Genomic DNA, 71652 nt, shown 5'->3' with positions numbered 1-71652 from the left:
TATTTTTGAGAGTGCTTCATGCAAAGCATCTTTTTCTTTTTCAAAAGGGGGCTCAACCGATGCCAGTCAAGTGGGGTGTGTGTGGCCCAGTGAGTGGCAACGAGGGAGACTGTGGTTGGAGTCCCCTCGCTGTGTTTCTAAAAGAACCAAGATGAACAAGTCATGGCTCTCAGAGGACTTTTCTTCCCCGGGGTCAGCCAGGGGACGGGAAAGGCACGCGTATTTTTGAGAGTGCTTCATGCAAAGCATCTTTTTCTTTTTCAAAAGGGGGCTCAACCGATGCCAGTCAAGTGGGGTGTGTGTGGCCCAGTGAGTGGCAACGAGGGAGACTGTGGTTGGAGTCCCCTCGCTGTGTTTCTAAAAGAACCAAGATGAACAAGTCATGGCTCTCAGAGGACTTTTCTTCCCCGGGGTCAGCCAGGGGACGGGAAAGGCACGCGTATTTTTGAGAGTGCTTCATGCAAAGCATCTTTTTCTTTTTCAAAAGGGGGCTCAACCGATGCCAGTCAAGTGGGGTGTGTGTGGCCCAGTGAGTGGCAACGAGGGAGACTGTGGTTGGAGTCCCCTCGCTGTGTTTCTAAAAGAACCAAGATGAACAAGTCATGGCTCTCAGAGGACTTTTCTTCCCCGGGGTCAGCCAGGGGACGGGAAAGGCACGCGTATTTTTGAGAGTGCTTCATGCAAAGCATCTTTTTCTTTTTCAAAAGGGGGCTCAACCAATGCCAGTCAAGTGGGGTGTGTGTGGCCCAGTGAGTGGCAACGAGGGAGACTGTGGTTGGAGTCCCCTCGCTGTGTTTCTAAAAGAACCAAGATGAACAAGTCATGGCTCTCAGAGGACTTTTCTTCCCCGGGGTCAGCCAGGGGACGGGAAAGGCACGCGTATTTTTGAGAGTGCTTCATGCAAAGCATCTTTTTCTTTTTCAAAAGGGGGCTCAACCGATGCCAGTCAAGTGGGGTGTGTGTGGCCCAGTGAGTGGCAACGAGGGAGACTGTGGTTGGAGTCCCCTCGCTGTGTTTCTAAAAGAACCAAGATGAACAAGTCATGGCTCTCAGAGGACTTTTCTTCCCCGGGGTCAGCCAGGGGACGGGAAAGGCACGCGTATTTTTGAGAGTGCTTCATGCAAAGCATCTTTTTCTTTTTCAAAAGGGGGCTCAACCGATGCCAGTCAAGTGGGGTGTGTGTGGCCCAGTGAGTGGCAACGAGGGAGACTGTGGTTGGAGTCCCCTCGCTGTGTTTCTAAAAGAACCAAGATGAACAAGTCATGGCTCTCAGAGGACTTTTCTTCCCCGGGGTCAGCCAGGGGACGGGAAAGGCACGCGTATTTTTGAGAGTGCTTCATGCAAAGCATCTTTTTCTTTTTCAAAAGGGAGCTCAACCGATGCCAGTCAAGTGGGGTGTGTGTGGCCCAGTGAGTGGCAACGAGGGAGACTGTGGTTGGAGTCCCCTCGCTGTGTTTCTAAAAGAACCAAGATGAACAAGTCATGGCTCTCAGAGGACTTTTCTTCCCCGGGGTCAGCCAGGGGACGGGAAAGGCACGCGTATTTTTGAGAGTGCTTCATGCAAAGCATCTTTTTCTTTTTCAAAAGGGGGCTCAACCGATGCCAGTCAAGTGGGGTGTGTGTGGCCCAGTGAGTGGCAACGAGGGAGACTGTGGTTGGAGTCCCCTCGCTGTGTTTCTAAAAGAACCAAGATGAACAAGTCATGGCTCTCAGAGGACTTTTCTTCCCCGGGGTCAGCCAGGGGACGGGAAAGGCACGCGTATTTTTGAGAGTGCTTCATGCAAAGCATCTTTTTCTTTTTCAAAAGGGGGCTCAACCGATGCCAGTCAAGTGGGGTGTGTGTGGCCCAGTGAGTGGCAACGAGGGAGACTGTGGTTGGAGTCCCCTCGCTGTGTTTCTAAAAGAACCAAGATGAACAAGTCATGGCTCTCAGAGGACTTTTCTTCCCCGGGGTCAGCCAGGGGACGGGAAAGGCACGCGTATTTTTGAGAGTGCTTCATGCAAAGCATCTTTTTCTTTTTCAAAAGGGGGCTCAACCGATGCCAGTCAAGTGGGGTGTGTGTGGCCCAGTGAGTGGCAACGAGGGAGACTGTGGTTGGAGTCCCCTCGCTGTGTTTCTAAAAGAACCAAGATGAACAAGTCATGGCTCTCAGAGGACTTTTCTTCCCCGGGGTCAGCCAGGGGACGGGAAAGGCACGCGTATTTTTGAGAGTGCTTCATGCAAAGCATCTTTTTCTTTTTCAAAAGGGGGCTCAACCGATGCCAGTCAAGTGGGGTGTGTGTGGCCCAGTGAGTGGCAACGAGGGAGACTGTGGTTGGAGTCCCCTCGCTGTGTTTCTAAAAGAACCAAGATGAACAAGTCATGGCTCTCAGAGGACTTTTCTTCCCCGGGGTCAGCCAGGGGACGGGAAAGGCACGCGTATTTTTGAGAGTGCTTCATGCAAAGCATCTTTTTCTTTTTCAAAAGGGGGCTCAACCGATGCCAGTCAAGTGGGGTGTGTGTGGCCCAGTGAGTGGCAACGAGGGAGACTGTGGTTGGAGTCCCCTCGCTGTGTTTCTAAAAGAACCAAGATGAACAAGTCATGGCTCTCAGAGGACTTTTCTTCCCCGGGGTCAGCCAGGGGACGGGAAAGGCACGCGTATTTTTGAGAGTGCTTCATGCAAAGCATCTTTTTCTTTTTCAAAAGGGGGCTCAACCGATGCCAGTCAAGTGGGGTGTGTGTGGCCCAGTGAGTGGCAACGAGGGAGACTGTGGTTGGAGTCCCCTCGCTGTGTTTCTAAAAGAACCAAGATGAACAAGTCATGGCTCTCAGAGGACTTTTCTTCCCCGGGGTCAGCCAGGGGACGGGAAAGGCACGCGTATTTTTGAGAGTGCTTCATGCAAAGCATCTTTTTCTTTTTCAAAAGGGGGCTCAACCGATGCCAGTCAAGTGGGGTGTGTGTGGCCCAGTGAGTGGCAACGAGGGAGACTGTGGTTGGAGTCCCCTCGCTGTGTTTCTAAAAGAACCAAGATGAACAAGTCATGGCTCTCAGAGGACTTTTCTTCCCCGGGGTCAGCCAGGGGACGGGAAAGGCACGCGTATTTTTGAGAGTGCTTCATGCAAAGCATCTTTTTCTTTTTCAAAAGGGAGCTCAACCGATGCCAGTCAAGTGGGGTGTGTGTGGCCCAGTGAGTGGCAACGAGGGAGACTGTGGTTGGAGTCCCCTCGCTGTGTTTCTAAAAGAACCAAGATGAACAAGTCATGGATCTCAGAGGACTTTTCTTCCCCGGGGTCAGCCAGGGGACGGGAAAGGCACGCGTATTTTTGAGAGTGCTTCATGCAAAGCATCTTTTTCTTTTTCAAAAGGGGGCTCAACCGATGCCAGTCAAGTGGGGTGTGTGTGGCCCAGTGAGTGGCAACGAGGGAGACTGTGGTTGGAGTCCCCTCGCTGTGTTTCTAAAAGAACCAAGATGAACAAGTCATGGCTCTCAGAGGACTTTTCTTCCCCGGGGTCAGCCAGGGGACGGGAAAGGCACGCGTATTTTTGAGAGTGCTTCATGCAAAGCATCTTTTTCTTTTTCAAAAGGGGGCTCAACCGATGCCAGTCAAGTGGGGTGTGTGTGGCCCAGTGAGTGGCAACGAGGGAGACTGTGGTTGGAGTCCCCTCGCTGTGTTTCTAAAAGAACCAAGATGAACAAGTCATGGCTCTCAGAGGACTTTTCTTCCCCGGGGTCAGCCAGGGGACGGGAAAGGCACGCGTATTTTTGAGAGTGCTTCATGCAAAGCATCTTTTTCTTTTTCAAAAGGGGGCTCAACCGATGCCAGTCAAGTGGGGTGTGTGTGGCCCAGTGAGTGGCAACGAGGGAGACTGTGGTTGGAGTCCCCTCGCTGTGTTTCTAAAAGAACCAAGATGAACAAGTCATGGCTCTCAGAGGACTTTTCTTCCCCGGGGTCAGCCAGGGGACGGGAAAGGCACGCGTATTTTTGAGAGTGCTTCATGCAAAGCATCTTTTTCTTTTTCAAAAGGGGGCTCAACCGATGCCAGTCAAGTGGGGTGTGTGTGGCCCAGTGAGTGGCAACGAGGGAGACTGTGGTTGGAGTCCCCTCGCTGTGTTTCTAAAAGAACCAAGATGAACAAGTCATGGCTCTCAGAGGACTTTTCTTCCCCGGGGTCAGCCAGGGGACGGGAAAGGCACGCGTATTTTTGAGAGTGCTTCATGCAAAGCATCTTTTTCTTTTTCAAAAGGGGGCTCAACCGATGCCAGTCAAGTGGGGTGTGTGTGGCCCAGTGAGTGGCAACGAGGGAGACTGTGGTTGGAGTCCCCTCGCTGTGTTTCTAAAAGAACCAAGATGAACAAGTCATGGCTCTCAGAGGACTTTTCTTCCCCGGGGTCAGCCAGGGGACGGGAAAGGCACGCGTATTTTTGAGAGTGCTTCATGCAAAGCATCTTTTTCTTTTTCAAAAGGGGGCTCAACCGATGCCAGTCAAGTGGGGTGTGTGTGGCCCAGTGAGTGGCAACGAGGGAGACTGTGGTTGGAGTCCCCTCGCTGTGTTTCTAAAAGAACCAAGATGAACAAGTCATGGCTCTCAGAGGACTTTTCTTCCCCGGGGTCAGCCAGGGGACGGGAAAGGCACGCGTATTTTTGAGAGTGCTTCATGCAAAGCATCTTTTTCTTTTTCAAAAGGGGGCTCAACCAATGCCAGTCAAGTGGGGTGTGTGTGGCCCAGTGAGTGGCAACGAGGGAGACTGTGGTTGGAGTCCCCTCGCTGTGTTTCTAAAAGAACCAAGATGAACAAGTCATGGCTCTCAGAGGACTTTTCTTCCCCGGGGTCAGCCAGGGGACGGGAAAGGCACGCGTATTTTTGAGAGTGCTTCATGCAAAGCATCTTTTTCTTTTTCAAAAGGGGGCTCAACCGATGCCAGTCAAGTGGGGTGTGTGTGGCCCAGTGAGTGGCAATGAGGGAGACTGTGGTTGGAGTCCCCTCGCTGTGTTTCTAAAAGAACCAAGATGAACAAGTCATGGCTCTCAGAGGACTTTTCTTCCCCGGGGTCAGCCAGGGGACGGGAAAGGCACGCGTATTTTTGAGAGTGCTTCATGCAAAGCATCTTTTTCTTTTTCAAAAGGGGGCTCAACCGATGCCAGTCAAGTGGGGTGTGTGTGGCCCAGTGAGTGGCAACGAGGGAGACTGTGGTTGGAGTCCCCTCGCTGTGTTTCTAAAAGAACCAAGATGAACAAGTCATGGCTCTCAGAGGACTTTTCTTCCCCGGGGTCAGCCAGGGGACGGGAAAGGCACGCGTATTTTTGAGAGTGCTTCATGCAAAGCATCTTTTTCTTTTTCAAAAGGGAGCTCAACCGATGCCAGTCAAGTGGGGTGTGTGTGGCCCAGTGAGTGGCAACGAGGGAGACTGTGGTTGGAGTCCCCTCGCTGTGTTTCTAAAAGAACCAAGATGAACAAGTCATGGCTCTCAGAGGACTTTTCTTCCCCGGGGTCAGCCAGGGGACGGGAAAGGCACGCGTATTTTTGAGAGTGCTTCATGCAAAGCATCTTTTTCTTTTTCAAAAGGGGGCTCAACCGATGCCAGTCAAGTGGGGTGTGTGTGGCCCAGTGAGTGGCAACGAGGGAGACTGTGGTTGGAGTCCCCTCGCTGTGTTTCTAAAAGAACCAAGATGAACAAGTCATGGCTCTCAGAGGACTTTTCTTCCCCGGGGTCAGCCAGGGGACGGGAAAGGCACGCGTATTTTTGAGAGTGCTTCATGCAAAGCATCTTTTTCTTTTTCAAAAGGGGGCTCAACCAATGCCAGTCAAGTGGGGTGTGTGTGGCCCAGTGAGTGGCAACGAGGGAGACTGTGGTTGGAGTCCCCTCGCTGTGTTTCTAAAAGAACCAAGATGAACAAGTCACGGCTCTCAGAGGACTTTTTTTCCCCGGGGTCAGCCAGGGGACGGGAAAGGCACGCGTATTTTTGAGAGTGCTTCATGCAAAGCATCTTTTTCTTTTTCAAAAGGGGGCTCAACCGATGCCAGTCAAGTGGGGTGTGTGTGGCCCAGTGAGTGGCAACGAGGGAGACTGTGGTTGGAGTCCCCTCGCTGTGTTTCTAAAAGAACCAAGATGAACAAGTCATGGCTCTCAGAGGACTTTTCTTCCCCGGGGTCAGCCAGGGGACGGGAAAGGCACGCGTATTTTTGAGAGTGCTTCATGCAAAGCATCTTTTTCTTTTTCAAAAGGGGGCTCAACCGATGCCAGTCAAGTGGGGTGTGTGTGGCCCAGTGAGTGGCAACGAGGGAGACTGTGGTTGGAGTCCCCTCGCTGTGTTTCTAAAAGAACCAAGATGAACAAGTCATGGCTCTCAGAGGACTTTTTCTTCCCCGGGGTCAGCCAGGGGACGGGAAAGGCACGCGTATTTTTGAGAGTGCTTCATGCAAAGCATCTTTTTCTTTTTCAAAAGGGAGCTCAACCGATGCCAGTCAAGTGGGGTGTGTGTGGCCCAGTGAGTGGCAACGAGGGAGACTGTGGTTGGAGTCCCCTCGCTGTGTTTCTAAAAGAACCAAGATGAACAAGTCATGGCTCTCAGAGGACTTTTCTTCCCCGGGGTCAGCCAGGGGACGGGAAAGGCACGCGTATTTTTGAGAGTGCTTCATGCAAAGCATCTTTTTCTTTTTCAAAAGGGGGCTCAACCGATGCCAGTCAAGTGGGGTGTGTGTGGCCCAGTGAGTGGCAACGAGGGAGACTGTGGTTGGAGTCCCCTCGCTGTGTTTCTAAAAGAACCAAGATGAACAAGTCATGGCTCTCAGAGGACTTTTCTTCCCCGGGGTCAGCCAGGGGACGGGAAAGGCACGCGTATTTTTGAGAGTGCTTCATGCAAAGCATCTTTTTCTTTTTCAAAAGGGAGCTCAACCGATGCCAGTCAAGTGGGGTGTGTGTGGCCCAGTGAGTGGCAACGAGGGAGACTGTGGTTGGAGTCCCCTCGCTGTGTTTCTAAAAGAACCAAGATGAACAAGTCATGGCTCTCAGAGGACTTTTCTTCCCCGGGGTCAGCCAGGGGACGGGAAAGGCACGCGTATTTTTGAGAGTGCTTCATGCAAAGCATCTTTTTCTTTTTCAAAAGTGGGCTCAACCGATGCCAGTCAAGTGGGGTGTGTGTGGCCCAGTGAGTGGCAACGAGGGAGACTGTGGTTGGAGTCCCCTCGCTGTGTTATACATGCTTTTAGAAGGGCATGACATGGCTTGGAGGTTGACTTTCATAAAATGCAAACTGTTGGCTACCAAAATGCTGCCTTTCCAACAACTGTGGTTATAGGCAATGAGGAACATACTGATGAAGATGAGACGCAGATACCCGATTGGGATGACAACCTAAATATTCGGTCAGGGGAAGAAGAAACTCGGTCTGAGGGGGAGGGGAGTGCAAACACAACAATTGATGATGAAGTTCTAGATCCCACCTACTGTCAACCCACAGTCAGACACTCGAGGAGGTCAATAGAGGCGGTGGAGGAGGATGCAACCGACGTCGAAGTAACCTGGCGCCTTCCTGGACACAGTCGGAGCACTGGTAGCACGTCTACAACTGCATCCTCAGCCACCACTCTGCCTCTGAGCATTATTCGGGGTGGATCAACAGGTCGCATGGCCTCTAAGCCTTGCCTAGCCTGGTCCTTTTTTGACATAAAAAAAGATCGGCCAAATTATGTGATCTGTAACATTTGCCATGGTTATCTTAGTAGAGGTCAAAACCTCAGCAGTTTGACAACTTCTTCCATGAATCGTCACATGAATAAATATCATATGGCCTGGTGGGAAGCTCACCGTGCTGCAATGCGGCCTAGTGGAGCCAACCATCCACCGCCTGCCCCTTCCAGGGCATCCGCGCGCTTGTCATCTTCTAGGACTGTGGGGACAGCTGTCACACCTGTTTTTCCACCCACAACTTCCACCACTGTAACCGCAACAGGCAGTTTGCTTGGTAGGTCGTCAGTTGGTTTGGAAGGGGAAACAAGTGAGTGTGTACAGCTCTCTCAGACATCGATAGCACCAACTTTGGATGAAGGCAACATCATGTCTCCGCCTGCACTTTCCTCCCAAAGCTGCATTTTTCCAGGGACACCCTACTCAACACCGTCTACACACAGCAGCCAGATCTCTGTCCCTCAGATGTGGTCAAATAAAAGGCCACTTCCTTCGACCCATGACAAAGCGAAGAGGTTGACGCTATCCCTCTGTAAGCTGTTGGCTACAGAAATGCTGCCTTTCCGCCTAGTGGACACACAGGATTTTAGAGACCTTATATCTGTCGCTGTGCCCCAGTACCAGATGCCTAGTCGCCACTACTTCTCTAAGAAAGGTGTGCCCGCGCTACACCAGCATGTCGCACACAATATCACCGCTTCCTTGAGAAACTCTGTGTGTGAACGGGTGAATTTCAGCACCGATACTTGGACCAGTAAGCATGGACAGGGACGTTACATGTCGCTGACTGGGCACTGGGTAACTATGGTGATAGATGGTGAAGGGTCTGCTGCACAAGTCTTGCCGTCCCCACGACTTGTGTGTCAATCCTCTGTCTGTCCAAGTTCCGCCACTGCTTCTGCATCCTCCACCTCATCTGGGTCCTCCACCTCCGCCCCAAGCCTGCCTGGTCAGGCCACCAGCGTTCTCACTGCGCAGAAGGAATCACGCACCCCTCATTACTATGCTGGCAGCAGAGCGCAACGGCATCAGGCGGTCTTTAGCTTGACATGTCTTGGGAATAAGAGTCACACAGCTGAGGAGTTGTGGTCAGCTCTGCGGTCCGAGTTTAATAAATGGTTGTCTCCACTCAACCTGCAGCCTGGTAAGGCCGTGTGCGACAATGCTGCAAACCTGGGTGCGGCCCTTCGCCTGGGCAAGGTGACACACGTGCCTTGTATGGCTCACGTGTTGAACCTTGTTGTCCAGCAATTTTTAACACACTATCCCGGCCTAGATGGCCTTCTGACCAGGGCACGGAAACTGTCTGCAGTGCTCACTTCCGCCGTTCAAGCGCCGCAGCTGAGCGACTTGCATCGCTCCAGAAGTCTTTCGGCCTGCCGGTTCATCGCCTGAAATGCGATGTGGCGACACGCTGGAATTCAACTCTCCACATGTTACAGCGACTGTGGCAGCACCGCAGAGCCCTGGTGCAATACGTCATGACGTATAGCCTGGGCCAACGAGATGCAGAGGTGGGGCAGATCACCCTGATGGAGTGATCTCAGATCACGGACCTATGCACCCTTCTGCACAGTTTCGACATGGCGACGAATATGTTTAGCGCTGACAATGCCATTATCAGCATGACGATTACAGTCATTTACATGCTGGAGCACACGCTAAACACTATTCGGAGTCAGGGGGTGGGACAACAGGAAGGGGAGGAACTACAGGAGGATTCATATGCGCAAGACACAACAACATCACCAAGGTCCAGACGTTCATCATCACCAACGCGGCAGGCATGGGACCATGGGGGACAGGGATCAACAAGGGCGCATGGTAGCAGGCGAGATGTTGAGGAAGGTGCAGGAGGACATGAAGATATGGAGGACGAACTGTCCATGGACATGGAAGACTCAGCTGATGAGGGGGACCTTGGTCAAATTTAAGTTGAAAGAGGTTGGGGGGAGATGACAGAGGAAGAAAGAACGGTTAGCACCTCTATGCCACAAACACAGCGTGGACTTGGTCCGCATGGCTGCGCAAGACACATGAGTGCCTTCTTGTTGCACTACCTCCAACATGACCCTCGTATTGTCAAAATTAGAAGTGATGATGACTACTGGCTTGCCACACTATTAGATCCCCGGGACAAGTCCAAATTTTGTGACATAATTCCACCCATAGAAAGGGACGCACGTATGCAGGAGTATCAGCAGAAGCTGTTACTCGATCTTAGCTCGGCTTTTCCACCAAACAACCGTGCAGGTGAAGGGAGTGATTCTCCCAGTTGTAACTTGACAAACATGGGACGGCCTCGTCATCTTCAACAGTCTACCCGTACCAGTAGGACCGTATCTGGTGCTGGTAACAGCAATTTTATGGAATCTTTTCATAATTTTTTTAGACCCTCCTTTGCAAGGCCACCAGAGACATCAAGTGTGTCACATAGTCAACGGATGGAGAGGATGATACAGGAGTATCTCCAAATGAACATCGATGCAATGACTTTGCAAATGGAGCCTTGCTCCTTTTGTGCTTCAAATCTAGAAAAATGTCAAGAGCTCTCCAGTTACGCCTTGAAGATTTTGTCGTGTCCAGCTGCCAGCGTTGTCTCTGAACGTGTCTTCAGTGCTGCTGGGTGTGTGCTGACAGATAAGCGCACGCGTCTGTCCAGTGACAATGTGGACAGACTGACGTTCATCAAAATGAACAAGTCATGGATCCAGAAGGAATTTACTACCCCTGTGTCATCCTGGGGAGAGTAAATGCTTGTGGATTTGGAATGTGCTTGATGCAAATCAAAACATCCTGTTTGCAACTAGGGCACAAGTCCTGCCACTGATGGGGTGTCTGTGTGCCCAATTTGGGGAAAAAAGGTAGACTCCGCTTGGAGTAACCCTTGCTTGCTGTGTTTTTTAAAAATGATACAAGATGAACAGATCTGAAGGCAAGATGAAGGCAACATCATGTCTCCGCCTGCACTTTTCTCACAAACCTGCATTTTTCCAGGGACACCCTACTCAACACCGTCTACAGACAGCAGCCAGATCTCTGTCCCTCAGATGTGGTCAAATAAAAGGCCACTTACTGCGACCCATGACAAAGCTAAGTGGTTGACTCTATCCCTCTGTAAGCTGTTGGCTACCGAAATGCTGCCTTTACGCGTAGTGGACACACAGGATTTTACAGACCTTATGTCTGTCGCTGTGCCCCAGTACCAGATGCCCAATCACCACTGCTTCTCCAAGAAAAGCATGCCCGCGCTACACCAGCATGTCGCACACAACATCACCACTTCCTTGAGAAAATCTGTGTGCGACAGGGTGCATTTCAACACAGATACTTGGACCAGTAAGCATAGACAGGGTCATTACATGTCACTGACTGGGCACTGGCAAACTATGGTGAGAGATGGAGAAGGGTCTGCTGTACAAGTCTTGCCGTCCCCACGAGTTGTTTCAATCCTTGTTCTGTATGTAGAAGTTAATACACTGCTTCTGCCTCTTCAACCTCGTGTGGGTCCTCTACCTTGGCGCAAACCCTGTGTGGTCAGGCCACCCTTCCTTGCAACTGCGCACAAGGACTACCACACACCTCCTTACTATGCTGGCAGCAGAGCTCAATGCCATCAGGCGGTCAAAGTTTTACTTTGAAATGTATGGGAAATGTGAGTCACACCGCTATTACAGAGAATAGTAGTCAGGCAGGGTCAAAACATTAATTGAGGAACAGGAACAGAATGGGACGGCCAGGACTTAATCAGAAAACAAGCAGAGGTGAAATGCGTATCGGCCAACAAGGTACATAAACAGCAAGCAGGAAAAGTAGTCAGGTAACAAGCACACAAAATCATAAAACTGAACTGGGGGTAAAATTAACCAGAGGTTCATAGCTATGTCTGGCAGTGGTCTGCAGACAGGATGGGCATAAAAAAGGGTGTGGTGTCTTCCCATTGGTTGTAGCTGAATGATGGTATTTCATCTGTGAGATACCCAACAGCTACATTCAGCCAGAGATTCTGCATCTGTCAAGGTAATGCAGCCCAGTGGGTGAGCCTAACCTGCGTCCACCTGCGCCGCTGGCATCGACTACTCTCCCATCATCAGCACTATTCATGAAAGGAACACGTTGTCACCTGGCGACCGGAGTACAAATTGACGGAGCGGACTCCGTTGGTGACTTAACAGCCGTGTGCGGCAATGATGCAAACCTGGCTGCGGGCCATCCTCAGGGCAATGTGACACACGTGCCTTTTAGGGCTCACGTGTTGAACCGAATTCGCCAGCAATTTTTAAAACACCATCACGGCCTACATGGCCTTGTGCAGTGGGCACGCTTGCTATGTGCTCACTTCCATCGTGCGCACACAGCAGCTCAACAACTTTCATCACTCCGGAAGTCTTAGGGTCTGGCAGTTAAACGCCGTAAATGCGATGTTTCGACACGCAGGAATTGGAATCTGCACATGTTGCAGCGTGTGTGGCAGCACCGCAGAGCCCTGCTGAAATACGGTAAGACATATAGCCTGGGATAACTTGATCCAGAGGTGGTGCAGATCACGCTGCTGGAGTGGTGTCAGATCAAGGACCTATGCACCCTGCTACACAGTTTTGAAATGTCGACGAAGATGTTTAGCACTGGCAATGTCATTCTCAGCGTGACAATTCTGGTCATCTACATGATGGAGCACACTGTAATTATTATTCGGAGTCAGGTGTTGGGACAAGAGGAAGGGGAGGAAGTACAGGAGGAGTCATATGCGGAAGGGATAACAAGATCTACGAGGTCCAGATGGTCAGCGGCACCTATGCGGCAGTCATGGTGAGGGAGAGGGATTAACAAGGGCGCATAGTATCAGCAAAAAGTGTTGATGAAAGTGCAGGAGCCCATGAAGAAATGGAGGACGAACTGGCGATGGGCATGGAAGACTCAGCAGATGAGTGAGAGCTTGCTCACATTTCGGTTGTGCGAGGTTGGGGGGAGAGGGCAGAGGAAGGATGCACGATTCTCACCTCTCTGCCACCAACACACCAAGGACTTGGTCCTCCTGGATGCACAAGACACATGAGCGCCTTCTTGCTGCACTACCTACATGACCCTCGGATTGTATGAATTTGAACTAATCCTGAATACTGGGTTGCCACACTGTTAGATCCCCGGTACAAGACAAAATTTGGCGAACTAATTCCTGCCATAGAAATAGACGCACGTATACAGGAGTATCTGCAGAATGTGGTACGCAATCTTAGATCTACTTGTCCACTAAACACCAGTGCTGCACAGAGTGAATCTCAACGCTTTGTCATGGATAGGAGGAAATGGTCTTTTACTTGTCCACATCGGAGGGACCGAGGGATGGCTGCTGTGCTGAGATGGCGTTGAGTACGGTGTCCCTGCACAGTTGCACTTTTGGTCATATCCCAAAATGAGTTGAAAAAGGACAGATGCTGTTGGAAAGGGGAACAGGTGTGTTGGAAAGGGGAAAAAAGTTTTGGTCCGTGGATTTGGTGGTTAAGCAACTGTAACATTTGCTGAAGAAACAACATCTGTTACAGTGGGACTGGCAGATTTGGATAAAGTGGTATATAATCTGTGACCGCTATATAACGAAAATTAATAAGAAAAGAAAGAGAAAGGTATATATCCCCATCAGCAGTCAGTGTCCACCGTGCTCCCAGTTGGAAAAGGAGAGGTTGGCAACTTGAAGGTTTGGTGGAGGATACAGAGCTGTGTGGCTATGAAACTAATAGTAGCCTGAACCGAGTTAGACGCCATTCGGATCTGGAGACTGTGAGCCCTGTTAGCGTCACAGGGTCCACATGCCCACCCAGCCCAGGAACTCCCTGTTAACAACACAGGGGCCATTGAGTACGCTGACCGTGTGCATAGGGGCCACACCTGTGGACAGCAGGCGCATCAGCAGCAGCAGGCCTGTTAATGCCACTGGGCTGCACAAGCAGGACTGTTAGGACAGGAGCTGGTCTTAACCGTTCTGCGTTACCAACTGTGGTGGTGGCCTGCATCCACCACCCGATCCCTGCCTACCTCTGGCCTAAAGCCGCAATGGGTTCAACACATGGAGGTGTGCTCTTTCGGAGCATAATAGAAGACTGCGCACCTCCTTGTTGGCTCCAGCCCCTTTTATAACCTGGGTCCGCCCCAAACCAGGGTGAACCACAATGCACCTCCTGGAGACAAAAGTAGAGTGACACGTCATGAGTGGCATAACTAGCGTCCTATTTGGAAACGCAACTTCAATGATGACCTCATGGCTGCCATGACCCAAACACCTCACCAGTCATCGTCTGAGCATCAATAATGCGGTGACAAGTCATAGGTGTGGGCCTCTGCAAGCCATTTGGGAGGACACCTGATGCCCTGTTGTCTATATGGGACCCCCACATCAGGGCCAGGGCCAAAGAGTTCATTACCGGACCTAGTCTCTGATGCAGGAAGTGCCTGAGCATGCTCAGTAGCATGAAATACAGTCTCTGAAAAAAGACTATCAGCTTTAGCATGGTGTCTATGCCCAAAACAGGACTTATACCCGGCACGGAATGCAAGCACCTGTGCAAAGAGGCTTTTCACACTTAGTGTGGGAGCATGCGCTGTATCCCGAAATGAAAACTTAGCGTCAGGAATGGCACAGTCAGGCTGAGCATACTCACTAGGCGAAACACTGTAATTATGCTGCAGCTGGGGTACATCGGCACACGCATGCGCACTAGCTGCCTCTCCACACTTAGACGTGGAGGGGAAATTTGTCTTGGAGATGCTGTCTATGAACAGAAGGAAAAGCTAAAGGAAGCCTGACTTTCTATCCCTCCGAATTATGAAATGCAGCAATGAATTCCATGAGTTTGCTATAACATTAGCGTAGCAAAATGTGCATGAGGGTGTGATGTAGAGGTGCTAGAAATAGCTTGTCACCAGTGGGGCACTAATGGAATACAACAGCCAGTTCTATGATGCCACTAAATGGCAGTATTTTGTGCTATTATAGCTTATTAAAAACAGAGCAGGAGGGTGTCATGCAGAGGTGCTGCACATAGATTTGCAGTAGTGTGAATTGACAAAAGTACAATAGCCACGTTTAGGATACAACTAGGTACAGTGAGTGTTTGCTAGTATAATGGCTGAGTTTAAAAAAGTTTGAGTGTGCAATGCAGGCAGATGTCCTGCAAATAACGTTCCAATACTGTGAATTGACAAAAGTACAATAGCCACGTTTAGGATACAACTAGGTACAGTGAGTGTTTGCTAGTATAATGGCTGAGTTTAAAAAAGTTTGAGTGTGCAATGCAGGCAGATGTCCTGCAAATAACGTTCCAATACTGTGAATTGACAAAAGTACAATAGCCACGTTTAGGATACAACTAGGTACAGTGAGTGTTTGCTAGTATAATGGCTGAGTTTAAAAAAGTTTGAGTGTGCAATGCAGGCAGACGTGCTGCAAATAACGTTCCAATACTGTGAATTGACAAAAGTACAATAGCCACGTTTAGGATACAACTAGGTACAGTGAGTGTTTGCTAGTATAATGGCTGAGTTTAAAAAAGTTTGAGTGTGCAATGCAGGCAGACGTCCTGCAAATAACGTTCCAATACTGTGAATTGACAAAAGTACAATAGCCACGTTTAGGATACAACTAGGTACAGTGAGTGTTTGCTAGTATAATGGCTGAGTTTAAAAAAGTTTGAGTGTGCAATGCAGGCAGACATGCTGCAAATAACGTTCCAATACTGTGAATTGACAAAAGTACAATAGCCACGTTTAGGATACAACTAGGTACAGTGAGTGTTTGCTAGTATAATGGCTGAGTTTAAAAAAGTTTGAGTGTGCAATGCAGGCAGATGTCCTGCAAATAACGTTCCAATACTGTGAATTGACAAAAGTACAATAGCCACGTTTAGGATACAACTAGGTACAGTGAGTGTTTGCTAGTATAATGGCTGAGTTTAAAAAAGTTTGAGTGTGCAATGCAGGCAGACGTCCTGCAAATAACGTTCCAATACTGTGAATTGACAAAAGTACAATAGCCACGTTTAGGATACAACTAGGTACAGTGAGTGTTTGCTAGTATAATGGCTGAGTTTAAAAAAGTTTGAGTGTGCAATGCAGGCAGACGTGCTGCAAATAACGTTCCAATACTGTGAATTGACAAAAGTACAATAGCCACGTTTAGGATACAACTAGGTACAGTGAGTGTTTGCTAGTATAATGGCTGAGTTTAAAAAAGTTTGAGTGTGCAATGCAGGCAGACGTGCTGCAAATAACGTTCCAATACTGTGAATTGACAAAAGTACAATAGCCACGTTTAGGATACAACTAGGTACAGTGAGTGTTTGCTAGTATAATGGCTGAGTTTAAAAAAGTTTGAGTGTGCAATGCAGGCAGACGTCCTGCAAATAACGTTCCAATACTGTGAATTGACAAAAGTACAATAGCCACGTTTAGGATACAACTAGGTACAGTGAGTGTTTGCTAGTATAATGGCTGAGTTTAAAAAAGTTTGAGTGTGCAAGGCAGGCAGATGTCCTGCAAATAACGTTCCAATACTGTGAATTGACAAAAGTACAATAGCCACGTTTAGGATACAACTAGGTACAGTGAGTGTTTGCTAGTATAATGGCTGAGTTTAAAAAAGTTTGAGTGTGCAATGCAGGCAGACGTGCTGCAAATAACGTTCCAATACTGTGAATTGACAAAAGTACAATAGCCACGTTTAGGATACAACTAGGTACAGTGAGTGTTTGCTAGTATAATGGCTGAGTTTAAAAAAGTTTGAGTGTGCAATGCAGGCAGACGTCCTGCAAATAACGTTCCAATACTGTGAATTGACAAAAGTACAATAGCCACGTTTAGGATACAACTAGGTACAGTGACTGTTTGCTAGTATAATGGCTGAGTTTAAAAAAGTTTGAGTGTGCAATGCAGGCAGACGTGCTGCAAATAACGTTCCAATACTGTGAATTGACAAAAGTACAATAGCCACGTTTAGGATACAACTAGGTACAGTAAGTGTTTGCTAGTATAATGGCTGAGTTTAAAAAAGTTTGAGTGTGCAATGCAGGCAGACGTCCTGCAAATAACGTTCCAATACTGTGAATTGACAAAAGTACAATAGCCACGTTTAGGATACAACTAGGTACAGTGAGTGTTTGCTAGTATAATGGCTGAGTTTAAAAAAGTTTGAGTGTGCAATGCAGGCAGACGTCCTGCAAATAACGTTCCAATACTGTGAATTGACAAAAGTACAATAGCCACGTTTAGGATACAACTAGGTACAGTGAGTGTTTGCTAGTATAATGGCTGAGTTTAAAAAAGTTTGAGTGTGCAATGCAGGCAGACGTGCTGCAAATAACGTTCCAATACTGTGAATTGACAAAAGTACAATAGCCACGTTTAGGATACAACTAGGTACAGTGAGTGTTTGCTAGTATAATGGCTGAGTTTAAAAAAGTTTGAGTGTGCAATGCAGGCAGACGTCCTGCAAATAACGTTCCAATACTGTGAATTGACAAAAGTACAATAGCCACGTTTAGGATACAACTAGGTACAGTGAGTGTTTGCTAGTATAATGGCTGAGTTTAAAAAAGTTTGAGTGTGCAAGGCAGGCAGATGTCCTGCAAATAACGTTCCAATACTGTGAATTGACAAAAGTACAATAGCCACGTTTAGGATACAACTAGGTACAGTGAGTGTTTGCTAGTATAATGGCTGAGTTTAAAAAAGTTAGAGTGTGCAATGCAGGCAGATGTCATGCAAATAACGTTCCAATACTGTGAATTGACAAAAGTCCAATAGCCACGTATAGGATGCCACTAGGTACACTGATTGTTTGCTAGTATAATGGCTTCGTTATAATTAGTTGGAGTGTGCAACGCAGGCAGATGCGCTCTGCAAATGTCTTGGCACTAGTGGGACTATAGCAAAGTCCAATAGCCACGTATAGGATGCCACTAGGTACACTGAGTGTTTGCTAGTAAAATTGCTTAGTTTAAAAAAGTTGTAGTGTGCAATGCAGGCAGACGTGCTCTGCAAATGTCTTTGCACTAGTGGGACTATAGCAAAGTCCAATAGCCACGTATAGGATGCCACTAGGTACACTGAGTGTTTGCTAGTAAAATTCCTTAGTTTAAAAAAGTTGTAGTGTGCAATGCAGGCAGACGTGCTCTGCAAATGTCTTTGCACTAGTGGGACTATAGCAAAGTCCAATAGCCACGTTTAGGATGCCACTAGGTACACTGAGTGTTTGCTAGTAAAATTGATTAGTTTAAAAAAGTTGTAGTGTGCAATGCAGGCAGACGTGCTCTGCAAATGTCTTTGCACTAGTGGGACTATAGCAAAGTCCAATAGCCACGTATAGGATGCCACTAGGTACACTGAGTGTTTGCTAGTAAAATTGCTTAGTTTAAAAAAGTTGTAGTGTGCAATGCAGGCAGACGTGCTCTGCAAATGTCTTTGCACTAGTGGGACTATAGCAAAGTCCAATAGCCACGTATAGGATGCCACTAGGTACACTGAGTGTTTGCTAGTAAAATTGCTTAGTTTAAAAAACTTGGAGTGTGCAATGCAGGCAGATGTGCTCTGCTAATGTCTTTGCACTAGTGGGACTATAGCAAAGTCCAATAGCCACGTATAGGATGCCACTAGGTACACTGAGTGTTTGCTAGTATAATGGCTTCGTTATAATTAGTTGGAGTGTGCAACGCAGGCAGATGCGCTCTGCAAATGTCTTGGCACTAGTGGGACTATAGCAAAGTCCAATAGCCACGTATAGGATGCCACTAGGTACACTGCGTGTTTGCTAGTAAAATTGCTTAGTTTAAAAAAGTTGTAGTGTGCAATGCAGGCAGACGTGCTCTGCAAATGTCTTTGCACTAGTGGGACTATAGCAAAGTCCAATAGCCACGTATAGGATGCCACTAGGTACACTGAGTGTTTGCTAGTAAAATTGCTTAGTTTAAAAAAGTTGTAGTGTGCAATGCAGGCAGACGTGCTCTGCAAATGTATTTGCACTAGTGGGACTATAGCAAAGTCCAATAGCCACGTATAGGATGCCACTAGGTACACTGAGTGTTTGCTAGTAAAATTGCTTAGTTTAAAAAAGTTGGAGTGTGCAATGCAGGCAGATGTGCTCTGCTAATGTCTTTGCACTAGTGGGACTATAGCAAAGTCCAATAGCCACGTTTAGGATGCCACTAGGTACACTGAGTGTTTGCTAGTATAATGGCTTACTTAGAATGAGTTGGAGTGTGCAGAGGACAAGAGGGTACAGTGGCAGGATTGTGGTGCTCTGGGTAGAGGAATGGAAGCCTGCCTTTCTATTCCCTCCTAATGGTGAAATGCAGGGAGGAAATCCTTGACCTGGGCTACACAGACGCTGTTGCTGTTTGCAGGACCTGTCACTTATGGCTCTCTGACCCTGCCGCTTTGAGCCCTTAAAAGGACTGCTAGAATGTGCTCTCCCTAAGCTGTCTAACGCTGTGTATGCAGCGCATACAGCTGTATCGGCTATAGGACTCAGGAGGACGGAGCTGCGACACTGATGTCTGACACCAAAGACGCAGAAGGCAGATAATGGCGTTCGTGAAGAAAATGTCCGGTTTTATAATGCAGGGACATGTGACATGCAGATCCTATCACACATGCCGTTGCTTCTCTGGCTCAAAGTCCACTTAGGTGTGTGTGTGTCTGTGATTGGCTGACATGCTGGCCCGCCCCACAAGACGCGCGCGCTTAGGGAAGGAAGACAAGAAAAAAAAAAAAAAAAAGGCGATCGCCATTATAGAAACAGCAGTGATCTGAAGGCGCTGTTCACGCACACTATACACTGAAATGTGATAATAGTTTGATTCACAGAGTGACTTACACTATTACAGCAGAAACCAAGCTAGGATTTAGCTGTTTTTTGGCTGCTAGAACCGTTCTCGAACGTTTCTAGAACTATCGAGCTTTTGCAAAAAGCTCGAGTTCTAGTTCGATCTAGAACATGCCCCAAAATCACTCGAGCCGCGAACTGGAGAACCACGAACCACGAACCGCGCTCAACTCTACTCGTTACTCGTAACAAGCAGTTCAATTGTCAGATGTACCCAAGTAAAATAAATGGAACTCAACAACTTTTTAGCAAGATTTATATCTGGGATGATTTAGGACAGCCTGCACTTGAGGTACCTTCCAACTATACCATTTTATGATTCTATGACTTCCATAATACTCAGGTAATCAAGTTTCACACATCCAATCTTTCAACTGCTCATTAAGAGTACGGAGCACCCAAGCATGGTAGTGCTTGCTCATCACTAGTCATGAGATTATGAACAGGCCTTCATGAGGGAAAATCAAACCATTGCTACTACTGAGATTATGATGTGGATGTGTGATGCCCTGGACCAGCCAGGTAGTCACAGATAGACCCCCGCACAACACCAGTCCCCTAACAAGGTGACAGCAGCCAACCATTAAAAACCTAGTCACCTCCCTCAGGGCTTGATGGGCACACCATGGGGCGTGGCCAGGTGGTTGGACATGCCCACCGAGGAGTTCACATGTCCGGAGGCAGGAAACACAGGTCAGATTAGTCTGAAGTTCAAGTCTGGAGTCAGGCCTGTGTGTCAAGTCTGCAACTAACTGACAGGTGCTGGGGTATGAGCCCTGGTACCTCTGGCCAGGAGGCATATGGAGGCCTCTGTTTGCAGAAGCCAGGAAGATCGCTCAGTGGAACCGAGGTGGACCGGGACAGGGCAGTGGCCAGGGAACCGACCCAGAAACCGGAGCACAAATGGGGGTACTCAGACCCTGAAGCTAGGTCCAGAAACCACTGGGGACTAGCTAATTAATTGATTGAGGCTAGGACTTTAGGTCCTTTCCCACCCAAAGTCCCAAAAGAAGACAACAGCCCAATGAGGGGGATAGAAAGCCACCGCCACGGCAGAGAGATCACACGGGCCAGCGTCTGTGGGCAAAGGGCTCCTCCGACAACCACAAGCTGGGGAGCGGATTTCTGGCCATACACCTACGTCCCCACACCGCCAGACCCCCTATTTATCACAGTGACCGCTGGACCCCCGGGTCCGGAGACGCTCGAGCCACCTGCCAGAAGTACCGGACCCGAGCGTCTCGGTAGCTGCCGAGCACGAGGGTGGAACAGATGTCACAATGTATGGTAGCTGGAAACTCTAGTTTGCATTCCACGCGCACTAACAGTCTGGTGTTACATTTATTTGGCTGTGAAACCACTGGTATGACCATTTCTCCAAAGTATATGAAACTACAGATAAAAGCACAGAATATGGTCTTACCATGTAAAATGAGCGAAAAAGTAAAGGTGAATAAGCTTACCTATTATGGTTGTGCCAGTCACAACTCTTAATCACACTTAAGAAATGGCGGCTGCCGCAGCCCTGGAGCTTTAGAGATGAATGCCAGAGTAGAGAATGTCAGCTGAGTAGCTCAGTAGCTCAAGAAAACACAGCAGAACATCTAATGTGCAAGATGGTCTGCACTGAGGAATCATGTTACTGTCAGCTTAGTAGTCCAAGAAAGTGCAGCAATGCATCTCCTTGTCTGCAAGATGCTCTGCACAGAGGACTCGTGTCACTGCCAGCTCAGTAGTCTACAAAAGCACAGGAGAGCATCTCCTAGTGTGCAGTATGCTCTGCACAGAGCAGTCATGTCACTACTAGTGATGAGCGAGTACCAAAAAGCTCGGGTGCTCGAGGCTCGGGCCGAGCATCCCAAGATACTCGTGTACTCGGCCCAAGCACCGAGCCCAATGTTATCCTATGGGAGACCCGAGTATTTTTTATGAAATGACCCCCCGGCAGCATGTAGAAACCCTAAAAATGTCACAAAAGTCTCAGAAGAGTGCTCAAATGACATGGCAACAGCATGGGGAAGACCCCTTGAAGCATTTATCACTCAAAAGTCACAGCTGTGAACAATTTTGTCTGAGTTTTACGCCATTTTTACGGACTCACCAGAAAACCTTCCAAAATGACACCAAAATGAATTTTCATGGCGGAAATGTTAAGGGCACATACCCAATAGTGAGATAGAGCTGGTGTATGCTACTTTTTGAGATTACATGAAAGATTTACATGAAAACATTGTGTGGCACTCCGATGTACAAAACGCACGATTTGTGCTTTTACTAGCGATGTCGGTCATTTTTTTTTTTTTCATTCTATCTCCCTCAGTCTGTCGGTCGGTCTCGCTCTGTCTGTCTCTGTCTGTCTGTCAGTCTCTCTCTGTCTTGTCTCTCCCCCTCTCACAGTCTGTCGGTCAGTCTCCCCCCCTCTCTCATACTTACCGTTCCCCAATCACTGACGCGGCGCTGCACAGCTGTTCAATAAACTCTGGCGGCTTTTCCTCTTTTGAAAAAGCCGGCCGCTCATTAATCAATCTCGTATTCCCTGCTTTCCTGCTTTTCGGTGCCTATGATTGGTTGCAGTGAGACACGCCCCCATGCTGAGTGACAGGTGTCTCACTGCATCCAATCACAGCTGCCGGTGGGTGTGTGTATACTGTGCAGTGAAATAAATAATTAAATAATTAAAAAAAAACGGCGTGCGGTCCCCCCATTGTAATACCAGCCAAATAAAGCCATACGGCTGCAGGCTGGTATTCTCAGGATGGGGAGCTCCATGTTATGGGGAGCCCCCCAGCCTAACAATATCAGTCAGCAGCCGCCCAGAATTGCCGCATACATTAGATGCGACAGTTCTGGGACTGTATCCGGCTCTTCCCGATTTGCCCTGGTGCGTTGGCAAATCAGGGTAATAAGGAGTTAATGGCAGCCCATAGCTGCCACTAAATCCTAGATTAATCATGTCAGGCATCTCCCCGAGACAACCTTCCATGATAAATCTGTAGGTTACAGTAAATAAACACACACACACACACCTGAAAAAAATCATTTATTAGAATAAAAAACACAAACCAGTTCCCTCGTAACCAATTTAATAAGCCCCAAAAAGCCCTCCATGTCCGGCGTAATCCAGGATGGTCCAGCGTCGCTTCCAGCTCTGCTGCATGAAGGTGACCGGATCTGCAGAAGACACCGCTGCTCCTGACACCTCCACACAGCAACTAAGGTGAGTAGCGCGATCAGCTGAGCTGTCACTGAGGTCACTCGCGGCCACCGGGTAACCTCAGTGACAGCTCATGCTGCAAAACAACGAAATCTGTTTTGATTTTTTTTTTTTTTACAGTTTTACCGGCGGCAGACTATTGTGAACGATCAGCTGATCGCTCCCAGAAGCCGGCCGCCTGGTGATCAGCCGATCGCTCCCTGAAGCCGGCCGCCGGGTGATCAGCTGATTGCTCCCTGCAGCCGGCCGCCGGGGTGATCAGCTGATCGCTCCCTGCAGCCGGCCGCCGGGTGGTCAGCTGATCGCTCCCTGCAGCCAGCCGCCCGGGTGATCAGCTGATCGCTCACAGTAGCCGGCCGCCGGGTGATCAGCTGATCACTCCCTGAAGCCGGCCGATCAGCCTGATCGCTCCCTGCAGCCGGGTGATCAGCTGATCGCTCCCAGAACGGGGGGTAAACTGATCACTCCAAGCGCCGGGTGATTAGCCGATCGCTCCCAGCGCCGGGTGATCAGCTGATCGCTTCCAGCGCCGGGTGATCAGCTGATCGCTCGGCCGCCGAGAATCTGTGCGGGGGGAGTGCGGAGTTGGTGGAGTCCGAGCGGGGCCATGGCGCTGAGGACAGGTGAGAGTTTGTGTGTGTGTGTGTATATATATATATATATATATATATATATATATATACATGCGGAGTGGAGTGCGGGAGGGGGCGGAGCCGAGCGAGGAAGTGTCGGGCTCTCTGCACACGTGGCTAGGGTAAATATCGGGTAAAGCACTTTCCTTGGTTACCCGATATTTATCTTGGTTACGGGTCCAGGGAGCCAGAGAGAGCATGCACAGTGAAATCCTAAGGATTCCGCTGCTCAAAAAAAGTTACATGCTGCGTTCCTCCCGCTGGGCGGAAGCAACAGAGCGTCGCCCAGCGGAAGCAACGCAGGTCCCTTTGGCACAATCCATCATCCATACAAGTCTATGGGAAACAGCGGAATCCGTTAACGGATTCCGCTGTTTTCCAAAAGGGTGGATTGGGACGGAAGGAAAACAACGCAAGTGTGAAATTTCACTGCACAGTATACACACACCCACCGGCTGCTGTGATTGGGTGCAGTGAGACACCTGCCACTCAGCGTGGGGGCGTGTCTCACTGCAACCAATCATAGGCGCCTGTGGGCGGGGAAAGCAGGGAATACGAGATGGCTGCATGCAGAGCACAGTGCGCCCGCCGGTATAAAGGCTCAGTCATGCTGTGCGGGCCGGCCAATCACTGCAATTCCACAACTAACAGGGCTGTGGCATTGCAGTGGTCTGCCAGCCAATCCCTGCATGAGGTTGGCTCTCAAAAGAGCGCCAACATGCAGGGATGAAGACCACGAGTACAGCACGAGTATCGCGAAATTACTCAATACCCGCCGAGTAGCCCGAATACAGTGATACTCGTGCGAGTACCGAGTAGTGACAAGTGTACTCGCTCATCACTAGTCACTACCAGTTCAGTAGTCCACGAAAGCACAGGAGAGCATCTCCTAGTGTGCAAGATAAGATGATCTGCACAAAGAAATGTAACTGCCAGTTCAGTAGTCCTTGAAAGCACAGCAATGCATCTTCTAGTCTGCAAGATGATCTTCACAGAGAAATCATGTCACTGCCAGTTCAGAAGTCCACAAAAGCACAGCATGCATCTCCTAGTGTGCAAGATGCTCTGCACAGAGGGATCAGGACACCATGGTTTTTTTTAGCAAAATGGTGACCTCTGCCAGCCATTTTCCTAACTTAAATAGGTTAAAAAAATAAAAAAAATCCTTATACTCACCTCTAACCTCAACTTGCAGGCCCCTTTGCTTATTGCAATCACACTTCGGGCAATGTCACATTGTCTAATCAGCGCCAGTCATGCTGAAATTACATGAGTGAAACTGTTCCGTGAGAATGAAGACTGCACACTGGTGATGGTGAGGAGTGGAGGGACCGGAGAGATGCGCTGTGTGGTGAGTTTGAAAATGTGTTTATTTTTTACATCTAACTTTTAATATATATATATAATAAATAATAGGGACATTAAATAAGTGAATAACTTATCTGTGAATCAAATTTCCCAGCAGAATCTGTAACAGGCAAATTAAAATGTTGTCTGTTCTGCCAATTTCTAATTTCTAGCTACATTTTCAATTTGTCTATGTCATTTGTGATTAAGGTATAGTAATAGAAAGTCACTAGAGTTGAATTTGGCTAATTAATTTATTAATAAATAATTCAATTGCTGAAGATTCTTGAATTATGATGTAAAGTCTTGCAGATCAGACACTCTGTAATTCCTTAATCCCAATCATAGTATCATAGTATCATAGTTTTTAAGGTTGAAGGGAGACTCTAAGGCGGGCTTTACACACTAAGACATCGCAGGCCGATGCTGCGATGCCGAGTGCGATAGTGCCCGCCCCGTCGCAGCAGCGATATGTGGTGATAGCTGGCGTAGCGAAAGTTATCGCTACGCCAGCTTCACACACACACTCACCTGCCGTGCGACGTCCCTGTGGCCGGCGACCCGCCTCCTTGTTAAGGGGGCGGGTCGTGCGGCGTCACTGCGACGTCACACGGCAGGCGGCCAATCAGAGCGGAGGGGCGGAGATGAGCAGGATGTAAACATCCTGCCCACCTCCTTCCTTCCGCATATCCTACGGAAGCCGCAGTGAGGCCGGTAGGAGACGTTCCTCGCTCCTGCGACTTCACACACAGCGATGTGTGCTGCCGCAGGAGCGAGGAACAACATCGGACCATTGCGTCAGCGTAATTATGGATTACGCCGACGCTGTACCGATGATACGATTACGACGCTTTTGCGCTCGTTAATCGTATCATCCAGTCTTTACACACTGCGATGTCGCATGCGATGCCGGAAGTGCGTCATTTTCAATTGGACCCCACCGACATCGCACCTGCGATGTCGCAGTGTGCAAAGTGCCCCTTAGTCCATCTAGTTCAACCCGTAGCCTAACATGTTGATCCAGAGGAAGGCAAAAAAAAACCCAATGTGGCAAACAAGTTCCAATGGGGAAAAAAATTCCTTCCAATGGCGCAGTCAAAGTTGTATTTGCAGGTATCAGAATTTGTGCAACCTAAAGGTAAATGGATTAGGCAAAATTAAAATTTACCTGTTCTTTAAGATTTCCGTGATAAATTTTAATTGCAGATAAATTATTCTAGTCACTAAAGCAAATGTTTTATTTATATTTATTTTACATTTTTAAAATTTTAACTTTAAATTTTAAATTTATTTTACATTTTTGTTTTATTAATATTTTTTTACATTTTTAAATTTTAAATTTATTTTAAATTTGTGCTTTATTTATATTTATTTTAAATCTTTTAGCAAATTTATTGTGGTCACTAAAGCTATTGTAAGTATGAAAAATGATAAGATTTCAGAATGTTTTGGTAAGTGGAATTTTAGGATTAAACATGAATTTAAAAATAAATCTGATTAATGGTCATACAAAGAAATTTTGTTTAGTGAATATTTAATGAAGTTATCAGATAATTACATCTTGATTGAAATTTCAAGTTTTCAGAAATAACTTTTCTCCTTTGAGATCATTTAACCACATCTATCATCTAAGATATATGGCAGCTGGAATGTTATAACCATAGCATTTTGAGTGTTTCAATTGTACAACTCATTAAACAAAAACAAGTTTTTAGTATGGAAGTGCAAAACCTAGAAAAAAAATATATACCTTAGTAGAAGACCTTAGAAATGTTATATTATCTTTATACAGATTAGGGCAGATTTATTAGGAAGATGATCAGAGTTGATTGCACTCATTCATTAATGATGCTCAGATTATGATGTAACATTTAACAGATCAATTCTATTCTTGGACGTACTGCAACCCCAATGGCACTGAGAAAGTTATATTTGCAGGCATCATCATTGGCACAACCTTTTGCAGAATAATTTTTCCATATTTCCCCTGTAAAAAAAAAAAATTAAATAAACAACAGATATTATTAGGTTCTTGGAATATGTAGATACCATATTTTTCATTTTATAAGAGGCAGCCCAAATTTAGAGATAAAAATGGGGTCTGTCTTATACTCCAGTATTGTCGGTAGTGGTGGTGGAGTGGAGTCACAGTAGGCAGGGGCGGTACTGGTGGGGTCTGTCCTGGCAGCAGTGGGGTCTATCCTGGCAGTGGAAGCTGTGCTGACTATGGCCGTGTGAAGCAGACCCATGCGGCAGGTGTCCCAGATGCTCTGTTGGTGGTCCTGGCTTCAAAGAAATGGCGCCAAGGGTGGCATGTGCGTAGATGGAGCTCTCAGCCGAGAGCTCCATCTGTGCCCACGCTGACTCCGGTCGCTATCATTTGTACCCAGGCCATCTGGGACACCCACTGCACCAGCCTGCTCCATTCAGCCACCACAGCCTGCACAGGCAGTTAGCCTGCCACCTATCTACACCTAGAAGCAGCCTGCCTCATACCTGCATCAAGAGGCAGCCTGCCCGCTCCGAGTGGCAGCTTGCCGCCTTGCCATGCCGAGAGGCAACCTGCTGCTTGCCTACGCCGAGAAGCAGTCTGCTATCAGCCCGTGATGAGAGGCAGTCTTCCACCTGTCCGTACCGAGAGGCAGCCTGCCGCTTTCCGCACAGACATCTTCCCTCACATACAGCCGCCCACTCCAATTATCCACGTCCCGGTAAGCTATATTCGGATTTTAGAATGCACCCCTAATATTCCTCCCAAATTTTTGGGAATAAAAGTGCGTCTTATAATCCAAAAGATTTGTTTTATTAAGTAAAAATCCTTTTACACAGTTTTAATACTATCCAAAAGGTTCTCAGTTATCTATAATGCAAAGCACAGGAGCTGTATAACCTTACCAATACCATTATATTTTACATGCATTTAAAGAAATAAAACGTTGGGTTAATAACTCCATCAAATCCTTTATGACATGCATATTGCTTACCAGGATGTAGTACTTCTCCACTAAATTTAAAACATTTCTTCATAGAGCCAGTGCAGTTCATCTCTTTGGTACTGTTATAGTCCTCAAAAGTGCCAATAAAGTAGGCAGATGGACATTTTACACCATTTGGTGTTGGATCTTCGGCAATAACTGGAGAAATAAACAAATATAAATATTTGGATTGAGTATTGACTAAAAACAAACAAAAGTTATTCTGTCAGCAGGTTCTTCCCATGTAATCTGAGAGCAGAAGCGAAGACCTTAATTCTAGTGGTGTTACTTTCTAATCTGCACACTCAAAGTCTCTGTCTATATGTCATGCTGCTCTCGCATTACATAGCATAACCCAACTAAGAGATTCCCTTTAATGTTATTTGCTTCATTACAGACATCTCTGCTTGATGTAATAAAATGGAACTTGCTTGTTTACATTCTGGATTCACATTTATTAATTTGTAATTAATATTCTGCACATTTAGAAGTTCAAGAGATACAGCAGCACAAATGTCTCACTTTTTAAACTCCAGTGCTCCAACCCAGGGTTCCCCAACTCCAGTTCTCAGGCGCCACCAGCAGTCCATGTTTTCAGGATTTCCTACTATTGCACAGGTGATAAATTAATAACCTGAACAGTTAATGAATCCAACATCTGTACAGTGATAAGGAAATCCTGAAAACATGCACTGCTTGTGGGCCTTGAGTACTGGAGTTGGGGAACACTGTTCTAACCTATAAAAGTATTTATATTTGTATAGAATTTCAGCCTCTAAGTAAAAATTGTTCATATTTACAAACAAATATTTCAAAAGTTGCAGGAATTAAAAATATTTTTTTTGTAAAGTTGAAGACTTTTGAACTTGAAAAATATTTTAGTATTTTCAGTCAATTATTCCATTGTAACACTCACGTCCATATCTATCAGTGTTGCATAGGTGCCCAGTGCAGCATTTTGCAGAAAATCGATACTTTACATTTTCCATTGCTAATGAGCCGTTGGTCCCACACATGGTTTCATTTGCGCAGCTTTTCAGAATTGATCTAAACATATTAGCTACAAAAAAAGAAAATAAACATCAGAAAACAAGAACTGAGGGGGTGATGCCGTAATTTTCTTAAAAAAGAAATAAGTTACACTCACTTCTTTTAACATATTGGGAACAGGTCATGCATCGATCTCCAAGACATTCAACCTCAGACTCTTTACATGTTGTAGAGTTAGTGGAGAAGCACGAATAACATTTATAGGAACTGGCTGAAAAAGGAGATATTTCAGTGATATTATATGGTTAGAGTGATAAAATAAAGGGGCATTCAGGTGAAAAGATTAGTATATTGATTCTTATCAACATCATTTTTTTTTATCATACCCAACAAGACCATGATATATATTATTTCCAACAATTGGCCCTATGGTGATGTGAATTATGGAGTTATGGAAGTTTTTTTTTTATCATATAATAAGTGTGTTAACTTTTGTTTGTGTTTTTCCCCAAGTATGTTTTGGGGATTCTCTTCATCATCACTTTTACTTTAAGATCAATCACAAGTTTTCACAAATCATCTATGTAGCGTAAAAATGGGTCTAAATAAAACCATCTCTTACTAAGAAAGTTTGGTCTATGTGAACACAACACTTGATTTGGTAAGTGATGAATTCATTGTTTGTTTTGGGACATATTTACATCAGGTCCCATTTCTCCATTGTTTATTTTTCAATATGTGAAAATTGTTACCACAAACCAGATTTACTAGAGATGCACAAGATCCATAAGAAATTGCATTTGACCTGTTTAAAATGATAGAGGAACTTTGCAATAAAGTTTGACAACACTTTTTGGTGCCCGTGTATATGCTGTGTAGTGACTCGATTCATCTTACCTGAGACAACAAGGGCAGAGATCATGTAAAGTAAAGTGACCAGGTTCTTCATTGTGGATGATTGGGCGTCTTCTCGGATTCTCTTCTGCGTGTCCTGTGTTCTGCACGCATGGACCATATAAATACTCTATTCAAGAGTAAAGAAACTATTGTATCATGGGATGGATGAGATAAATCCAAATACACTTCCCTTAGAGGATCATTCTGCTCTCAGCAGAATTCACGATTTTAGTAATAGAGCAATACAGTGATGATGTAACTTACAAGGAATCCATCAGAATGTCTTTCTATTTGGTCTTGCCTAAAGAGATTGGTCCTGTCTTGTTTGCTTTTGTGCAATGTTTAACAATTAGCTTGAAATATATCAGAAGAATATATTTGCATTCCCTGAGGAAGTTTGGGTGGAATTATTTTATTTGTCAACAGATTTTACTGTTCATTCCTCTCTTGCCAAAAGTAAATTTCCATTACTTCACCCCATTTTCATTTTCATGATTTAAATAGATGAAATCTCTTGTCTGATTAACTCATAGAACTGTAATCTTCATAGGGGTTAGAGCTTTGTATTTTTGATTGTTCGCAAACACACATTGGGGAAAGTTAATTGTCTACGTGTCCTATCACTACTAATGATGTGAGTTATGTTCTGGTCCAGAATCTTGGGAACAGAGGACAATTATATATAGAAGACAGAATAAAAAAGAGAGTGGAAATAAGAGCCAAGTCAGATGAGCAGATGCAGTAAAGGTATGGGACGGATTAGGGACCAGTGAATATATATTTTTTTTCATCCCTTAGATTTTAGCAAATATTTATCTTGTTCACGTACTCTCTTCAGAAAAGTGCCACTTATTGAAAGTAGCATTCCTAAAAGTCAAAAGTGACTCTCCAACGAGCCTTTTCATATGACCTAGGATTTATGCCAGATCAGAACCTCAATTTGAAGACACAGTGTTTCGGGATGATTGTCCTTCGTTAGTGCAAAGTATGAAGTCTGATCTGGCTGAATGAGAAGCTCTATTAAGGTCTCAGTGGAAATGTATTCTCCTTGCGGAGACTGAAATACCAATCTCGCTGTCAGTCAAATATTTTCCAGAAGAGCATTGCAGGTCTAAAGCTCCTCACCACTGACAGCCAGATTGGTTTGTCCGTCTCCACAAGGAGAAGAGTTTTCCCCTGAGACCTCTATGTTGCTCACGGTAACTTTTCTGGAACTTAAGACAATCAAACTATAAAAAACCCAGATTTTTCTGAATTCTAAATTTTAGGGAAATTGATTAGGTATGAAAGAATTTTTTCATCTCTATCAAATATATTCAAAGTAGAATTGTAGAATTGAATTCTACTAGAATTTTACAAACAATTTTTGAAATTTGCTTCCATGCTTATTCAGCAACATGGCGGCCTCTATCTGCCATTTTTTTTTAACTCAAATAGATTTAAAAAAATAAAAAAATCCTTACCCTTACCTCTAACTTAAACTTTCAGGCCCCTTTGCTTATTGCAATCACACTTCGAGCAGCGTCACATCATCCGATCAGCGTCAGTGATGCTAAAATTACACTAGCAAAGCTATTCCTGGTTCGTATAGACTGTGCACGTGGGTGAGGTGCGGAGGGACCGGAGAGATGAGCTTTGTGGGGAGTATGAAAATGTGTTATTTTTTACATCTTACTTTTATTATATATAATAAATAATAGGGATATTAAATAAGTGAATAACTTATCTGTGAATCTAGATAAAGAATTCAAAGAGAGCAAACACCGGGCACATCGTGCTAAACACGCACTTTAACAGGTAGAGCTGTCGAAGTGATTTTTTACCACGAAACAGCCGTCGTCTGCTGCGTTGTGCACTCCCCCCTCCCTCCTGCTGTTTTTAAATACCATCTTGTGTTGAAATATAAGAATTAACTGGATATGACAGCCCAATGAGTACCCTCCTCTTCTTTTTTTTTCATTATCTATGAATCTAATTTCCCGGCAGAATCTGTAACAGGCAAATTCAAATATTACCCGATCTGCCAATTTTTAATTTCCAGTTACATTTTCCATTCTTCTATGTAATTTGTGATTAAGGTATAGTAATAGAAAAATCACTAGAGTTGAATTTGGCTAATTAATGTACTAAATTATTAAATGTGTTAAATAAATTATTCAATCGCTGAAGATTCTTGAATTATAATGTAAAGTCTAGCAGATCAGACACTCCCTCTGTAATTCCATAATCCCAATGGCGCTGTCAAAGTTGTATTTGCAGGTTTCAGATTTAGTGCAACCTAAAGATAAACGGATTAGGCACAATTAAAATTTGCCTGTTCTCTAAGATTTTTGTGATAAATTTTAATTGCAGAGAATTTATACTGGTCACTAAAGCAAATGTTTTATTTATATTTATTTTTCATTTTTAAATTTTAATTTTAAATTTTAATTTTAAATTTGTTTTACATTTTTAAGGTTTAGTTTTAAATTTTAAATTTATTTCAAATTTTTGTTTTATTTATATTTATATTAAATGTTTTAGCAAATTTAGCCTGGTCACTAAAGATATTGTAGGTATGAAAAATTATACGTTTTCAGGATGTTTTTGGTAATGTGAATAACTTATCTGTGGATTAAATTTCCCAGCAGAATCTGTAACAACAGGTAAATTCAAATGGTGCCGGATCTGCCAATTTCTAAATTCTAGTTACATTTTCCATTCTTCTATGTCATTTGTGATTAAGGTATAGTAATAGAAAATAATTAGAGTTGAATTTGGCTAATTAATTTATTATTTTTAAATTATTAATAAATCATTCAATCTCTAAAGATTCTTGAATTATATAAATCATATAGTTATACATAATAAATCATTCAACCTTTAACGATTATTTAATTATGATGTAAAGTCTAGCAGATCGGACACTCTGTAATTCCATAATCCCATGGTGATGTCAAAGTTGTATTCGCAGGTATCAGAATTTGTTCATTTTCCTGGTAATTTGTATTTGCAAAGAATTTATTCTGCACATTAAAGCAAATGTGGACCTATTGTAAGTGTCAAAAATTACAAGTTTTCAGGATGTCATTGGTAAATGGAATTTTAGAATAAAACATAAATGTAAAAATATATTTCACAAAATATTGTTTAGTAAATGTTTAATTACATTTTCAAAAAAATTACAACTTAACTGAAATTTCAGGTTTTCAGAGATAACTTTTCTCCTATCAGATTATTTAGCCATATCTATAATCTACGATGCATGGCAGCTACAGTAGAATTCTAAAACCCTAGTTTGACAAGAATGTTGGCATTTTACTTCTACAAACCAATAGACCAAAGTGCAAAACCTAGAAAAAAAATTATATGCTGCAGTGGAAGTCATCTTTCTTCTTTATACAGATTAGGGCTGATATTTATTAGGAAGATCATCGGAGTTGGGTGCATTCATTCATATATGATGTTCAGATTAGGATGTAGCATCTAACAGATCAATTCTCTCCTTGGACGTTCTGATAATCCAACGGCACTGTCAAAGTTGTATTTGCAGGCATCATTATTAGCACAACCTTTGGCAGAATAATTATGCCATGTTTCCCCTGTAAAAGCATAAAAAAATGAATAAATAAACAATATTAATCATTAGGTTTTTAGAATATGTAGATACAAGTGCATCTCAGTAAATTATTATTACATTAGAATATCCTCAAAAAGTTATTTTATTTCAGTAATAAAATAGAAAAAGTTAAACACATATTATATAGAGTCATTATACACAGAGGGATCTATCTCACATGTTTTTATATATTATATAGAATCCATTACACAGAGGGATCTATTTCAAGTGTTTATTATACAGTACAGACCAAAAGTTTGGACACAATTTCTCATCTCTAGAACAACTATTAAGAGGAGACTTTGGGCAGCAGGCCTTCATGGTAAAATAGCTGCTAGGAAACCACTGCTAAGGACAGGCAACAAGCAGAAGAGACTTGTTTGGGCTAAAGAACACAAAGAATGGACATTAGACCAGTGGAAATCTGTGCTTTGGTCTGATGAGTCCAAGTTTGAGATCTTTGTAGAAAAGGTCAACGGATGGACTCTACATGGCTAGTTCCCACCGTGAAGCATGGAGGAGGAGGTGTGATGGTGTGGGTGTGCTTTGCTGGTGACACTGTTGGGGATTTATTCAAAATTGAAGGCATACAGAACCAGCATGGCTAACACACCATCTTGCAGTGGCATGCTATTCCATCCAGTTTGCATTTAGTTGGACCATCATTTATTTTTCAACAGGACAATGACCCCAAACACACCTCCAGGCTGCGTAAGGGCTATTTGACTAAGAAGGAGAGTGATGGGGTGCTACGCCAGATGACCTGGCCTCCACAGTCACCAGACCTGAACCCAATCGAGATGGTTTCGGGTGAGCTGGACCGCAGAGTGAAGGCAAAAGGGCCAACAAGTGCTAAGCATCTCTGGGAACTCCTTCAAGACTGTTGGAAAACCATTTCCGGTTACTACCTCTTGAAGCTCATTAAGGGCATGCCAAGATTGTGCAAAGCAGTAATCAAAGCAAAAGGTGGCTACTTTGAAGAACTTAGAATAGAAGACATATTTTCAGTTGTTTCACACTTTTTAAAGTATTTCATTCCACATGTTTTAATTCAGAGTTTTGATGCCTTCAATGTGAATCTACATTTTTTAGAGTCCTGAAAATAAAGAAAACTCTTTGAATGAAGAGGTGTGTCCAAACTTTTGGTCTGTATTTTATATTAAATAGAGTCATTACACTCAGAGGGATCTATTTCATGTGTTTATTATATAGAGTCATTACACACAGAGGGCTCTATTTCACATATTTATTATACATTACTTAGTGTCATTACACACAGAGGGATCTATTCCTATATATTATATAGTCATTACACACAGAGGGATCTATTCCTATGTATTACATAGAATCATTACACACAGAGGGATCTACTTCACATGTTTATTTCTGTTAATGTTGATGATTATGGCTTAGAGCCCATGAAAATAAACCCAAAAGTCCTTATCTTAGAAAATTAGAATATTATATAAGACCAACTGAAAAAATGATTTTAAACTCAGAAATGTGGGTGCCTACTGAAAAGTCTGTACAATAAGCTACTGAATACTTGGTCGCGGCTCCTTTGGCATGAATTACTGCATCAATGCAACATGGCATGGAGGTGATCAGCCTGTGGCACTGCTGAGGTGTTAATGGAAGCACAGGTTGCTTTGATAGCAGCCTTCAGCTCGTCTGCATTGTTGGGTCTGATGTCTCTCATAGATTCTCTATGAGGTTTAGGTCACATTAGTTTACTGGCCAATCAAGCACAGTGATACTGTGGTTATTTAACTTTTGGCAGTGTGGATAGAGGCCAATTCCTGCTAGTAAATTAAATTTCCATCTCCAAAAACCTTGTCGGCAGAGGGAAGCATGAAGTGCTGTAAAATTTCCTGGTAGACGGCTTCGCTGACTTTCGTCTTGGTAAAACACTGGAGCTACACCAGCAGATGACATGACCCCCAAACCATCACTGATTGTGGAAACCTCACACTAGACCTCAGCAGCTTGGATTGTGGCGTCTTCAATCTACCTCCAGAATCTGGGACCGTGATCTCCAAATTAATGCAAAATTTACTTTCATCTGACAATTGCACCTTGGACCACTAAGCAACAGTCCAGATCTTTTTCTCCTTGACCCAGGTAAGACACTTCTGGCTTTGTCTGTTGATCATGAGTGGCTTGACACAAGGAATGCAACAGTCGTAACCCATGTCCTGGACACGTCTGTGTGTGGTGGCTCTTGAAGCACTGACTCCAGCAGCGTCCACTCCTTGTGTATCTCCCAAAAATTTTGAATGGTCTTTTCTTAATCCTATCCAGGCTGCAGTTTTACCTTTTGCTTGTGCACCTTTTTATATTATACTTTTTCCTTCCACTCAACTTTCCTTTATTATGCTTGTATACAGTCATGGCCAAAAGTTTTGAGAATGCTACAAATATTAATTTTTACAAAGTCTACTGCTTAAGTTTTTCTAATGGCAATTTGCATATACTCCAGAATGTCATAAAGAGTGATCAGCTTAACAGCAATTACTTGCAAAGTCAATATTGGCTCAGAAAATGAACTTTAACCCCCAAAACACATTTCAACATCATTGCATTCCTGCCTTAAAAGGAGCAGCAAACATTGTTTTAGTGATTGTTCCATTAACACAGGTGTGGGTGTTGATGAGGACAGGGCTGGTGATCAATCAGTAATGATTAAGTAAGAATGACACCACTGGACACTTTAAAAGGAGGCTGGTGCTTGGTATCAATGTTTCTCTTCAGTTAACCATGGTTATCTCTAAAGAAACACGTGCAGCCATCATTGCTCTGCACAAAAATGGCCTAACAGGGAAGAGTATCGCAGCTACAAAGATTGCACCTCAGTCAACAATCTATCGCATCATCAAGAACTTCAAGGAGAGAGATTCCATTGTTGCCAAAAAGGCTCCTGGGCGCCCAAGAAGGACCAACAAACCCCAGGACCATATCTTAAAACTGTTTCAGCTGCGGGATCGGACTACCAGCAGTGCCGAGCTAGCTCAGCAATGGCAGCAGGCTGGTGTGAATGCTTCTGCACGCGCTGTGAGGCGGAGACTGCTTGAGCAAGGCCTGGTTTCAAGGAGGGCAGCAAAGAAGCCACTTTTCTCCAGAAAAAACATCAGGGACCGACTGATATAAAGTCATTTTCTCAGATGAATCCCCTTTTCGATTGTTTGGGACATCTGGAAAACAGCTTATTAAGAGAAGAAGAGGTGAGCGCTGCCACCAGTCTTGTCTTAAGCCAACTGTTAAGCATCCTGAAACGATTCATGTGTGGGGTTGCTTATCAGCCAAGGGAATCGGCCCACTCACAGTCTTGCCTAAAAACACAGCCATGAATAAAGAATGGTACCAGAATGTCCTCCAAGAGCAACTTCTCCCAACTGTCCAAGAGCAGTTTGGCACCCAACAATGCCTTTTCCAGCATGATTGAGCACCTTGCCATAAAGCAAAGGTGATCACTAAATGGCTCATGGAACAAAACATAGAGATTTTGGATCCATGGCCTGGAAACTTTCTTAATCCCATTAAGAACTTGTGGGCAATCATCAAGAGACGGGTGGACAAACAAAAACCAACAAATTCTGGCAAAATGCAAGCATTGCTTATGCAAGAATGGACAGCTATCAGTCAGGATTTGATCCAGAAGTTGATTGAGAGCATGCCCGGGAGAATTGCAGAGGTCCTGAAGAAGGGTCAACACTGCAAATATTGACTTGCTGCATTAACTCATTCTAACTGTCAATAGAACCTTTTGGTCTCATAATATGATTGCAATTATATTTCTGTATGTGATGTAAACATCAGACAAACACAAATAAAAACCAGAGGGCAACAGATCATGTGAAAATATAATTTTGGTGTCATTTTCAAAACTTTTGGCCATGACTGTACATCACTGCGATCAGCCAGCTTCTTTAGCAATGACCTTTTGTGGCTTACCCTCCTCGTGGAACGTGTCAGTGACTGCCTTCTGGACTCCTGTCAATTCAGCAGTCTGCTGCATGATTGTGTGGCCTACTGAACAAGAATAAGGGACCTTTTTGTAATGCTTAGGAAACCTTTGCAGGAGTTTTGTGGTAATTATTCTTGTTTTCTGAGATATTGATTTTGGGATTTCATTGGCTGTAAAGGTACTGTCACACATAACGAGATCGCTAGCGAGATCGCAGCTGAGTCACCGTATGGTGACGCAGTTGCGATCCCGTTAGCGATCTCGTTATGTGTGACACTTACCAGCGATCAGGCCCCTGCTGTGAGATCTTTAGTCGTTGCAGAATGGTCCAGGCCATTTTCTTCTAAGGCTAAGTTCACATTTCCGCTAAAATCTATCAGTCACAATCCGCTGCTCTTGTAAACAGCGGAATCCGTTTAGCGGATTCCGCTGCTCCCATAGACTTGTATGAGCAGCGGATTGTGACTGATGATGCTGCGTTGCACCCTCCGCCCGACTGATCAGTCGTGGAACGACTGACCGCCGGGCGGGAGGAACGCAGCATGTAACGTTTTTTGAGCAGCGAGATCCGTCGGATTTCGCTGCGCATGCTCTCTGGCTCCCTGCACACGTCACCAGCTTTGGTTGGTTACCCGATATTTACCCTGGTTACGGTGCAAGGAGCCAGCGCTAAGCGGTGTAGGCCCGTAACCAAGGTAAATATCGGGTAACCAAGGTAAACATCGGGTGCTTTGCCGTTACCCGATATTTAGGCTGGTTACGTGTGCAGGGAGGCCGACACTTCCCCGCTCGGCCCCGCCCCCTCCCGCACTCCGCACATGTATGTACACACACACACACACCTGTCCCCAGCCATGCAGACAAGCACTGCCACTGACACCCTCATCTGGCCCCGCCCCCTGCTCGGCTCCGCCCCCTCCCGCACTTTGCATGTGCACACACACACATACATACATACATACATGCACATACACACACTCACTCACTCACACATACACTCACCTGTCCCCAGCCATGCAGACCGCAGCACTTCCACTGACATCCTCAGCGCCTGGCCCCGCCCCCCGCTCGGCTCCGCCCCCTCCCGCATTCAGCATGTGTATACACACACACACACACTCACACACACACACACACACACACTCACACTCACACACTCTCTCACTCACTCACCTGTCCTGCAGTCCCTGCGGCACTGACGTCCTCAGTGCCACGGCCCCGCTCGGCTCCCCCCGAACTCCGCCCCCCGCACACAACGGAATCCGACAAAGAATTCTGTTCTTTGTCATCCGTTGTACAGCGTTGAACAGCGCATCAGTCACATGCGTCAAGCGACGCATGTGACTGATACAAATCAACGGAAATGTGAACTTAGCCTGAGGCGATGTCCTGCTGGGCAGGACACATCGCTGTGTTTGACATTGTGTGACAGGGTCACAGTGACTGCTGAGATCGTTATATAGGTCGCTACTGCGATCTGTATTGTTCTGCATCGCTGGTAAGATCTGACTGTGTGACATCTCACCTGTGACCTCCCAGCGACTTACCTGCGATCCCTATCAGGTCGCATCGTTTTCGGGATCGCAGGTAAGTCGTTATGTGTGAAGGTACCTTAAGTCTTAATCATCAACAGTAACAGAAATATTCACTTGAAATAGATCCCTCTGTGTGTAATGACTCTATATAATATATAATAAACATGTGAACAAGATCCCTCTTTGTTTAATGACTGTATAATATATAGGAATAGAGCCCTCTGTTTGTAATGACTCTATATATTATATAGGAATAGATCCCTCTGTGTGTAATGACTCTATATAATATATAGGAATAGATCCTTCTGTGTGTAATGACTATATAATATATAGGAATAGAGCCCTCTGTGTGTAATGACTCTATATATTATATAGGAATAGATCCCTCTGTGTGTAATGACTCTATATAATATATAGAAATAGATCCTTCTGTGTGTAATGACTATATAATATATAGGAATAGATCCCTCTGTGTGTAATAATTCAATATAATATATAGGAATACATCCCTCTGTATGTAATGACTTTATATAATACTAGCTGTGCTACCCGGCTTCGCCCGGGTTAATAACTGTTGTTAACAAAATACAATGTATTAAGATTCCCGGGATAGAATGTATAAATAGAATGTATTAACGCCCGGTATAGTAACTGTCTCTCTGTTTCTCTCCCATTCTCTGTCTGTCTCCCCCTCTGTATATATCTCTCTGTCTCTCTCTCTCTCTCTTTGTTTGTCTGTGTCTTTCCCTGTCTGTCTCTGACTGTCCCTGTCTCTTTCTCCGTCTGTCTCAATCTCTTTCCCTGTCTGTCTATCTATCTCTTTCCCTGTCTATCAATCTATCTCTTTCACTTTCCTTGTCTGTCTCTTTTCCTGTTTGTCTCTTTCCCTCTCTTTCCCTGTCCATCTCTTTCCCTCTCTTTCCTTGTCTTTCTCTTTCCCTCTTTCCCTTTGTCTCTTTCCCTTTGTCTGTCTCTTTCCCTCTCTTTCCCTGTCTGTCTGTTTCCCTGTGGCTGTCTCTGTCTCTTTGTCTGTGTCTGTCTCTTTACCTGTCTGTGTCTGTCTCTTAACCTGTCTCTCTCTTTCCCTCTCTTTCCCTGTCTGTCTCTTTGTCTGTCTCTTTACCTGTCTTTGTCTGTCTCTTACCCTGTCTGTCTCTTTCCCTTTCTTTCCCTGTCTGTCTGTTTCCCTGTGTCTGTCTCTGTCTCTTTGTCTGTCTCTTTCCCTGTCAGTCTGTCTCTTTGTCTGTCTCTGTGTCTGTCTCTTACCCTGTCTATGTCTGTTTCTTACCTTGTCTGTGTCTGCCTTATTCCCTGTCTGTCTCTGTCTCTTTCCCTGGCTGCATTGTGACACGCCAACATTCCATATATGGGCGTGGCTGCGCATTCTTCTGAAGTTCTGGCTGCACTGTGACTCCCAGCTCCATTCGCTTTAATGGAGGCAGGTTTTTTGGCGAATAACTGTAAAGCGTAGGGTTATTATCCCTCAAAACATAGCCTATGGTGCTCTCGGGGTCCAGAAGTGTGAGTGTGCCAAATTTTTTGGCTGTAGCTGCGACGGTGCAGATTCCAATCCCGGACATTCACACATACATACATACATACACACACACACACACACACACACACACACACACACACACACACACACACACACACATACACACATTCAGCTTTATATATTAGATATAAGAATAGATCCCTCTGTGTGTAATGACTCTATATAATATATAGGACTAGATCCCTCTGTGTGCAATGACTCAATATAATATAAAGGAATAGATCCCTCTGTGTGTAATGACTATATAATATATAGGAATAGATGCCTCTGTGTGTAATGACTCTATATAATATATAGGAATAGATCCCTCTGTGTGTAATGACTCTAAATAATATATTGGAATAGATCCCTCTTTGTGTAATGACTCTATATAATATATAGGAATAGATCCCTCTGTGTGTAATGACTCTGTATAATATATAGGAATAGATCCTTCTGTGTGTAATGACTATATATTATATAGGAATAGATCCCTCTGTGTGTAATGACTCTATATAATATATAGGTGTAGATCCTACTGTGTGTAATGACTTTATATAATATATAGGAATAGAACCCTCAGTGTGTAATGACTCTATATAATATGTGCATTACCTTTTTTGTATTGTAATACTGAGCTAAAACTTATTTTTTGAGGATATTGTAATTTATTGAGATGCACTTGTACTTTAAGTAAAAATTCTTTCATTCAGTTTTAATACTATCCGACAGCCTCTACATAACCTATAATGCACAGCACAATAGCTGTATAAACCTACCAATATATTATTTTTCTCGCATTTTAAGTAAGAATACCTTGGGTTAAAAACATCATAAAATCCCTTAGAACATAAATATTGCTTACCAGGATGCTGTACTTCTCCCCTAAATTGGAAACAGTTCTTCATGGATCCAGTGCAGTTCATCTCCTTGGTACTGTTACATTCTTCTAAAGTGCCGACACAGTAGGCGGATGGACATTTTACACCATTCGGTGTTGGATCTTCGACAGGAACTGGAGGAATACACAGCAAAATATTTTGATTGAGTATTGACCAAAAACATTTAAAGAGAATCTGTCACAAGGATTTTTGCTATGTAATCTGATAGCAGCGTAATGTAGGAACTGAGACACTGATTTCAGTCTAATGCGGGCTTTACACGGTACGATCTATCGTGCGATTTCACGAGCGATCGTACCTGCCCCCGTCGTTTGTGCGTCACGGGCAAATCGCTGCCCGTGTCGCACAAAGTCGTTAAACCGCAGTCACACGTACTTACCTGATGAGCGACCTCGCTGTGGGTGGCGAACATCCTCTTCCTGAAGGGGGAGGGACATTCGGCGTCAAAGCGACGTCACACAGCCGCTGGCCAATAGAAACGGAGGGGCGGAGATGAGCAAGACGTAACATCCTGCCCACCTCCTTCCTTCCGCATTGCCGGCGGGTTCTGCAGGACGCAGGTAAGCTGCTGTTCTTCGTTCCCGGGGTGTCACATGGAGCGATGTGTGCTACCCTGTGTACGATGAACAACTGGCACAAAGAAGAATAAACAATTTTTTAAAAATGAGCGACCTGTACACAATTCCCGATTCATAACCGATTTGCGATTGTTTACAGATGCTCATAGGTGTCACACGGGACGATGTCGCAAGCGATGCCGGATGTGCGTCATGAAAACCGTGACCCCGACACTGTATCGCACGATAGATCGTCTAGTGTAAAGCCCACATAACACTGCTTACAATCCTAAGCCCTATGTATCACACCCCCACCACTGATTGGAATCTTTCTGTGTACTCTGTAAATTGACAGAAAGCTGCTAATCAGTGGTGTGGGTGAGTTTGTATAGATAAGCAGGACTAAGAGGCATTAGTCAGCTAGTCCTCTATTGATAATCTTCTGCTGAGAAAGCACAGATTTTATTGAAACAGCAACACAGAATAAAAAGTGGCACATCAGAGTCTCTCTCCTGACACAATAATGCTCCAATATTACATAGCAAAATCCTGCTAATAGATTCCCTTTAAAGTCATTCATTCTCTCACTTGACCATCTCTGCTTGCTGTAATAGCATTGAACTTTCTCATTTATATTTTTGATTTGCATTTGTTATTTTGTAATTAATATTCTGCAGAGTTAAAGATAGACTCTTGAAAAGCAACACAAATGTCTTGCTTTTTGACCTCCAGTGCTCTAACTTACAAAATTAAGAATATTTGTGACACCCGTCACAAGGTGGCGCTACACACTATTTGCGTGAATGTGAATGGAGAGTTAGTCAGACCAGCCGAAGTGAGAAGCCAGAAAGTAGTGACAGGATGCTGGGAGCAGACAAACAAGGTCAAGATACAAGCCGAGGGACAGAATTCTAGGAGGGTTTTTACAGGTGACAGCAGACAGGCAGGGACATGGTCAGGAGGAGGTCTGAGGTCAGAAGCCCGATTTGAAATTCAAAAAGGGCAGTAATCCAGTTACTGCACAGATCCAACCATACAGACCAGGAGATTTAACCCTTTAAGCGCAATATGTATTTCCGGGATGGTACGTCCCTTTCATCAGGTGCGATTAAAGGGTTAAACATTCGGGACAGTGTGTGGGATCTGTGCAGTGCCTGTATTACTGCCATTTTTGCATTTGAATTTGTGTATCTATTCAGCTCACAGTTAGGGAGTGGGCGGCCGGGCAGCAGCGCGATCTGGGGACCAGCAAGCTGACAGAGGAGGGTAGTATTCCAATGGATCGTAGGACTGTGGCAGCAAGGACCTCAGGCTGGATATTGTGTCCGCCTGGATTCCCGATGCGGTGAACCTAGGAGAGGGGATCCTGTACACACGCTGCCACAGTGTTGTGCCTGCTAGCACAACAATACAAGGCTAGTGCAATTGGCACTACATATATTACTAATCCGCTGATAGATTTACACAGGAGCGCCTTTCTTTTTTCTTTATTCTTTGAGGTCAGAAGCCAAGAAGGAAGGACAAGAACAGAGAGACAGGCAGAGTCCAGAGTCAAGAGCCAAGATCAGATCACTAAACACAACGGGAGCCGAAATAACTACTGTAAAACAGGAAGTATGACTGTCGATGTTGCGGGCAAGTCTGCTCCATAATGAAGCAGATTAATCACCCGGAAAGAGGAGCATGTGCTAAGGCACCTCCCGGGACCAGTGTAGAACTCAGAGCTGAGAGAAAATCCGTCCTTAGTTGTTCAAGACAAACAGCAGAGCATTCAAACGTGCAAAAGGCTCTGCACGATGGAACAGCAAGTCAGGAGAGCATTACAGAACATAACAACACAAGATGCTCCGAGCATCAGAACCATGACAATATTTGTACAGAATTTCAGCCTCCAAGAAAAAGCTGTTTGCATTTAGTAATGTTTAGTAAAAGGTAAAAGAATTTAAGATAGTTTTTTTGTAGTGATGAAGAACATTTTACTTGCACAGGATATTGTTTTCATCATTATTCCAAGAAGATTATTGTCATTGTGACACTCACGTTCATATTCATCAGTGTTGCATAAGTTTCCAGTGCAGCATTTGGCATAAAATCGATACATTACTTTTTCTATCGCTATTGAGCCGATGGCTCCACACAAGGTTTCATTCGCGCAGCTTTTCAGTATTGACTTAAGCACTTTATGTTCTACAAAAAAAGTAAATAGACTTTACAAAACAAGAACGGAGAAGAAGACACTGTAATTTTTTTAAGGAAGAAATAAGTTGCACTCACTTCTGTCAATGAATTGGGAACAGGTCATGCATCGATCTCCAAGACATTCAACCTCAGACTCCTTACATGTTGTAGAGTTGCCAGAGATGCATGAATAACATTTATAGGAAAAAACTATAAAAGGGGATTTTTCAGTGATAAATAGTTAGAGTCATAAAACAAAGAATAAAAAGCGCAATAGGGTCTTACCCAAAAAAATGTAAAAAGTGATAAGGGACAGTGCTCACCCTGTACGGTTGTGTGACACACAACCAGTATATAAACACGTAATCTAGCTGCTACAGAATCCACGTGTTGTAAAGCCTGGAATAGTCAGGAGCCAAAATAAATTAGGAATTTTCCCACTTTGTTTTAAGAATGATGAAGACCCAAACATGTTGAATAAATTGTAAGCGTTTTTCTATACATGTTTTGAAGTGTGTCTTCACTTCTTAATCAGGATTCCACCAAGGAAACCACCTACATTTTATTCTGCATCTTTGGATCTTCGACAATCTTACGGCAGCTCGGAACAGTTACACATTTATTTTGGTTCCTGATTATAAAATAAAGGGGAATTCAGGTGGAAAAAAAAAATAGCTTGATTGTCATTGACAATTGTTTTCATAATCATACCCAACAAGACCAGGCTATATGTCCCTTCTAACACTTTGTCCTATGCTCACTTGAATTGTTGACTTATAAACAATTGTCTCCACTTTTGTTTGTGTATTCCCCTTACAATAGGTTCAGATTCTCTTCAGCCCCCATTTTAACTTTTAGGGGTACTTTACACGTTGCGGTATCGCTACTGAAATATCGTCGGGGTCACGTCGTTAATGATGCACATCCGGGGCCGGTAGCGACATCGCAATGTGTAAATCCTAGGAGCGATTATGAACGAGCGTAAAACACATCGTTCATTTCCATAATGTCGCTCCTGTTGCTGATTCGATGTTGTTTGTCGCTCCTGCGGCGTCACACATCGCTGTGTGTGTGAAGCTGCAGGACCGACAAACATCTCCTTACCTGCGTCCCGCCGCTAATGCGGAAGGAAGGAGGTGGGCCGGATGTTACGTCCCACTCATTTCCGCCCCTCCGCTTCTATTGGTCGGCCGCTTAGTGACATCGAGGTGACGCCGCGGTGACGCCGCGGTGACGCCGAACGCACCTCCCTCATGAAGGAGGGATTGTTCGGCAGTCACCGCGATGTTGCCGACCAGGTAAGTGCGTGTGAAGCTGCCATAGCGATAATGTTTGCTACGGCTGCAATCACAAGAAATCGCATATGCGACGGGGGTGGAGACTATCACGTTGGACATTGCTAGCCGATGCTAGCGATGTTACAGCGTGTAAAGTACCCCTTAGATAATTAACCTTTAAGATCAATCACAAGTTTTCGTAAATCACCCATGTAGTGTAAAAATGGGTCTAAATAAAATCACGTCTGGCTAAGAATGTCTATGTGAACACACCACTTGATTTGTTAAGTGATGAATTCATGTTTTGTTATGGGACACATTTAATGCAGATCCAATATCATCATTGTTTATTTTTCCATACTTAAAAATTGCTACTTCAAACTAGATTTATCAGAGACGTAGAAGATCAATAATTAATTCTATTTTACGTCAGCATAGATCTGTTTAAAATGATGGAGGAACTTTGCAATAAAGTTTGATGGTGCTTTATGTTTATATCCTAGATTTGTCTTACCTGAGACGACAACTGCAGAAATTGTGCAAAGCAACGCTACTAAACTCTTCATTGTGGATGAATGGGCTGCTTCTAGAATCTTCTTCTGCTCGTCCTGTTGACTGTACAGAAGAATCATATATATACTCTTTGGAAAGGTAAAGAAACTATTGTATTATGGGATGGAGGAAATCTTGTCCAAAACACTTCCCTGAGAGGGTCATTCTCCTCTAAGAAAAATTCATTGCTTTAGTAATATAGCAATACAGTGATGGTGTATCTTACGAGGAAACCGTCAGAATATCTTTATATTTGATCTTGCCAAAAGAGAATGGTGTGCCTTGTTTGCTTTTGTGCAATGTTTAATTGCTATCGTAGTATATATCGGGAGAATATATTTGCCTTCCCTGAGGAAGTTTGTGATTTTATTTGTCAACAGTAGGTTTTACCGTTCTAAATATTCATCCCTTTACCCCATTTTCACTTTCATGATTTAAATAGATGAAATCCTTTGTCAGATTTACTAATAGTACTTTATTTCTCTTTGGGTGTTAGAATTTTGTAATTTTGATTTCTAATTCTTCGCATAGACACTTTAGGTTTTCTAAAATTAAAATTTTCCATATCTCAAATGGAGAAGGATACCATACATATCTGTTAAATAACAAGGTTTATAATTTTCTAAAAAAATTAGCAAAATAGATTGTTATACAACCATTTGTTTCTGCAGTGGCCTTTGCTGAAAATATTTTGTATGAGTGAGATATTAAAACCTTAAACATTGCATTATTTCCCCTATGATATAACTTGTAAAAAAAGGTGCAACAGTGTTTAATACTCAAAGAACATTTACCGTATTTTTTCTTTATAAGACACACCCCCAAATTTGGTGAAGGAATAGAGAATTTTTTTTTAATAAATGGGGTCCGTCTTTTAATGCCAGTGTCCGTCTAACAAATCATATAGGGTATATGCCCCTCATAGCCCCCCCATCCTAAAATTAGCCCCCTTAATCTGGATATGGCCACCTTATATTGAATATAGCCCCTTTTTGCTGGCACACGCCCCCTGTGGCTGCCACACACTGCCCCCCTGTGGCTGACACACACGGCCCCCCTGTAGCTGCCACACATGGCCCCCCTGTGGCCGCTACACATGGCCCCCCCTGTGGCTGCAACACACGTCCCCCCTTTGGCTGCTACACACGGCCCCCCCTGTGGCTGCCACACACGACCCCCCTGTGGCTGCCACACACAGCCCCCCTGTGGCTGCCACACATGGCCCCCTGTGGCTGACACACACGGCCCCCCTGTGGCTGACACACATGGCCCCCCTGTGTTAGATATCACCCCCAGGCTGCTGCTTTTAGTAAAATAAACTCTTTCCTTATCTTCTCCAGCACTGTGTTCCCTCGTGTCCCTCTCCTCAGGGTTGAGCCCCAGCCTCCTGCCTGCAATTCCTGGTTCACGGTCCGGTTATGTGATCAGCACAGCAGAGTGAAATCTCTGCGTGCCTAATCACAGCACTAGGAGGGAGACACGCTGGAGGGGGTAAGTAAAGAGTTTTTTATTTTACTATGGGAAGCAGCACGGGGGCCATATCTAACACAGGGGGGATCATGTGTGATCAAAGGAGGGTGCAGGCAGATATAATATGCCCCGCTGCCCCAGCCCCTCAGTGTGATGCAGTTTCAGCACCACACTGCTGGACAGCGGCTGTGCATATTATATGAGCAGGAGCAGGAGATCAAACGCTGCCGCTCGCAGCTGTCACCTGCCCCCAGCATCACTCCAGAGCGGATCCTGCAGTATATATATATATATATATATATATATATATATATATATGTACACACACCCCCCGTATATTCGGTTTATAAGACACACACCCTACTTTCCCCCAAAATTTGGGGGAACAAAAGTGCGTCTTATAAAGCAAAAAATACGGTAAATCCTGAAGTGTTGGATTGAAAAACACACATCGGGTTAAATAAACCTGATAGAACAGACCTTTTTTTAGAGGGACTGAAGAGTTGTTAATTTACATGGTGCCAAGTGGTGGTTTAGAGTTACAGTCCCTGGGATACTTAGAGAAATGTACGTACCACTGGTTTAATGGCCAAATCAATGTGACACCAAGCTTTTAGTGTACCTGAAATGAAGACTAGAGGTTCTGGTACATTATATCACCTCAGACCATAACATTTGGAAAAGGACAAGTAGGATGTTTCTTTGTGAAGGCCTCTTAATTTTATTACTCACATGGTCTCAACAAAAATCTGTCTATGCAAATAAGGAAGGCCAATATAAAGTTTCCCATTAATTATGACTAATGTCTTTGAGTTAAAAAATGTTTTCTTCTTCATTTTTTTGTTTTTATTTTTTAATTACATTATTATTTTTTCTAAATCAGGATTACATTTCATAGTATCAGTTCTTTATGATTGTAAACTTGAATTAAGTCCATCAAGTTTAACCCATATCCTAATATGTTGACCCAGAAGAAGGAAAAAACCCATGGGGCAGACAGTATACTCCGTATTAGGTGAAAAATTCCTTCCCATCTCCACAGCAATTAGACCAATTCCCTGGATGGACACCCAATCACAGAATCTACTGTAGATAGAAGTATTATGAACTAATTCCGGATTTTAACTTTTCATCTTGACCAATAGTCTTTAATATATGAACACTGATATATAATTCCCACTGTAGACCATAAACATTGCTGGCCTTCCAATCGGCAATCCGACACTGGTCCTCATATTGTGTCTATCTTGTCTATCTTTTTCTGCTTCTTGGCTTCTCTCAATGCCATTCTTCACCATGTCCCATTCTGCTACATAGGATATGATCCAATCAATTGATGGTAATGTTTAAAATTGTAAAACGCTAATGCTGATGATGTGCGTTATGTTACATGTGGCCCAGAGTCTTAGGACGAGAAGACAATAATATAAAAAATACAGAATAGAAAACAGAGTGGAAAGAGGAGCAAAGTCATAACAAAGGTGTGGGAAGGACTGAGGAGTAGAGAATAGCCTTTTTTTCATCCCTTAGATGTTAGCAAATTTTTATCTAGCTGATGGTCACTTTGCTGGTACTCAATAATCAGATTCTTGTGAATTCAAAATTTTAGGGAAACAATTTGATTACTTAGCTTCCCACTTCTTCTGTAGGTGGGTGTTGAAGAGAACAAATGTATTTCTACTATACTTGTATGAACATCGGTAAGTACTTGATGAAAGCAAGTGATGTTAAAATGCATTGTACAATATTTTATGGAAATTTACAATTTCCACTGAAATTTTTATCTGTTGTGAGTTTTTAAAAGTTTACTAGAAATTTATAATGGCCATGTCTAATTTGGCATGACACCATGAGTTTTGGCCCTTAGCACCAGCTGATAATACAAAGCTGGCCCTAACCCCATTCTTACCCAGCATGCCACCACCATCAGAGCCTCTGGATGAGCCAGGTAAAGTGCCAGAAATATCGCTTTTATGAATGCACCATTTTCTGTGGCAGCTATGGGCTGCAGTTCATAGTTGGGGAGACCCAGACAGCTTGAGCCCCCTGCACTGAGGATTCCAGCCCCCCGCTGCCTGGTTTTATTTGGCTGTCCATTAAAATATGGTGGAGCCCACACGATTTATTTAAAAATATTTATTTAAATAATTAATAAAAATATTTTGCTTCTCTGAATTTTGATTGCCAGCCAAGGTAAAGCCAGACAGATGGGGTGGCAGCCCATAGCCGTCCGCTTTATCTGTGCTGAGATGAAAAATACTGCAGAGCACTATGTCATTTTTTTACTGATTTATTTATTTTTACAGTACTGTGATGTTGGGCAATCACAGACACCGGCACAGAGAATAGATGTATGTGATTGCCTGTTGGAGTAATCTGAAACCAGCCCATTTATTCGTATGTGGCAGGAACTGCACACAGACATAAAGCTTATAGAGGAGGGGAAAGCCATGTAGTCTCGCTCAGCTGGTCATACCCACTACCCCGGAGGCAGATCATACTCTCTGGACTTGAACAAAGAAAGATGCCAGAGTGTATGATCATTTACTTGGATGGCACCATTATTTTTTTTTTTTTAAGGTATTTAAAAACATAATTTAAAGAAAATGAATGGGCTACCACCGTATTTTGATCATCAGTCAGGTAAAACTAGGCAGCTGGGCGCTGGGTTTCTCAGGGTGGTAAGGTGCAAGTGTTCTGGGCCCCCCATGCTAAAAACCACAGCCCGCAGCCATCCCTGGATTTGGCGCATTGTTGCTTAGTGCCATTTCCAGGCACTTTATCCGGCTCGTCCAGCGGCCCTGATGGCGGTGGCACGCTGGGTAATAAAGGGGTTAATATCAGCTTTGTATTCTCAGCTGTTACTAAGCCCAAAATTCATGGTGTTATACCAAATTAGATATGGCCACCATGAATTTCTAGTACACAGTAAAATAAAACACAACACAGAATTATTTTTTTATTATACATTAAACAAAAAAAATGTAGAGACTCCAAATCCTTTGTCAGACTTAGTCCACAGGGAGAGCAATGTCAGCTCTGCTTCATCGCTCTGTACAGACAAGACATAGACTCAGGTGAACCCTGTTGTCACCGCAAATGTGGCTGAAAAAAGCCGAAGACTGCCGAGTGACGAGCAGCGCAGTGAATACCACCAGAAGTTAATGATCGGACCTGGAAGCAAAAGCAGCCAGGAAACAACGGGTCTGCAGGATGAGTTGCGGGACCAGTAAGTATAATGACAATGTTTATTATTAACTACATTCTTTATTTAACAGCCCCCCGTCCCATCCTATCACTGTAAAGTCCAAGCTTGGGATCGGGCACAAGTTCGTGTTATTTCCGACCCGAACTCGAACTTTACAAAAAGCTTGGGTGAGTCTCCCGATCCTGAACATCGGCGGGTTCGCACATCACTAAGTCTAGCAGATCAGACACTCCCTGTGTAATTCCACAATCTCAATGGCTCTGTCAAAGTTGTGTTTGCAAGTATAAAAGTTTATACAACCTAAAGTTAAAAGGATTAGGCAAAATTCAAATTTGCTTGTTCAACCGGATTTTCCTGGTGAATTTTATTTGCAGAGAATTTATTCTGCACGCTAAAGGAAATGTTAACCTATTGTAAGTATGAAAATTTAAAAGTTTTCAGTATGTTTTTAGTAAATCTAATTTTAGGCTAAAACATAAATTCAAAATAATATCTAAGCTTGAAATGTAATTAATAGTCATGTAGAAACAAAACATTGTTTAATGAATATTTAATGAAGTTTTCACAAAATTACATCTTAATTGAAATTTCAAATTTTCTTAGATAACTTTTTTCTCCTTTAGGATTATTTAGCCATATCTATAAATCTTTATACTCACCTCATACCTCAACTCTCTGTCTTCTTCGCTTATCATAATCACCCATCAATTCATGTCATGTAGCTTGATTAGGTATGTATATTGCTATTATTGGTTCCTGATGAAGGAGCATGCTAGCTGCGAAACGCATAGAACTATGAACCATAAAACCTTCTGATTTTAATGAAAATTCCTTTGAGTTTATCTGGCAGCGCATCATTGATATATTTTGATTAGTAAAAGTCATGCTGAAATCAAATGCGCAAAACTGTTCCCTGAGCATGTAGACTGCGCACATGGGTGACGGTGAGGAGCAGAAAGGGCGGACAGGTAAGCAGTGTCATGAGTATGATTTTTTTTTTTTACATAGTACTTTTATTATAATTGTAAAATAACTTATCTATGAATAACATTTTTAAGCAAAATCTGTGAGAAGGAACAAATTCAAATGTTGCCAGATCTGCCAATTTCTAATCTTAAGTTACATTTTCTATTCTTTTATATAATTTGTGATAAAGGATAGCAAAACAAAATCATTAAAGTTGCATTTGGCTAATTTATTTATTAATAATCATTAATTTTTTGAAGGTTCTTGACTTATGATGTAAAGTCTAGCAGATCAGACTCTCCCTGTGTAATTCCACAATCCCGATGGCACAGTCAAAGTTGTACTTGCAGGTATCCGAATTGCTACAACCTTTGAGAGAATATTTCTCCACAGTCTCATCTATAGATTCAAAAACAGAAAACATTATTATGTAAAATATGTAATTTCCATATTATAATTTTTTTTAGAATTTTTCAATTAAACAATGTGGCATGATAGGTTCTATAGTTCCAAATGTGTACAGGAGTGGAAAATTATAGGATAATAGTTGTAGTACCCAGCATTGCCCCGGATAGTAAGTGTCTTTCTGTCTCTCTCCCACTCTCTCACTTTCCCTCTCTATCTGTCTGTCTCCCTCTCTGCCTCTGTCTGACTCTCTCTGTGTGTGTGTGTCTCTTTGTCTCCTTTTCTGTGTGTCTCTGTGTCTGTGTGTCTGCGTCTCAGTGTGTCTCTTTCTCTGTGTCTGTCTCTGTGTGTCAGTGTCTGTGTGTTTCTCGTTCTTGGTGTGTCTCTCTCTCAGTGTCTGTCTCTGTGTGTCTGTCTCTTTGTGTCTCAGTGTGCCTCTGTCTCTGTGTGTCTCTGTCTCTGTGTCTGTCTCTATGTGCCTGTATCTCTGTCTCTGTGTGTGTCTCTGTGTCTGTGTGTGTCTCTGTCTGTGTGTCTCTTGATGTCTCTGTGTGTCTGTCAAGATTATATGTGAAGCATTTTTTTTAAAAAATTGTACGGGAATTATAAATATTAAAACTATTTTACAAAGACTTACTCACCAGGATTTATCACTTTTCCCCTATAGTCATAACATCTGTCCATGGATCCGGTGCAGTTTATCTCCTTCTCAGTCTTACATTCCTCTAATGTGTCCTTGCAGAATGCAGATGGACATGTTTTGCCATTTAGTGTTGGATCTTCTTTAGGAACTGGAGAGATAAACAGAATATCTTTAATAAATTATTAATACAAATGAGCAGAATAATTGCTTCCTTAAATATCCAATATTTGAAATCCAATAAATGTACATATAATGTAACTTGTGGTTATATACTGTGCCACTAAGCACCATTGATAATAAGGTGGCATGTCTATAAGAACAGTGTATAGATTTAAAGGATGGAGCTGTGATGACTGTCACCAGGTGGTGCAAAACACTCCTTGTATGCAGTAAATGCAGAGGTAGTCAGGCCGAAATCACAAACCAGGAGGTCACAACAGTACACGGGGGGGAGAAGGCAGACAGAGATGAGGTAAAGATACAAGCTGAGGGTCAGGATACCAGGAGAGTAAGTACAAAATACAGGGAGCAGGAGGGGATGTGGTCAGGAGGAAGTCTGAGGTCAGAAGCCGGGAGGTCACAATAGAAACAGGCAGAGACGGGTAAATAGCAGTCCGGAGTCAAGAGACCAAGATCTTAACACTGAGCACCATGGGAGCCAACAGCACAACAGTAAAAAGGAAGTTTGACTGGTGGTGTCCTGAGCTAACACACTCCTTAATGAAGCAGAGCAATCACCGGAAATGAGAAGCATCTACCAGGACCTGCGTGAAATCCTGACTTGTTAAATAACCAGCAGAGAATTTATCCTGCAAAACACTCCGCACCATAAGCAACATATACCGGCTCTGTAGGAGAGCATAACAGAATAATACAAAATGTTCTGCACATTGGAATCGTGACAGGAGAATTGCAACACTGTTTTTTTTTGTGCTAATTGCTTCAGTGTTTTGTAAACATCAAGCCTATTGTTATGCTATATACAGTAATAATTTTTAGACCACAGCTTGCTATAAAACCATGGCTTCGCTATATACCTCATTTGGATGCCGGAGGATGCGGGCAGCAGCCATGGATGATGGTCATTTCACACACATCAGTTCTTAAACAGGTCCTGTTGATGCCCCTGTTTTTCTCTTTACATTGCCTTGCACATGTCTGTTTGAGGTAGCGGAGCACATGATTCCATTTGTCAGTGAATACCCTAACCAGTACATGGTATGTGTGTGTGAGCCGGTGCCAGATCAATTTTTCACTTGTTTATTCTTCACTTTATAAACCCTTATGTGTTTTTTGATATAGTGGTGTTACCTATGTAATAGTGTGAGGTGATAATGTGATCTGGTGCATTAAAATCACATTGATTTTATGCCACATTGTAGATTAAATTAGTGGACTGGACTAAAGTATGTTAATAGTGTAAACTTAGACTAAATGATCTAAAAGGGGCAAATGTATCATGTTATAACCTCTTACTGTTAATTTGACTCATTGTTCTGTTGACTAGAGATGATCGATCCTGATCGGCAAAGATCAAAAAATGTTAAAATCGTATGATCTTTGGCTGGATCAGGATCAGACATCCGAGCATTTACCGCAAAAGTCAGTGATCTTGCCAAGGATCAGTAAATAATTGGTTGACAAAAAACATCCTCTACCTGCCCATCACAGCCATTTTTGGCATGGCTGTGATTGGCTACTGTAAAAAAAAGGAAGCAAAAGGGAAAGAGTTTAATCAGTACATATAGCATCCCCACGGCTTTAGCGCTAATTCCAGGTCTGACAATTATCACTAATGCATATTCACTGCTTCCCCTTCAACCAGCGTCTCTGAATGGCTGTTATTGGACCATGCCCCATCTCAGAGACAGCATCTGTGATTGATTGGAATCATACATGCTGTCTGTGTCTTTATACTGATGATAAATAAATAATAAATAAAATAATTGGTATAAGGTCTCCACATATTATGATACTCAACACAGATAAAGCCCATGGCAACAGGCGACAGCCCCAGCTGTGCACTTATCTTGGCTCTGTTTCAAAATAGGATGAATTCCATGCGGCTTTTTGAAAAAAAAAATTAAATAAATTTACATGGGTCTTCCCAATTGCCCTGGTGCATGGCAGTTGCAGTAATAAGGGGTTAATAGCAGCTCACAGTCACCACTAAGCCCTAGATTAGTAATGGTAGGCAGCTATGAAACCCCCATTACTAATTATTAAGTGAAAAGAAATAAACGCAAATGCCCAAAGAAATATTTTATCTGAAATAAAACACACCATCTTTCACCCCTCAATTAACCCCCAAAACACTAGGTCTGATGTAATCCACATGAGGTGCCATGACAATTCCAGATCTGGTTCATCTGAAGTCACACCGAGCAGCCATAGAACATGACCACCTGCAGTGATGAAGTAAGTATATACTACTTTAACCTTTTTAATTTTCTTTCTTTTACAGCCCCCTACACCATTTTACCTGACATCACTTTTGTCTCTGACTGAATTTAATGGGTTTGGCTAGGATCAACTATCGGATTGGATAGGATTGTCAATCCGATAATGATCTCAGGCGGTATCGGAGATCCTTAACTGATCTGATCCTTGGAAGGATCTCTCATCTCTACTCTTGATTACAGTCACTATTATTCAGTTTTCCCTCAATGTAGCATTCAAGCTCATATTTCGGTCCATCCAATAAACTAAAAGCCTTTATCCTGTGCAAATTATTGCACTTCTTGCCCATTCAACTAAGAATATAACATAAACAAAAATAAAGATTTTTAGGATAATTTGGTGAAGCTAAGCAACTTACATTTTAAATGATCATCTCATCTCCAGTTTGTAAAATAATAATAATAATAATAATAATAATAATAATAATATGCACAATAATAATAATAATAATAATAATATGCATAATAATATGCATAATAATAATAATAACAACAACAACAACAACAACAACAACAACAACAACAACAACAACAACAACAACAACAACAACAACAACAACAACAACAACAACAACAACAACAACAACAACAACAACAATAATATTTTATTGACTGTCTTATCATTATTCAACCTGAGACACCTTGGAATGTCTGGATCATTTTCATACTATGAAGTTCATTTATGTGTAAAGGATAATTTTAGTAAATAATACACAATATTTATCTTAAGATTAAATAAGTTCTTGAAGGAAATTAACACTTACGTTGATATCTGTCAGTGTTGCATAAATCCCCATTGCAGCATTTTACATAAAACCGAAATTTCACGATTTCCATTAAGTCTGAGCCCTCAGCTCCACACAAAGTTTCATTGGCACAACCTTTATATATTGACTTATACAACTTTTTACCTACAAAACAATTAAGTAGACAATAAGAGCACGATGCTATACTTATATAAAATGTAGAATTGAGTTGCTCTCACCATTGTAAAAGTATTGGCAGACGGTCATACATCGATCACCAATGCATTCAGTCTGAGTCTCATTGCAATTTGTGGAGTTTTTGGACAAGCACGAATAACAATTATGGGAGAAGACTAGAAAATAAAGGTGACATTGCAGTACTTGGTCAGTAATAAAGAGTCATTCATATGATATGGCAAATATTATGGTTGTCGTAAGAATCATGCTTTTCATTAACATAGCCAATGAGACCCCGACGTTGGTCATTTCCACCTTCATCCTACAGTCATGTGAAGTCATAACACATAAAGGTCTTCATAAATGATAATTGAATCATTAGTTTCTTGATTCTTTTTAACTTGACTATGTTATTTGTGTTGATTACAGATGACCGTATCTTTTGAAAATCAAATTTGCTAATATTGTCAAATTTTGGCCCAAAATTTCATATGCATTTAATAAATTTGCATGGAATTTAATACTAAAAATTTTCATGACCCATGCCTGTGTCAACCACAGCTGAGCCATGGCTGGTTTTTCAGCTCAGGGTTACAGATTAGGTGAGGGGTTATTCCCATCCTGCCTCATTCTAGATGTCAGGATGCTATTTTTTTGTGCTGTGCCTCTGGTGCAGTGCCAGTGATAGCTTATGCTCTGCAGCATGTGTTGTGGGCTCCCGAGAGTTACCGATCTGTTATGCTACCTTGTCCTGATCGTTCCCTCCTCTGTTCGTCTGTCCGCTATAGTCCCTGACTACCTACTCCTGTCTGCTGTGCATCTATCCCTGTCTGTCTGATTCCAGTCCCAACCTGTTTGTCCTCCAAACTTGTAAGTTTCTTGTACTTTCTGGCATCTGACCTGTATCCTCGTTCCTGACTTCAGCTCTTTCTCTCCCCTCTGTTGCATACGTGACTTCACGGTTTCTGACACTTGGCTATCACGTGACCACGATTTGATTATCCCGATGCTATTGACGAGACCTCCTGCTGCTGACCTGGCACTGCCCCCTTGTGGTTTGCCTGCTTACTGCACTCTGAAGCTACACTGCTTGTAGCTTTAGCGTCCCTCACAGTACAGCATGAGAGAAATCTTCTAGTTGCTTGTAGAATACATGTGTAGGAGAGGAAAGAGCAAGAATCGGGCTGGGCATAAGGGCATACACTTCATAGGAGAGGAGAACCTCGCTAACCATTAGAGCTTAAACTCTACAGAAAAGAGAGAACACCCCACTGAGCTTACACTGTACAGGAGAAAGAGACTTACCCATTGACTCTGGGGATGGAAAATGACCCAGCCATACAAACTGTGCTAATATGGGAACCGCTGATTTGTAATGGCCCCGGTTCTGACCAGCAATGTATAAGGTGTGATAATCCATAAGATATCATTGCTGCAGGTCATTATGAGGAATCCTGCATGGCAATGCAAAACAATGCTTATTTTCTCTCATGCTTCAGCAACATGGGAAATGGTGCCAGGCAAGTTTTTTTTTTCCTGTAAATTGCTAATGAAATCTCAAACTGTTCGAATTTGCATGAAACCCAAAATTTTATGAAATTTAAATCAAACCTAATCTTTCTCGAATTGATTTGCATCATCTCTAATAATGATGAGTAATCATTACTTCGGTTTTACAGGAAATAGATTTGTTAGTACATAGTGACTATCTAATAAAGCGTAAAGGTGTGTTCACACATTCAAGTTTTCAAAGGCATTCCCAAGCCATAAGTGGCATAAAAAGTTTTACCAAAAAAACCTGAACATGGGAACATACCCTGGCATGGTTGAGCATTCTTATCACGGATGTGCATGACTGGTTAGGGAGAGAGAGCAGACAGGGGGTTCTGCACTTACTCTAAAGCTAGGGAGGTACCGTGAGATGACCCTCCACCCAAAATTACGGTAAAAGGTAGCATCATCTGAGTCCTCAATCTCACCCTTTCTCCTATCCTGGCCCTCATGGTAATGCCCCCTCCCCACCCACCACCCAAAGGAACAGACCAAGATGGAGATCCCCAAAAACTCACCAACACAAACAACAGACAGGGTGTTAATAACAACACTCAAGCTCCAGCAAACAACAGGTGAAACACACGGAGGTGAACAGGTACCGAGAAGGGTGAAGGGAAAGTTCCAACACCAGGGAAAACTGCCACATGTCCAAACACCAAACAACCATAGCAGCAAGGAATGCATGCATCCATCCCCCTTCGGGCAAACCTACAGAATAATCTAAATAACCGGCACCCCCTGCTGGAGCAAGAAGGTTTTTATCCATGCAGACGTGGACATCAGCAAGAACAGATGAGCTGCTTTCAGGTGTCTGCTGCAGCAGAACTGACATTAAATCCTAGTGTGCACAATTAAATAAACATGTTTAATGTGTATTTGGTCTAGGATGGTATGAGAGGAAAACCAAACCTGAGCCTGTCACAAACACTCAAAAAGAGAAGACTGTGACAGTTTCTGTGTTCTCTTTGACAAGGCCACTGGCTGACACATTGGCCAGTGACTTATGTCATGGAGAACAATGTAATAAAAAATCAGAAATGCTCAATAGACATTTCTCCCAACCATCAGTTGACCGGTGCCCAAATATACATTAGATTGTCAGCTGAACTAGTTGACATTGTGGGTTCTGCCAACTTTGGGGGATTAATAATTTTCAGTGTACTATGTGTATATGCTTTGCAATGACTACACTCAGCTTACCTGAGCCGATATGAGCGGAGACCAGGCAAAGTAAAGCCACCAGGTTCTTCATTGTGGATGATTGGGCGTCTTCTCGGATTCTCATCTACTTGTCCTGTTGTCTTTACACAGGGATCCTATAAATACTCTTAGAAAATGGGAGTTTCATTTCATTAGTGAGATCTCATCAAGAAAATTTTCCATTGCACACCATATATTCCAAGTTTCTCTGGCAGAAAATTCTCTCTTGGCAAAATTGAAAATTTTCTCCCGGGAAATGTACTGGAGAATTACAGCAATGACGTGATGGCTATAAAACGAAGAGTCAGAATATCTGTCTATTTGATCTGGCCAAAAAGAGAAGAATGGTAGTGTCTTGTTTACTTTTGTGCATTCTTAATTTGTTATCTTAAACTATCAGGAAAATATATTTACTTTCCCTGAGGAATTTAGAGTTTATTTATTTTAGTTGTGTGTACAAGACGCTTATTGTTTGCTTGTTTGTCAGGCGTAATGTACATTTTCAAGATTGAAAAGAAATTGTTATATTCATATTATATCCATACTATATCCATAAAAGGTTGAGCAAATCTCAAGATTTGATTAGGACAGATTAATTTAATTTAATTAATGAGATTCAATTTCAACAAACTTGGAGGAAATCAAGTCTGCAATAAACGGTTTAATTCTTACACTTACTTCTCCTTGACCCTTCCAATACCTGTCCCATGTTGACCACACTTTGCCTGTCAAAAAAGGCGGATCCCCAGCACAAACAACATCCATAGAAACTTGAAATAAAGCTAAAATTTAATTTTATTCCAATAATGGTTAAAAAAGGGGGAAGAAGGAATAAAACATAACTACTCCGATCTACACGTTTCAGATGCGATCATCCTTAGTCATGATCAACTTTTTTTTTTATTGACTACAGCCTTCTTGACCCACGAGCACCGTCCGGATTTTCTTTCCTGGAATGATTACATGGTGGTGTGCTGATTCACTCTTATTTATGACCACACTTTACCTGGTCTTCTAATTTCTAGAGATGAGCGAACCTGAAGTTTGGCTTTCGAACCAAACACCAACTAAAAAACACAGGGCTCGGGTTCGTAGTTCGGAGCTTAACTTGCGTGAGCAATGCTGTGCTCAGGTATGCTTGGTGCTCAGCCCTGTGTGAGCTGCTTGCAGTGTTTGAAACGCTTAAACTAGGCTAACAACAGCATGAAGGGATGTAGTGTGCACCCCAAAAAAAAGTTTGAAAAAGCCCTCCCACCCTAGCCTAGAAGTGATCTGCTTATTGCTGGCTGTCTGTGGGCGGAGACTCAAACAGCCAATCAGTGTTTCTGAACCTCATCGTTCAATCACGTAGAGGTTTGGTTTGTTTGCGGCCAGGGAACCGAACCTCCATAGGTTCGCTCCTCTTTACTCATTGCTCCTTTTCAGCCTTCTTTCTGATCATGGCTTATTATACTTCACTATTGAAGAGGCATGACTATCGAGAAGCAAAGATGAGTATGATAGCTTGTTTATTAACCCCTTTTTGGCCATCAAAATATGACTATCCCAAAACAAGGTTTATATTATATTTATAGTTGAAAAACCATTGCTTTTTAATTTTCAAAATTACAGATCTATTTCATTTCCCTTAATAAAAAGATTATTTTGGACAAATTGGGAAAAAGCTTCATTCAGCAAATAATAAATCTCCCGAATCCTGATACTGCCAGAGATAACTTTTCCTATACTCCATATGAAAATGTCACAGATTCTTCCATTTGCATTGATTGTTTGTAAACACCTGGAAAACAGGCATCTTCTCTCAAAAAGGGATAATTTTTAGACTTTTTTTAGATTTTAGTGGCATGCACTGTGCGTAGGGAGAGTGGAGATAAAGGGGGATAATGATTCGTATTGATAACACATTGATACCAGCGTAAGACTAATTTATAATAGAGGTGATACATTTCAGGATAACATCCCCCTTTCTTATGACTAATGGCTAAGAAACCATCTGTACACAACAAAAATTGTCAACTTGCTATACAAGTTGTAATAATAATTTATTTTAAAAAAATTACATTTTTTAACAAAATTTTAATGATAATTTTTTTTAAATTCATTACAGTATTTAAAAAACAAGCAAAAAAAATGCCATGACTCTTTCATGGCTCTGCTCGTGCAGAGCCACTGTATGTGTTTTTGCTCCTTCTGTCAGTTCACTCCGGGGGTGAGGTCATGTGGAAGGAGCCTATTTTTTCTGGCCTCATTTCGAGATTCATGTTGGTTTTTTTGGAGTTGTTCTTCTCTGAACGCTGCCAGTAATAGTTCCCGCTCTGCAGGGTGTGCTTCCTGGTTCCTGTGAGTTTTTGATCTTGTCCCGCTTCCAAGTACCTGCTCTCCCAATGACCTTTGTTCCGTGCAGTTTTGTCTTACTTCCCTATGTCTGTACCTGCTCTCCCCCTTACATTCATTTCGTCCAGTCTTGTCTGACTTCCCTGTCTCTGTACCCGCTCTCCCCCTGACCTTCATTCCATACAGTCTTGTCTGACTTCCCTATCTCAGCACCCACTCACCCCCTGACCTTCACTCTGTCCAGTCTTGTCTGACTTCCCCTGTCTCCATACCAGTTTTCTACTTGTAATCCCCTCTCTGCTCCCTCTTTCAGACTTACTTGTCTGCTTAGTTTCTGACCCCGGTGTGTACTCTGACTTTGGCTCTTCTTCCCTCTGGCTCTTGACATGACCTCCTAGCTTTCGGACTCTCTGCTCTCACCCAACTCCAACTTGCTCCTTTGTAAAGACGTGACTTCCCGACACCAACCTGAGGCTTACTGACCACTCTCTTGCATCTCTACATTGGTGCTAGTGACCTCTAGTGGGCTTGCACTACACTGCACTCAGGAGCACTCCATCCTCCAAAAGTCCCTGCACCCCCTAGTGGTAGCATCACAAAAAACAGTAATGTATCTTACCAGATAAATATTCTTCCATCATTATTTATGAACCACTTCTTTTCTTCCTTGTGTCTCCTGAACTCATCATTCACTTAGAGAAACTGGTAAAACCAGTCATGATCAAATCAAGATGGATTTTTAGCTCATGGTAGGATCAGTTACAGCTGCTTACTGAATTGTATAGAGTGATGAGAACGGTGAAAGAAAATTCTGAGTAAGAACAGGCAAAGGAAAAGATTACACTCCTGATCTGGATTCACAGCTACACTATCAAGTACAACTGTAAAGATGGCCTCCATAGGATATATAAAAAGCTGGAATTCATGATGTCTGTGTGTGCTGTGTGGCAGATCCAATACCAGCTAGTCTCCTACCAGTAGCTCAAAGATGAATGAAAGTTGTAAAGAGAACTTGAAAACTTTTAAAAAGTGGAATATACTTGGGAAATCTGTCTGAATTAGTGGTATCCCTCATTTACACGCAAATAGCAGCTCATTCTGATAAGTCACTGGAAACAATGAGTACTCCTCAAAACAAAGGGGTACTTTGCACGTTGCGACATCGCTACTGCGATATCGTCGGGATCAAATCGAAAGTGACGCACTTCCGACGCCGGTAACGACGTCGCAACGTGTAAAGCCTAGATGCACCGATAAACGATAGCAAAAGCGTCGTAAATCAGTGATCTGTGTAGTGTCGGTCATTTCCATAATTTCGCTGCAGCGACAGGTACGATGTTGTTCGTTGTTCCTGCGGCAGCACACATTGCTGTGTATGAAGTCGCAGGAGCGAGGAACATCTCCTTACCTTCATCCCGCCTGCAATGAGGAAAGAAGGAGGTGGGTGGGATGTTTACGTCTCGCTCATCTCCGCCCCTCCGCTTCTATTGGCCGCCTGCCGTGTGACGTCGCTGTGACGCCGCACGACACGCCCCCTTAGGAAGGAGGCGGGCGCCGGCCAGAGTGACATCGCAGGGCAGGTAAGTGCATGTGAAGCTGCCGTAGCGATAATATTCGCTACGGCAGCTATCACAAGAGATCGCATGTGCGACTGGGGTGGGGACTATCGCGCTTGTTATCGCTACAGTCGACTAGCGATGTCGCAACATGTAAAGTACCCCTTACTCTTTGCCTTCGCATAATAATCCTGCCCTTATATAATATTACTTTACCAAAACATTATAACAAGACAAAAGATTCCTTGGTAAATATTTATTAAAGTGTTCAGATAATCACAATACTATTGCTTTGCCAAAATATTATAACAAGACAACGTATTACTTGGTAAATATTTATGGAAGTGTTCAGGAATAAAAATAGCAACAAAAAGAGGATAATATCCTCCAAAAATTAAGTATTACTTACAGCAAAGATGGGCTGCAGTGTGTACATCGCCCAGGCCAAAAACTAATACTCTACCAGGATACAGCTAAACCCCCACTAAATGGAGGCATCACAGGTGCAGGAGGAGGAAATGACACATACACCTCTCCATGGAATGAAGAGGGCAATTGCCAGATGATAAAACTGCACACTGATGGCTTGCATAGAGCGCTGTTCACACATGAAGATAAACAATCACAAGCTCGCAGCCTATTAGGTGATGCCCATACTATTAGATCAGGCGGTCTGCCAAGCCGTACTCCACCTGTGCACCATACAGGGATAGGAACTCTAATATGCAAGGCCTAACAGAAAGGGACCTGGCTGTATCCTGTACAAAAAATATGAGGTTTTGGTTGGTATTATGGCCATAAAATGGAATCCTACAACCTCATGCTTGTAGGTCCCTACACTAAATATAAAAATAGCAACAAAAAGAGGAACAAATATCCTCCAAAACTTAAGTATTACTTACAGCAAAGATTGGCTGCAGTCAGCGTCGGACTGGCTATCGGAGGAATCTCCAGTAATGCCAGGCCTGGATTCAGGTACCTGCAGTGCACTCCGGAGCTCTCACCTGAGCTCCAGAGTGCAGCCGAGACTATACTGTGAGCGCCGAATGATTGATTTGCTGACGCTTGCGATTCAGTTCATGACAGCTGCAGACAGGCCGGGCTGATCTCCGGAGTTCAGGTGAGAGCACCAGAGATCACCCCGGCCTGTCTGCAGCTGACGTGAACTGAACCGCAGTCGCCGGGGAATCAATCACTCGGTGCTCGCAGTAAAGTCTAGGCTGCACTCTGGAGCTCAGGTGAGAGCTCCAGAGTGCAATGCAGGTACTTGAATCCAGGCCTGGCATTACTGGAGATTCTTCCGGTAGCCAGTCTGACACTGGCTGCAGTTGTACATCGCCCAGGCCAAAAACTAGTACTCTAGCAGGATACAGCTAAACCACTAAGTGGAAGCATCACAGGTGCAGGAAGAGCAAATCACACACACTTCCAAAAAATGTAGGGGCGATTGCTGGATGATAAAACTGCACACTGATGGCTTGCATGTTCAGTTAATCATGATAAGTTAAATCTTCAGGTATGTGAATTTTTTTCTTACTTTTCAGTAAGTTGACAAGTCTGCAAGCTTTCATTAATACCATTCATATGCAATTTATGGATCAAGGAATATTACAACTCCAAATATGAGAACAACTTTGATATACTGTATTTTAATACATCTACTCAGAAATAAACCCCAGTGGAAGGCATTATACAATGTATCTTCATATATTATTTGTAAGTAACAATCTACAGAAGAGCATTAGAGTTCAAGGTGTATAATGTCAGGCTTCAACCAGGGGGCACAGAAGCAGAATGGAGATAGAACTCCAAAGAGCAGTTAGACTAAAGCCCACAAGGGCCATGCACACCAGTGAAAGGGTAGTCAGCAAGCCTAAAGCGGGCTTTACACACAACGACATTGCTAGCAATGTTGCTGGTGAAAGCACCCGCCCCCGTCAGTTGTGCGTTACAGGTAAATCACTGCCTGTGTCGCACAACATCTCTAGGACCGGTCACACGTACTTACCTGCTTAGCGACGTGGCTGTGGCCGGCGAATCGCCTCCTTTCTAAGGGCGCAGTTTGTTCGGTGTCACAGCGGCATCACTAAGCGGCTGCCCAATAAAAGCTGAGGGGCAGAGATGAGCAGGCCGAACATCCGGCCCACTTCCTTTCTTGCTCATTGTGGGCAGCCACAGGTACGGTGATGTTCCTCATTCCTGCGGTGTCACACGTAGCGATGTGTGCTGCCGCAGGAACGACGAACAACCTGCGTCCTGCAACAGCAACGATAATCGGGATTAGAACGATTAGGTGAGTAGTTTTGATCGTTAACGGTCGTTCCTGCGCTTCACACGCAATGACGTCGCTAACGAGGCCGGATGTGCGTCACAAATTCCATAACCCCAACAACATCTCGCTAGCGATGCCGTTGCGTCTAAAGCCCGCTTAAGTCTAAACCAGGAAGTCATGTTTGAACAAGGGAGTAAGCGAGCTGTAAACTGGTGGAAGCATGAGGGTTCGGAGCCAAGAGTTCAAGTCAAAAGCAATAAAGAGGAAGCAAAGCCATGGTCAGGAAATGTTACCGAGGTCAGAAGCCAGGAAGAGCAAGTAAGTACAAAAGAGGGATCGGGGTCTGGGAGACAAGGCAGACAAACAATACAAGGGAAATAGAGGTGAGGCAAAGGTAATCTATGAAGCGGGATGGGTCAGGGCTAAAGCTGGTGTCACACACAGCGACAACGACAACGACGTCGCTGCTACGTCACCATTTTCGGTGACGTTGCAGCGACGTCCCGTCGCTGTCGCTGTGTGTGACATCCAGCAACGACCTGGCCCCTGCTGTGAGGTCGCCGGTCGTTGCTGAATGTCCAGCTTCATTTTTTCGTCGTCACTCTCCCGCTGTGACACACACATCGCTGTGTGTGACAGCGAGAGAGCGACGAAATGAAGCGAGCAGGAACCGGCACTGGCAGCTGCGGTAAGCTGTAACCAGCGTAAACATCGGGTAACCAAGGGAAGTCCTTTCCCTGGTTACCCGATGTTTGCGCTGGTTACCAGCCTCCGCTCTTGCTGCCAGCGCCGGCTCCTGCTCTGTGCACATGTGGCTGCAGTATGCATCGGGTAATTAACCCGATGTATACTGTAGCAAAGAGAGCAAGGAGCCAGCGCTAAGCAGTGCGCGCGGCTCCCTGCTCTCTGCACTGTGACATGTAGCTGCAGCACACATCGGGTTAATTAACCCGATGTGTACTGTACCTAGGAGAGCAAGGAGCCAGCGCTAAGCAGTGCGCGCGGCTCCCTGCTCTCTGCACTGTGACATGTAGCTGCAGCACACATCGGGTTAATTAACCCGATGTGTACTGTACCTAGGAGAGCAAGGAGCCAGCGCTAAGCGCGGCTCCCTGCTCTCTGCACTGTGACATGTAGCTGCAGCACACATCGGGTTAATTAACCCGATGTGTACTGTACCTAGGAGAGCAAGGAGCCAGCGCTAAGCGCGGCTCCCTGCTCTCTGCACTGTGACATGTAGCTGCAGCACACATCGGGTTAATTAACCCGATGTGTACTGTACCTAGGAGAGCAAGGAGCCAGCGCTAAGCGCGGCTCCCTGCTCTCTGAACATGTAACACAGCGACGTTATGATCGCTGCTTCTGCTGTGTTTGACAGCTAAGCAGCGATCATAACAGCGACTTACAAGGTCGCTGTTACGTCACCGAAAATGGTGACGTAACAGCGACGTCGTTGTCGCTGTCGTTTAGTGTGAACCCAGCTTAACTTACAAAAACCAGTTGCGCACACTGCAGAGAAGGAACTATTACTAGTGGCGCACCGGAGGTCTGCACACCATAATAAAGCATTGTGAGTCCCAGAATGAAGCACAAGAGAACAGACCCCTCCCACTTCACTTAACCCCTTCAGAGTCAAGCTACAGTCATGACACATCATTCATTTATTTTTCACAAAGTCTAAATTACATCTTAGCATTTAACATTTCAAGAGGACCCTGTGTATTTCTTCAAAGCCAATCTTGCTGTCAAAATTGTAATTGCAGCAGTCAGAATTAGCACAACCTTTGGCAGAATAATTTGTATCTGTCCCATCTGTAGAGACAAAACAACAACCATCATAAACATCTTTATATACAGTATATTCATTTAATTCAGTAATGATGGGGCCTGAAAAATGTCAAATATATTATAGATTTGCACAGTAGATGAATGCACAACCTAATAAAATGCTTGAAAGGGTTTTTCCCAATAAAACAGTTCATTTTAAAGTTGATTTTAATCAATAAATCTTGGAATAATAATAATAATAATAATAATAATAATAATAATAATAATAATTTCCACAATTGGATGTGTTTAAAAAATTTTTCTTGTGCTCATATAATCTTACATATGTGTCCCTGCTGTGTACTGTGTAATGGCTGTGTCTGACCGTACAGGAATTACTGAATGTTCTCTGTGAGCGTACAGGAACATGGTCTGATCATACCACATCTCCTGGGCAGGGAAGGACACAAAAGAGTATACAGACATTACAGCATTGTATTATAGCTGATTCATTTTGTGAGGTAAAACATTTCCATGCCTATTTAAAAAAAAAAAAATGAAAGAAAGAATAATTTGCAGTCCATGCTGTAATGTTTATAGCCCATATTTTCTGGATTGTAAGATGCCCTTTTATCCCCAAAACTGGAGGTAAAATGAGGGTGCATGTTACAAATTGGATATGGCTTATCGGGGCAGTGGTGGCGGAATGGTGTCAAAGGAGACAGCGCCACAGAACGTGCTCGGGGGTGTTGCTGTGGGCGCCATTGATTTGTGATAAGGGGTGTCACAGGATGGGATGTCTCGGCAGCGGGTACATGAGCTGACTGAGGGCTCCATTGAATCACCCATGGTTGATGCAATGAACTACAAGAAAATGGCCACGGAGGCGGCGTGTGCGCAGATTGATGAGATGGACTTCAAAGAAATGGCGTGCAGTCTGCAGCCATTTTTTTAAGTCAATCTTGTCAACCACGGGCAATTCAATGCACCTACCACCAAGACACCCCATCCTGTGACACCCCCGCAGCCCACCCACAGATCATTGGCGCATGTCGTGACAACCCCAAGCGTGTCCTGTGACCCTCCCTCCTATGACCCCACTCCACCACCGCCACCCGGGTAACCATATATGGGGGGTTCTGCAGTCCAATCAATGGCACTCGATGCTGAGACACCCCGTCCTGTTACCGTTCATCTTTTGATATTCCTGAGTCACTCCAGTGCAGTGTTACCCATGCACCTTGCCGGCAGATCAATGGTGCCTGCCAACACTGAGACACCATCGAGCCTGCAGTATCACTGACCCTCCTGAGCCGCAATATCCCCTCCTCTGATCCCGCAGCATGACTTAGACTGCCTCCTATGACCTTCCTGACCTGCTACACCACTGCCGCTCCCCCTGGTGTGCATTAGGATTATGACGCAATAGAATAATAAGCCGGCCCCTTATTTTTAACATTAACATTTTTTTTTTCCTATTTTCCTCCTCTAAATTTGGGGTGCATCTTATAATCCGGTGGGTCTTATAAAGTGAAAAATACTGTACTTTTGTACTTCCTCCCCTGCTCAGGAGAAGTGGCATGATAGGACCATGTCTCTATGTGGTCAGACACAACCATTACACAGTAGACAGCAGGGACACATTAATAAGAATATCTCAGCACAGAAACATTGTATATAGCACATACAATTGTGGAACATATTATTATTCCAAGATCTATTTTTTAAAATTAACTTTGTTCATGGGACAACCCCTGTATGTTCAGACTATACACATGAAGTTCCTATATATATACATATATATATATATCTATATAGATATATATATATATATATATATATATATATATATATATATATATATATATATCTATATAGATATATATATATATATATATATTACATGCATTAGAGCAAAGAGAACATTAGGATACAAAAGTTTGATTAAACTTTAGAAAAAATTAGCTCACATGGACTCCTCACTGTCGCCCTATAGTCTAAACATCGGTCCATGGATCCTGTGCAGTTCATCTCCTTGTCACCCTTACATTCCTCCAAAGTGTTAATACAGTACGCGGATGGACACTTTACACCATTTGGTGTTGGATCGTCTTTAGGAACTGGAAAAATAAAACCAATTATTGTTTTATATAAATATTTTCAAAAATCTAAAACATAATCAAGAAAAATACAATTCCAATACTCAAGAATATGTGCGTTCTGTAATAAAAAAGAAAGCTATCTAAGCTTGCCGCTATCTCTTCTAAGTGGGTGCCCACCAAAAGCAAGGTGCTGCTGGACAGGGATAGTTGACCCTGGAAGCCCCAATGTCACCAAGATTCTAATCCCTGGTTGTTACATTATATACCTCCACCCTGTATCATATTGCAATTAGGCTTCAGCAGTAGCTATTGTCCTTGATTTGGTGGGGATTGCAATACATTGTTCTCCTCTACAGGGGGCTTCCCTAGTACACAATCTCTGGAGACTGTGTCTAGGAACCTTTTTTTTTAAAGTGAACCTGTCATCAGAAATTTTGCTTTAAACCTAAATGTTTCCCCCTCTGCAGCTCCTGGGATGCATTCTAGCAAGGTTCCTGTTGGTTTTTTGCTCCCTTTTAGACCAAATATAATACTTTATAAAGGTGTACCTTTTGGGATGCAAATTTTCTAAATCATCCATGGGGGCGGGCTCTCTGGTGTCCGTTATGTCCATCCTGCCGATTTATGACGTCCCCCAATGAGATTATGGGCGGCGCTGTGATTATCATTGCAAGTGCCCACCCATAATCTTGTGTACGCGCTTTCCTCTCTGCCTTCAGCGTTCTGCGCAAGCGCTGGCCGTAACCGGTGGTGTCCTGCTCCGATCCTCCCATCTATTTCCTGCTACAGGGAAAGATGGGAAAGAGGGGACGTGCGGTCATCTGGCCAGCGCTTGCGCAGAACGCTGGAGGCAGAGGGGAAAGCGCGGGCACTTGCGATGATGACACAGCGCCGCCCATTCTTGTGCCTGCGCAAACGTCACCAGCGGTCACACTGTGCACGCAGTGCACAGTCCCGCTACAGTGGCACTGCGCATGCGCCGGACCACGGGCTCACTGGGCGGCATCCTGGAAGTATGAAATGCTGCGTTGGGGGACGGCGTAAATCGGCAGGATGGACATAACGGACACCAGAGAGCCCGCCCCCATGGACGATTTAGAAAATTAGCATCCCAAAAGGTACAACTTTATAAAGTATTATATTTGGTCTAAAAGGGAGCAAAAAACCAACAGGAACCTTTCTAGAATGCAGCCCAGGAGCTGCAGAGGGGGAAACATTTAGGTTTAAAGCAAAATTTCCGATGACAGGTTCCCTTTAACTAGTAGCTACAAGTAGCAAATGTTAAAGGGGTGGATCTAAGGAGAGGTGGGAGATTCAGCCACATGTTTTTTTAGTTTAGTTATGCTTTATTGGGTGAAGGGCGAGGACATGTGCTCAGGCCAGCACCTTTTGGCCCGTACATGGACGATTGGACATTGAGGATCAGCTGCCACGCTGCTGGATTTAGGGAACGCATCTGAGGACTGTTGCATTTTCCTTGGCTTCGGATTGCCCCAGGTCTGTTTTCTTTGTGTGGACTCTAAAGAACCATTTGGATATTGGATGTTTTATGCTCCCTGCCTCATTAAATCTTCTTGGATTGTTCATCAGTCTGGTGTCCCTTACTGCTCTGTCGCATACCCCGTCACACTGGTGGACCTGCAGAAGTGTGAGACTACGATCATCTTGTGTTCTTGCCGGATACATACAATATGTTTTTTGCCTGTTGGTGAACCAATAAAGTCTTACCAATGTGTGATTTCCTCACTATGTAATGTCTGAATAGTGTTTTGCCCACAAGGAAGAAGTCCAAGCATTCAGTGGGGTCAGCACTGGTCTGTGCAGTCTTTCTAAAAACAGCTAAGCCAACAGACAAGAGCACCCACTGACCCTTGTGACTCCAAATCAACCACATGTCATTAAAGGGAACCTGTCAGGTCAAAAAAGTGTTCTGACCTAAAAGCAGGAGCCTATGTGAGCTAGTAACCCCTTCCTACCCATCTCTTTCTTGTAATATTGTGTAATATGAAAGTAATAAAATACGTTTTAATACTTTCATATGTCCTATGTAATTGAGCAAGGTCTCTAGCCCCATGGGCGTCTCATCGCCCCGTGGGCATTTTCATGCTTTTCATGGTATCGCCCTGTGGGTGTGATACCATAGATTTACATGAGCAACGTCACGTCTGCTACTTCAGAATCTCGCGTGCGCGCTTACCATTCTCGTCGCTTTCTCATCCAGGTGCTTGCTTCTCGGCTTCTGACGCGCACTGCACATAACCAGATCCACAGTCGTCTTCTGAGCATGCGCAGTGCACGTCAGAAGCTGACACACAAACACCAGCATGAGGCGGCGAGAATGGTAAGCGCACACACACGCAAGATTCTGAAGTAGCAACAAAAAAATCTCTGAAGTAAATTCATGGTATCATGCCCACAGGGGCGTGATACTATGGAAAGCATGTAGACTCCCACAGGGCGATGTAACGCCATGGGGCTAGAGCCCCTATCATTTACATAGGACAAAGGAAAGTAATAAAACATTATTTTATTACTTTCATATTACACAATATAACAACACAGGGATGGGTAGGGAGGGGTTAATAGCTCACACAGGCTCCGGCTTGTAGGTTATAATGCTTTTTTGACCTGACAGGTTCCCTTTAATATCAATTGATTGCAAGTGAAAAATTACTGAACTAAAGACTGCAGTGTAAGAAAGGAGCTGCAGTGAGGTAAGAAGATACATGAGGGAATATAAGGTTGTCATTTAATATTGATATTTAAAAGCTTCATGTGAATCTGGCAGCAAGGTTACTGCCACTGGCTTATCATACCCCAGCATATGGACATCGGCCTCCTGATGAACCATGAGATGGGGAAACGCGTTGAGGCAGTTTAAGCTAAGTCTATATGTCCCTGCTATTATTGAGTGTCTCATTTGAGATAGGATTGTGGCCTCTTATCATTTGAGGCTATTTATGAGCTCTATTTTGGCACAGTATCACTTTATATATATGTTTGCACTGCACTGCACTTTACTTACTTGCACTGCACTTTATCTTTTGGCTAGGGGCTCATAGGGTCATTAGCAGTGACAGCCGTCGAGGAGTGGGGG

At 43.8% G+C, this 71652-nt stretch overlaps 3 protein-coding genes across 5 annotated transcripts in view; all 3 read right to left on the bottom strand.

Moving 5' to 3' along the window:
• Window positions 1-26257: 26257 nt before the first annotated feature.
• On the bottom strand, window positions 26258-29786 carry LOC142256433 (phospholipase A2 inhibitor and Ly6/PLAUR domain-containing protein-like). Its single transcript, XM_075328115.1, has 5 exons — window positions 29597-29786; window positions 28857-28970; window positions 28626-28769; window positions 27719-27868; window positions 26258-26721 (listed from the first exon to the last, which is right to left on the bottom strand). Exons 1-5 carry the CDS (start codon window positions 29712-29714, stop codon window positions 26606-26608), a joined length of 642 nt encoding a protein of 213 aa, XP_075184230.1. The 5' UTR covers window positions 29715-29786; the 3' UTR covers window positions 26258-26605.
• A 2999-nt stretch (window positions 29787-32785) lies between these two features.
• On the bottom strand, window positions 32786-45716 carry LOC142256546 (phospholipase A2 inhibitor and Ly6/PLAUR domain-containing protein-like). Its single transcript, XM_075328304.1, has 5 exons — window positions 45659-45716; window positions 43964-44077; window positions 43730-43876; window positions 41096-41245; window positions 32786-33177 (listed from the first exon to the last, which is right to left on the bottom strand). Exons 1-5 carry the CDS (start codon window positions 45708-45710, stop codon window positions 33062-33064), a joined length of 579 nt encoding a protein of 192 aa, XP_075184419.1. The 5' UTR covers window positions 45711-45716; the 3' UTR covers window positions 32786-33061.
• Window positions 45717-50955: 5239 nt separating this feature from the next.
• The window catches only part of LOC142257196 (phospholipase A2 inhibitor and Ly6/PLAUR domain-containing protein-like), a 23593-nt gene continuing 2896 nt past the window's right edge, over window positions 50956-71652 (bottom strand). Inside the window, exons 2-6 of one of the 3 annotated variants that reach the window (XM_075329325.1) lie at window positions 58525-58651; window positions 55833-55946; window positions 55612-55758; window positions 52387-52536; window positions 50956-51739 (exon numbers count right to left, since the gene is read on the bottom strand). In XM_075329325.1, the coding sequence (XP_075185440.1) occupies window positions 51624-51739; window positions 52387-52536; window positions 55612-55758; window positions 55833-55946; window positions 58525-58609 (612 nt within the window). In that variant the 5' untranslated portion in view covers window positions 58610-58651 and the 3' untranslated portion in view covers window positions 50956-51623. Of the gene's footprint in view, window positions 51740-52386; window positions 52537-55611; window positions 55759-55832; window positions 55947-58524; window positions 58652-66001; window positions 66499-68423; window positions 68574-71652 lie in introns of those variants that run through there. The other 2 variants (XM_075329327.1, XM_075329326.1) reach the window with 2 other exon arrangements.

The sequence above is a fragment of the Anomaloglossus baeobatrachus genome, chromosome 11, assembly GCF_048569485.1.
Source record: "Anomaloglossus baeobatrachus isolate aAnoBae1 chromosome 11, aAnoBae1.hap1, whole genome shotgun sequence".
NCBI lineage: Eukaryota > Metazoa > Chordata > Amphibia > Anura > Aromobatidae > Anomaloglossus > Anomaloglossus baeobatrachus.
Note: the sequence above shows the minus strand (reverse complement) of the source record. Positions and strands in the feature narration are given on the sequence as shown.

What these genes read in the sequence shown, in the direction of transcription:
- LOC142256433 (XM_075328115.1), bottom strand. Translation starts at nt 29,714, where the DNA reads ATGGTCCATGCGTGCAGAACACAGGACACGCAGAAGAGAATCCGAGAA. An exon ending in CTCTGCCCTTGTTGTCTCAG is followed by an intron (nt 28,971 to 29,596) that starts GTAAGATGAATC and finishes CTCCTTTTTCAG; the next exon opens with CCAGTTCCTATAAATGTTAT. An exon ending in TGGAGAAGTACTACATCCTG is followed by an intron (nt 26,722 to 27,718) that starts GTAAGCAATATG and finishes TTTTTTTTACAG; the next exon opens with GGGAAATATGGAAAAATTAT.
- LOC142256546 (XM_075328304.1), bottom strand. Translation starts at nt 45,710, where the DNA reads ATGAAGAGTTTAGTAGCGTTGCTTTGCACAATTTCTGCAGTTGTCGTC. An exon ending in TTCCCAATTCATTGACAGAA is followed by an intron (nt 43,877 to 43,963) that starts GTGAGTGCAACT and finishes CTTTTTTTGTAG; the next exon opens with AACATAAAGTGCTTAAGTCA. An exon ending in GGGAGAAGTACAGCATCCTG is followed by an intron (nt 33,178 to 41,095) that starts GTAAGCAATATT and finishes ATGCTTTTACAG; the next exon opens with GGGAAACATGGCATAATTAT.